Raw genomic sequence first — 72,089 nt, 5'->3', positions numbered from 1 at the left:
TGGTTCCTTGTTGTAAAGTGAGTGCCTTGAAGGTGGAAAAGTGCTATAGAAAAATGTGACCACTGTGTGCACGCAGATTTCCTCCAGAGAACCCAGGTCTAAATGCGAAATAAAAAGTGAAGTCGCGACGCCGCTTTTGCATCTTCTGTTCAGACCGTCATCATATAAACATAACCTTAGTCCTTGTTTAGTACAGGTCTGTCTAGTTCAGTCCTGGTTCAGTCATAGCACGAACCTGGTTTAGAATAAATGCATTTAAAGTCAGAGTGTAGTTCTAAGTATGTATAAAAACTATCTATAATTTTTTATGTGGAGGATTCAACTGCCAATTGTTTGTCTCCATGGAGATGTTCTTGCTTTAATTGGAATGTCCCACAATATGGTTTTTTGCTTCTCGCAGTGCCACGAAGCAAGTTATGTGCCAGATCTGTAGAGAGGCAACCCTGTTCACTTAAAAATGCACATTTGAAAGCAAGATGGATACATTTAATACTAAACTGTGGAACTTTCTAGGCAAAGAAATTAGCATCACCACAGTAACAAAAAATGGCTTAGTCCTGGTTTAGACCTCGTTTAGTCTAAAAGTTACGATTTAGACTAGCTTCTATGTGGTTTACAGCCTTGCCGAGTTTGTCACAATACACTATAGCTATTTAGTCCCGGTTTCTGTTTCTTTCACTGTAAACAAAAATACTTGTACGACCTTCAATCCTTCAGATGAATCCCAAACGCTACTTTCTTTTGAAACCGAGCCAAAAACGCAGAGTTTCAACACTTTCCAACCACACAGAGAAGGGAATCAATGAAGAACGCACTGGCTCACTGAGGAGATTGTAAGAGCGCGAGCATGGATGGATTAAGTCTCATAAAGGCCAAAGCAGAGAAGCACCACTTTAAAACTGCCGGGGTTTGGAGGTTAATTTTCCACAGAGAACACCCACGGTTTGAGTTTTAAATGGGGCTTTCAGAGATGTCTTTAGCAGTGCTGCTCTTACATGTGTGTTTTAAGTGGTTAGTTGTGGAGTGTCAGATATTACAGAGGCATGTGTTTTTGACAGGAAAGAGTAAATACTCTAAAATTTCACATCAAATCTGCAAATGGTTTAATATCAACAATTGTCTGCAATGAAACTAAGACTAATTTCAATTTGACTGTACAAGTCTGCACGATCTAACAATACTTTGGCATTAAATATCTGCCGATACACAATATCAACCGATACTACTGCAGAGACTTAGATTCATTTCCTTTAAAAAGGTTCCAAATTTGTTTTAGAATTGTTGATTATCATTTAAAGTAACTACAAAACAGCTCTGAAAAAATAAAACTTTGCTATTACAAGACATTTTAGGCTAGTAAATAGTCTTTTTTCACCAGTTTATAGACCAAAATGGGATATAGACTGAATCAATATCTTGGAACTCATATCTGATCTATGAAAATGTTCAATATCGGCATTGATATTCGATATTATTATCATATCAGTGCATCCATATGAACTAATATATAAACTAATTATGAGTAATATATTAATTTAAGCTACTTAAAATAAAAAATAACTTGGGAGTATTAACTGTGTAACATTTCTAATAAAGGGTACCGCACATACCGTTTCCATGTAGATGGATTCTAGCCTGCATTCCATAGCATGGCATTAAACGAATAGCTATTTTTTCAGTTTAGGTGTTTCATTTTTCAAAAAATACCATGAAACGCATACATACTTAAGCACACAAAGCAGGGTCCTGTGAAGATATATTTAATGCCATGACCTGAAAATTTCTAGGTAACACAATGGCATCTTCATGACACAAGCAAATAGCACTACTCAAAAGTTGCACTAAGCACCTTAAAAAGCTAAAATTTTCTTTAAAAATTACTGCTGTTGTAATTTTATGATGTATTGTTTAGGAACTGTTTAAAAAATTGGAACCGTAGCCAGTCCAATCTATTTCACCTTCTTCTTCAAGTCTGAATGGAATGCCATGATGGACAATCTGTTTATTAACAGTTTTTAGCATAAAAAATATCCTTGACTTAAATATTACTTTTAAATATCCAAACACACAACAATCAAATCAAAATATATTAGATCTTGTTCATATGTGGATTGGAGATGGGTTACTTAAAGACAAATCTGATTTTCAAACTTGAAAAATTGAACTAGCAAATTTTAAACAATCCAAAGTTATTCGTCACTAGCAGAGTAAAGCTAACCTAACCTAACCCAACTCATAACGCACAACAATGCTCACCTCCTGATTTCTAATTGGATTCAGACAGCACACAGGGGACACATTTTGACCTCAAGAGCTGCTTATACAATATGTGTACTGGGTCAAAGTGACTGCCTGTTGCTAAAGTTCCATTTCTCCTGAAGTGAGAATCCATACTCTCCGAGCATATGTTCACCTGCTGCATTATGGGACTGCCATGACAACAGTTGGCTAATTGGAACAGTGAATTTGCAGCTCACGGTTGAAATTGAATGCATGTAAAAATGTATGTGATCCTGTGAAGTTGTGAGGAAACTAACATTGCTAACATGAAGACAGCAGTAATGAGATCAGGAATAATGGTTAACTGCAACATCTGTACAAAATCCTTACTTAATCCCAATTACTTTGAGATGTTAAGGTTAGCAGAAAGGTTAATTAACACATTTCTAGCATACAAATGTTGAATTACAAATATTTTTTTCCCTAGTATTGAGTTTTCTGTGTAAAAACCTTTTTCTTGATAAATAAAATGATTTCTTTCTTCAATTTATTCCTTGGGCAAGAGCACATCATTATTTTCTCTTTTTAGATATATATGTTTTTTCAACCAAGTTATACTTTTGTCCCCTCATCAAATTCATACCTGGAATTGTATTTTACTTCTTTGAGACTAGTTTCATCTATCCATTAAGGTGTCTTTTCTGAGCACTCAAAAATGCTCCATTCACATTTTGCCAAGATTAGTGTAACCCAGGTAAGAATCTATACTTTCAGACTATCACCCATCACTGGACTTGTATTCATAACAAATGCATGGCTCTATTAAGACAGCATTAACCTGGCCATTTGTTAATTTTTCCATTGTTCATTCCTGTTGCTAACAATAGAGGAAGCTCCAATGCCTGAAGACCTCCATGGAAACCTGGATTCAGTTTTAAGTTAGAAAATGTGTAATATTTGTCCTATGCAAGGTGACCAAAAGCATGTTTATAAAGGAATTAAAGTCACAGAATGCATAAGACATGGCTTTTAAATACAACATTATTGATGTTTTCTAACAGGGATTTCTCAAAACATCCGTGGTTGGTGTAACCTCCAGCTAGGTGGCCAAAGATCTGGAGATATGTCCTCACACCGTGCACTGCAGACTAGAGATAGACGGGCCCGTTTTTGCACTTTTTAGTGCATCGATCTTAAATCTTCAGTGCAGACACAGATTGTCTTTTGCTCGACGTGCTGCCTAAAGAGTACACATAAGGCTTTATTTGCATACATTAGTGCAAAGAGACAACTGCATAAAACATCATTACACTGCTCTCTTAAAGGTCTGTGGTTAAAAAAAGAAAAAACACTGTGAGTGAGTTTGTAATAAATTTAAATTATAGAATCAAAATCTGTAATTTAAAAACAATCAAAATCACCTCCATATAATCGGCCCAAAAATATCTACACAGCTTATCGACCATCAGCTTCTCTACATTCTGAACAATCAGTATCGGCATCAACCATGAAAAAACCTATCCGTCGATCTCTACTGTAGACACACATTGCTATTAACAGGTTGCCCAGCGATTGTGAAAAATGGGTCAAATGCAGAGGACCAGCTAATCCCGGTCTATGGTTCATAGACTACTATAGCGTCTCCTCTGACCCTTCCTGCAGTGCCTGGACTTGTACATCTGATCAGGGAAGTCATCCTATTTATTTATTTATTTCACTTCTTTACAAAACTTTCTCCTCAACTTTAATATCTTACACTGCTGGGACACTCCAAGGCCCAGAGCTTTGATACATTTAAACGCCTACTTTTTTAAAGAGTAATATCTACAGCCACCTTGGGATCCCATACCCCGGGTCTTGCTCCATATCAGTGATTTCACATTTTTTTCCTAAATAGAAGGCAGAGGTTTGTGGAGCGAAGAGAATTTGCAGTTTTGTAATTAGTCGAACCGGAGTTTTATCAGTGCGATTTGCTACATAATGACACTGGGGACTAAACATCTGCAAGAAAAGAGATAAAAAGTTGTATTAGTGAACTTCAAAATAGCAAGGAAGTAGCCAACTGTGACAAAAACATTGGGTCTTGAATATGCTTATTAACTTTCAAATTATTTAAAAGGCACTGCACCTGATTTCTGATGGCTTAAAAAGTTGCAAAACAGTGCTAGCTCATTTTAAAAAGGGCCCATATTACATTATTTTCTGATCTGGGAATTGTGTTTTGTTTCATTCATACCATAGATTATATATTTAAATGGACATAGCTGGACATATTTGGAATGTGTTAGCCGCTGAGTTCCAAATAGGAAGTTTGCATGCTCCTACTGACCCTGGCTCCGAATGACTTACATTGGAATATTGCGGCCCCTGTCTCTGCAACTGCTGCTATAAGTCTCATTATTTTGGTCTTAAAATGGCAAGGAGAAAATTCAGTTTGTCAACTGGACAAAAGTTAGTTTGGTAGAAGACGTTTCGCAGCTCATCCAAGCTGTTTCTTCAGTTCTGATCTTAAAATGTTCGTATTAACCCGCTCTACATAATCTTGGTGGGGTGTTTTTTGCTGTTTTGTCCGTCAAAAAAATCCTATTCATAATATAGCAAAAGGTAAAAAGAAGCTGTTAACTTGAAGACTAGGGGTGTGACGATATCCAATACGATATTGTCACGGTATGAACTTCACGGTACGATATTTATTTTAGATTGTGGGACAGCTCACGGTATGGAGGGGAGGCTCACAATTGGGGATGTAACAAAATTAAAATCTCTCGGTACGATATTTTCATGATATACATTTCACAGTACCTATTGAAGACTATCTCTTCGTGACATCACAAGGTGGAACAGAGCATTTTGAGGTTTGGAGATGTAGAGAGACTAATAATAAAGGATAACTCAAACATGCTTGGGCATGTTTTTGATGAGATAACAACATTATTGTGAGCTTTAAGCCATGCTAGAATCATTTTTTGTGTAATAAAATATGGGGATTCAAAGTTATTTCTCAGAGCACCAGGAGTCACAGCAATCCTAACAACTAGCATGCTAACCTACAAGTGCTACATCCTGGTTTGTGGACGATAAAAACAAGGGATGCACCGATCCAGCTTTTCAGTTCTGATACAGATTTCGATACTGTGTCTTTAAGTATTTACCAGTACCTGATAGTTTTTCCAGTACAATAAACACAACCAAACTGAAAATACATGCTTTTATTGTAGTCTGCTTTTTGTGTGGTTTAAAGTTAAAACCACTGAGCAAAAGAAAAAAAATGAAATGTTTGACAGATTGCAAAACAATAAAAGCGAAAACCACATTTAATTAACCACCTTCACCCGTTTGCGGTTCTGACGTTCACATCAAGAACTTGGCCATGTTCTGAAGTGAGAGGAGGCAAGCGACCTTCTAACGGAAATCCTTTTTGGCACCCTGCATCTTTCTGCCCATTCCCTGGCGAGATTTGGCACCCGTGACTCGCAAATCTCATCGCCTCCGTTTGGCTAGCGCGACTTTATCCTCATCCATAGTGACAATCACTGACAGCATCACCACGAGAATCATCCCTCCTCTTCAACTTTGACCCCTCCCCCCGTCACCAAATGCGCCGTGCTAACCCCCGCGCCCGGCGGACCTTCAGCAAGCGCGGGGTCTGAGCAAGCAAAGCATTCGTCACCTCTCAAATTGTCAACGCCGCAGACAGAGCTAACCGCGGGTTCTCTAGGTCGGACAATTGGTTCCGCCGTGAAGTGTAAACAGGAGCTGCGGTGGAATATTCATGGAGATTATTCCCGGGTTGTGTCAGCAGGAGTGACAAATCTCAGAGGTAATGGTGGAGAGGTGGATTCACATATGCCAAGGATGGAGGGATAATGGACAAGAAGCCATTATAGAGGAGGAGATATGTTGTTGCATTTGGGGCTGTTCAATAAGGGGCACAGTGGAAGCCATAGCATCAATCATATAGCTGTCATTGGCTACACAGTGGGTCTGTCAGTTAGAAATGGTTACCAAGGCAAATGTGCACAGAAAGAAAGCTTCTATATTGTATAAATAAAGCCACCATATGTAACTTAAAAAAAAAAAAAAAAAGACTAAAATAGATTGGTTGTGGGGGTTTTTTGCACAGGAAAACATGTGCCATTACTGTGAGTGGGCTTGCCTCTCCACAAACCTGACTCTGATTTGGCCATATCCATGGATATGTTGTTCTTGTTGGATATTTTCTTCTAACCTGATTCTTCAGCTGGATTCACTTCGTGGAAACCGTCTGACCTCGTAGCATTAGGATTTGTTTGCTCGATGGTACTTTTTTAATTTAACCAATAGCTGCTATTTGGTCGTGACGTATGTAATGTGCCAAATCCCGTAGGCAGAAGGGCAATAACATCTTTTGCCTTGATAAAATTCACCAAACATTCTCTTTGTTCCAGCTTTAAATCCTCGATCTCGGGAATTGTTGCTAACACAGAATGTATGTCTTCGTCTACATCCATCTCGACCGCTTTGTTTACTGTTGTGCTGTACCATAAAAAGGGACCCAGAGGGGCTTTAGTCTGACGCCATGGCTTTACAGCTCTTTACTGATTGGCCGGTGCGCAGTCTACACCTTCTGGGGTTCTTGCAAGCAATTTCTAAGCAAGTGTATCCTGACCTAGTCGCTGGGGAGAAGTGAAATTGAGTGGAGGCACTAGGTGGTGCCAGCCTGGCTAATATTCTTCCACAGTATATCAAAAACTTGTCTGTCTGTGTGGAGAATATTCTAATAAAGGTTTTCACTCAATAAGATTATGCAGATGATGTGCCACTTTCAGAAAGTTGCATAATGACATGGTAAGAGGGAGGTCCACTATCAGCTTGTCTCCATGGAGATGTGTTATTGAATTGCCTGGAATTAGCATTAAAATTACTTAGGTCTATCAATTACAAGTACATTTATTTCATATATATTAGCTCACATAACATGCATTATTACTATGTGTGGGCTCGCCTCACCACAGATCTGGCTTCTACCCGTTTGTCTCCATGGAGATCCATAATTGTAATGCCATATTGTTGAGCATGACGAGATGGCTATATGAATAAAGTGCCCTCCTGCTAAAACACAACAACAGCACTTGGTTGAGGATTGAACTGGCTTGTGTTGGTGGGTGAATGTTTAACCTACTGTTTACTGTGACAAAACATTCACATCGTTCATAAAATTACATTGTGAGTCAAAACAGGCCAGGTCTTGCTTGCAGATTTTTTGCTCAGCTCCGGTGTCACCTAAAATATATAGATTTTTCACTAAACGTCATCTGGAAGAAAAAAAATACAAAAACTCCCACGCAAAATGTTTGGATTTTACAAAACCATCTGCCACTTCCCGCAACTGACTGGCTCTGAATTAAGGAGCAGACGACAATGAACACTCAAAATAGGAACACACTAAGGGAAATCAAATGTACTGCCAATGAGACAAAATCAGGGTTATAAAAACAGGACATATGATTATTCAGAAATTGAAATTAAAATATAACAGCACTGATACCAAACAGATCATAACAGTTGAATTGTTTACATGCATATGTTGAATCCAGAACTTTGGCTCAAACTAAATCTGCTTCATCCGGTGGTGTGGTTGTGTGAATGTAGTGTTTTCAAAATAAAATCATTGTGGTAGTTAGAGATCTGTTTCTTCATGTATATGGGCCTATTTGAGGCTCTGGTGAAGTGGTAAAGTACGCGTAAGAAACAAAACAATTCTGTCTTTATGAGCTAATACTATTAACATATAAAAAGCTCAAAGTGGGTATTGTAGTGCACCATAATACAAGATCGCAGCTTTTGGTATACTAGGCAATCTCCATAAAAAAATGTAGAAATGTGTCTTGGTGAAGAGTTGGTCCTTGGTCAAGTCCGATTTTTATTCCACGTTTACTGTGTGAACTGTCAGGGTAACTGCTATGACTGATCAATCATAAAACAATATACTGTATTTTGAGGCTCGGTATTTATTGTGTGAGTTTTTCTTTGAGCAGTGGAAGAAATTGTTATTTTTTTTTTTTTATAGTACCATAAGATATGAATTGTAGGACTTCTATGGCTGACTTAGTAGCAGCTTTTAGAAGGGGTTTATGGACATTACCCTCATCGCTTGTCATGATATCTGATGAAAAACACAGATCTTAAAATTGTGTAATCAAAATAAGACTTAATAGCAAGAAAAGAACATGCAAACTGCACAAAAGCTCTAGTGACTTCAAAATTGCGTGAACCAGAGGGGTAGCCAGTTTGATTTCCACCTATGCACATAGTCATTGAGTCTTTATGTAACACACTTGATACCCACATTGCTTTTTTGGGTTCTGGCTGGGCATCTGGAGCAAGAATCAAAAGATCTACAATTGTCCTCCATTAACAACAGATATTTGGGTAGATGGCTTAGTGCCAGCTTATCTGACAGCGTAAGTGTCCCCGTCTTGCTGATGATACATCCTGTCTACAAAATGGCGAGGGAATTAGGAGACACTTTGGGGCTATAAACGATGGTCAACATTTCAAAAACACATACTGCTGTCAGCACCATTACAGTGCAATCAGGTAATAGGGCCGAGTTGGGCTCCAGGATCAATAGCGCCACTCTCTCAGCACTGTGACAATTCAGCACAATCACTGGCACTTGGTAAGACGTTCTGGCATGGTGTCGTGACGCTTGTACCAAAAATAAAATCGAATCAGGAGTTGGAAGCTGAAATGCATTTAAGGGGTTTAAGCGTCATTGTTTTTGCTGTAACCATTCTTGCGTTTATCACTCAAATGACTTGTTAACGGCCCAATGTAATATAATGTACTTTGGCAGGCACGTGTTGTGCCTGTTACTCCTCTTCGAAATGTTGGGGTCATAAAATGGTAGAATTATGTCAATATTTTAGTTTATTTTGCGATGATTATAGTGATCCTTGAACATTTTTTCATTTCATTGTTTTTTTTTTTTAAATTTTGGTTATGTTTATTGCACTGAAAACCTCATTGTGAGCAGGCTTACATCTCCACAAACCTGCTTCTGATTTGGCCTGCTTGTTTCCAGGAAAATGTGGTTCCTCTGGTGATGTGACACCTCCAGAAAGTTTTCAATCATATAAAAAGTTGCTGTACACAATTTTGAACTATGAGCCGAAGAATAAGTTTTGGCTTGAATTGTTAGAGCCTTCTCTACTCTGATGTTGAACCATGACAGACAGTTTGGGATAGTCACACACAGCAGATTCCACATAGTTCTCATCCAGCTCACTTTTTCACACAAATGATGACAGATTGCTTGGACCATGACAGACAAACTTCTTGTTCCTACATGATCCTATTTTAGTGTGTAAATGGACAAACAAGTGTCTATGGCTCCCTCAAATGACTACTTTAAGATTACTCGGCCTGCAGGGTTCCCACTCTTTTTCACTGACAAAATTTCAGAACTTTTCCATGACTTTTTCATGACCTGAAATGAATTTTCCATGACTTTACTGCACCCTACATGTGTAGAATTAAGCATACTTTTAGAGCTAAATATGAAATGTTAACCCTTTCCACTCACCTTATGGTTTGGTATTATAGTTTTTTAACATTCAAAATACTGTCAGTGCATTTATTGTCATCTCTTTTAAACAAAAAGGTGCATATGTTCAGAAATAATCATAAAAGCCTAATGATATCTTAACAGAACGCTGTAGTTGCATGAAAGTCATACTAAAATTCCATGACTTTCCCAGGCCTGTAAAATGAAATTTTCAATTTCCATGACTTTTTCAGGATTTCCATGACTGTGGGAACCCTGTGTCTGGTATAAAGGAAATTTACCTGAACTGTAGGAAATAAAAGTTAGAGACAGGACCTTTAACAATACAATGGCTACAATAACCTCTATGTAAAAAAAGAATCTCCTTAGAAAATCATCTCTTTAGAATCAGTCGTAAAATGTGACATCCTTATCTAACTGGTTGACGCTGCCAGACAAGACAGGCATTCAATGAACTGCACCACCCATCCCTCGCATCCGGTAAAATGCCAAAAACCACTTCGCACCAGTAGCTATTCTGTGCTAAATGACACGCGCATGCTACGTTAGCCTACCCTCCCCAACAATCTGCCCAATTCCACCATGCGTTCCATCTAGCACATCATTAGAAAGCTTGTTGAAAATAAAACCCAGAAGAGCAACGCTACGCTTGTGTTAGCAATCAAATGAGTCACTATGGGAAGCAATCTCCAAATGCAGCAGCTTCTGGTTGAATTAAATACAGCCGTTCACCGACAATGTTAGCGGGATTTCGAGGTGGGCAAATTAACTTTATTGTCTGAACATGTTGAGGAAAGGACTTGACAGGCAGCGCTGCGTTCCACTGGCAAGGCTCCATCTGTGCCGTAATCATTTGTTGGTATTTAGGGAGAGGATAAACATGTCGGAAACACCTGGCGAGAGGCGGCAGGTGCCAGTTTTGAGGTGCCGAGGGGGCAGGAGAGGGGCAGGGGCTGGGGGTGTCTATCGCTGCCGTCAGTTCTCAAAGGAGGACAGTGTGTTGACAGGTAAGCACGGTGACGGTGATGAGGAGAAAGAAATTATTTAAGATGGTATGGGTAGTATGGGTAGAGAAAGTCGAAATGAGAATATTGATATATTGTAAAGAAAATATCATCGTTTAAGTCAAATTATCCATACACAGATAATAGGAGATAGCAAAACAAGAGTATATACAGAATAAACTATGATGTTAATTAATGGGTTTCGGTTTCCTACAAATGGAACCAATTTAAGGCTGTTTGACCACTTAAAAATGTTAATTGTCATGACAACAGACAATATGTACTGGTAAAAAAAAAATCATCTCCTGACTTCCACTTAAATATGATTGGTTTAATTCATCTGTCATTCATTCATAACAGAGATTGACCAATCGAATCGGAATGGGTGGGGTAAAGTTTTTAGTCTAGATTAAACTAAGCATTTTCAGACTGGCAGATTATGAAGCCATGACGTCAAACTCAATGGTACAACAGTAAACAAAACGGTCAAGATGGATGTAGATAAAGCCATACATTCTGTGTTGGCAACAATTCCCGACAGAGGATTTTTACTCTGCTTTGTTTGCTGTTGTGGTAGCAATTACTTGGACACCACTGAGCGTTCCGGCACATTACATACGTCACGACCAAAGATCAGCGATAGATGCATCACGAATTTCAGACTTCCAGTCATTGCACAATGCATACTGAGAAGGATTTTCCGAAAAAGTGAGCATCAAACCGCCATGTTTGTTTTCCCAGTGGATTGCGTCTATTCTATATTCGTCTTTTCTAGTCTTTTGAACCATATCGCTTTTGTTTCTGTTTCTGGTATCGTCATATTTTAGTTTTGGGATTCAGACATTGTAATTCTGTGGTTGTTGGATGTCCTAACAGCGGAGAACGGCTCGAGAAATTTGTTTGCGAACTCTATAACTGCAAAAGGGAATCAGATCTGTGTGACTGCAAACCTCCGTTCAAATGGTTTCCCTGCGTCTATTGGCTGGCTTTGTCAATAGACGCATCCCACTGGGAAAACAAACATGGCGGTTTGATGCTCACTTTTTCAGAAACTCCTTCCCAGTATGCACTGCGCAATGACCGGAAGTCTGAAATTCATGATGCATGTATAAGTATGAAAAAAGTACCCACCTACCGTCGAGCAAACGAATTCTAATGCTGCGAGGTCAGACTGATGAATCAGGCTAATAATTTGCAGCAGTTATTAAAAATTATATTAACATTAGAGTTCATAAAACACATTGCCGACATGCCCATTAGCCTATAGTCATATTTAAAAGTCTTACATTTCTCATTCTCAATTGACAACTACCTTAACTGTCATCTCCAATACCCTTAAACAGATTTATAGCACGACTGACGATCAATTCCTCCGAGTGAGGATGCAATTCATTTCACACATGTCATTTGTGATATAGATTAGAAACTCAATCCTTTCTCATATTTGAACATTGCCAAGTTTGAACAGTTTCCATGCTTGGGAACTTCCACTAGGTCCTGCTATGATTAATGGTGAAAGTAAAAACCCCATTCCGTCAGACACCTTAACAAGTTTGCTTTCGCCAGTAAAGCGTCCAGCGAAACGGCCGTCCAAGCAATTACGATTTTTCAAAAAGTCATCAAACTGTTGGAGTATGGAGAAGTAAAATGCCTTATTGAATCCAGCTCTCCCACCTCCCTTTTTCTATCCCTCTGCAGAGTATGCTCCTAGATTGACCCACCCACAAGCGCATGGTTAAAAAGATCTCTCAATGATTTCCGAATGCTTTCTCATTACTAACCGATCATTTTTATCTATTTTACACTTAATTACACCTACTTCTCTGATGCAAATTAGACATTAGCAGAAATTAATGAGAATAAACTCCTCCATCTAGGAATCTTGGAAGTTGTGTTACTTCTCCTACTATAAATTGCGTCCAACCGCTATTGTTGAGTTGAGTTCAATTATAACTAGATATGATAATTATAGATGGGTGGAATTCCTGGAAGAATGTAATGTAATTGCGTAACATGTCAGTGTTATATTAGGACATCTTATTGTTTGTACTGTATACATAACAACTGGAACAATGCCAACTGGAATCTGTATAACTGCAAATGATAACACTGGAATAAATTTGACCACAAAAAAGGAAATCTTGTTGTTTCAGACATAATGAGCATGTTTCGTTATAGGCAGCACCGTGAACAGATACAGTATCGTGAATATTAACATGTATTTACAAGTCGGTGGCTTAAAACAAAACACAAGCCGCCATCTTTTGTCACATACCCATTAAAATTCTAATAATAAGCTTGACTGACTTCCTGCTTTAAAAGTGTGCACTGTCTAACTTTTCCGGTGGGTGCTTTCTATGGTGTTATTGTTATTGCTTTGCCAGGAATATTCCACAGTATAGCATTAAAGTTTACTCTTCTCTCTATGTAAACAAGCAGGTTTTGACACTAGACTAAGTTACAGGTCTGATCTATGGAGAGGCGACCTTGCTCGCAGTAAAAATGCACTACTTTGGAGCAATGAAATCACCTGTAATTATTAGGGATGTAACAATATCCAAATCTCTCGGTACGATATTATCACGATATGCATCTCACGGTACGATATTTACTGCGATATTTTAAAGAGGCTGATATAATTGTAGATGGGATTATGACGGCAATAATACACAATAAAAATTTGTAAAGGTATTTTAAAAGCAAAATAGTGTCCCAATAATTCAAGTAAAAAACATATTTCTTCATGTTGTCTGCACTGAAATAAATCATGGGATATGTAGTTTCCTATGTTTATAAGCTGTTGCTACTATAAAACCATGCATTTAAGCATAGGAACTTGTGTTTTGATATATTGTGACAGTCCATGATATTATTGTGAGACTTTTGACAATACGATATCACGATATTTCAGTTATTGTTACATCCCTAGTAATTATTAAATTAAAAATAGGAGTTAAATGTCATAATGTGGAATACTGCAGGCAATGCATTTAAACTCTCATGGTAAAATTACATAGTATGTCTTTAATCAAGTTTTTGTGTATTTTTTGCCATAAAAATGTGTTCTGTTCATTACTCAAATTTCCGTCATGGTAAAGGAGGGTGATATAGTCTCTTGATAATATAATGTTTTATTTTTATTATGCTAAATTAAGATTTCAAGAGGAATACATAATGTATAATTAGAAAAATGTGAAAAAGCTGTATAAGATTTGATCACACTTAAACAAAAATGGGTACATAACATAATATTTCAGAATTTTGTGTACAATTTCCCACGCTTTACTTGTTTGCAAAAAACTGAATGCTTGTAATCCGCTAGCAGCTACTGTACAGAAAGAGAAAGGATTGTCTGGGAGGCCTAATGTCTTCATGGTTTGGGACAGCTATTGATTTCTTAAACTACTTTATGGGCAAAACGAGGGCAGACATTTATTATTTGCAAGCTTCTGCAGTTTCCGTAGGGCCATTTGTTTTAGGGCAACTGACTAAGGTGTTAGAAAAGTGCCTGCTGGCTCCTTTTTATCGTGTGACATCATGTTAAGTTCTTGTTTCATCAGATTATCATAAATTGTGTAACAAAAGGTTCTTGATGGGGCTTTCGCAAATGCAGGGATGAATGATGTAAGCGTAAAAGGTGCTGTACCTGATTTTTACTGTCTTAAAATTGTGAGAAACAGAACTAGTTCATTTTAAAACAATATGCAGTGGTTCAAAGTTATTCCTCACTTACCTTATACATTCTGAGCATCCTAATTATTCCCCTTAATGATCTTATGAGCATTTTTAACAACTTTCAGAGATGAGAGAGGAGCTTACCGTGATGTAAAGTGTGATTATCCTAATTATCTGACAATAAAATGCTTTATAATTAGATGCAGATCATATTTGCTAATGTCAACATCATTATTTAAAGGGTCCATTATACAGTATTTTCTGATCTATGTTATAATGTTGTTTCCTCATCAAAAACATACCTGGAGTTTTGTTTCATTCACACATTTAGCACATAAATCCTGCATATTTAGAATGAGTTTTTCTCTCAGACAGAAAACACTCCACCTTTTGATGTGATTTTTCAACACCATGCACCTTCGCTACGATCATTTGGAAGATTTCAGCCCTGGATTTGCCCATCTCTGCAGAATAAAAGGTAAAAGGAGCTGTTAACTTGAAAACAACCGCTTCATGACATCACAAGGTGGAACAGAGCATTATGGGCTTTGGAGATGTACAGACTAATAATAAAGATTTACTCAAACATGTGTGAATAAAACTAAACACATCTCCAGGTATGTAACATAATAACACACCTTAAAGTTCACAAGATAAATTTTGCATAATATAGGAACTTTAAAATATGTGTCAAGGGCCACAAAATTGTAAAGTTCACAAAACATCTCAAAAGTTTGAAAATTTGGAGAATGAGAAATGGATACAGCATGCATGTTTATTTTTGCTTAACAATGAATATCCACTGTGCTTACCTTTGTCAATATGCCCAACAAGACATAACACCAAAATATATTTTTCTGTGGAACCAAACCATAACCGGACAGAACCTGGCTGCAATTCAAGCTCTATCTATTGTGTTATCACATTACAAAATTAGGCTCCCAGGGCACAACCGGTGTGCGGGCTGTCTGTTGCGAAAACCACAAAGAACGCAATTTATCTCTCCATTTTCCATATCACGCTGTATCTAAATCTTCAAAACCGCCTAACTTGAAAACACGTTTGATGGTCACAGCAAAACATCGGTGGCAGTTTGTGTGAAAGCAATGATGTACCAGACACTGATGTAAAAGTCCCCCAAAAAATGAAGAAGGAAAAAAAAAGAGAAAAAGACACAAAGGGATGCTGTCAAAACGTCGGAAAAGCGTCTTACAGGATTACAGCGTCAACAATGGAAACGGCTGTCAACTGTGACCGCTTGGTGTCTGCCTACGATTTTTGCTTTTGACAATATCACTCATCTAAACAACACGCTGCTAATCGTGCTTTTCACTGCTCCCTCGCTTTTTGCCTCACAATATATGAACTTTGAATGTGAGAATCATTACTGCAAAGTGTTGGTGGAATTACTTGCTCACTAAGTAACACGGCGCATGGATAATTGCATTGTATCTCATAACAGCATAAAACGTTGTCACATTTATTCAAGGAAGTGTTAAGGGAAAGGATTTGAACCATCTGGTGGGTGACTGCTCCCTCTACCATCTGAGCCACTGTCGCCCCAGACAGAGATTGCAGCAAATTTATGTGCTGAGTTTTGTTTTGTTTAGTTTTTTTATGGGTATATTGAACTTCAAAAAGGTCCTAAATTAAACTAAATGGATTCTTGTGAGCTTTAAGCCTTCAAAACATACCCAGACTTGTGTTTTGTTTCATTCACAGATGTTTAAGTTAAGTTAAGATGTTTTTTTATAATTTGTCTGTCTACATCTCCAAAGCTCAAAATGCTCTGTGCCACCTTGTGATGTCATATAGTGGTAGTTTTTTAAGTTAACAGCAACATTTTACTTTTAGTTAGGCAGAGACGAGCAATTCCAAGGCTGAAATCATCCAAATGATTCTAGTGAAGGTGTATGGAGTTTAAAACCTCGGTGGAGCACTTCCTGTGTTACCACATGTTATCACAAGGTGGAGTTTTCAAGTTGAGAGAAGAACTCAGCCTAAATGTGCGTGATTTGTACATTTAGGCTGAGTTAAACATGTGTTAATGAAGCAAAACACAACTCAGGGTATGTTTTTGATGAGGAAACAACATTATAACACAGAATTTAAATAGCATAATATAGGCCAGACCTGAGCATTGTACAGCTCCTAGGCCACATATTGTCCTATAGTTGACTCTAACCGGCCTAAGCTCATTTGGAATTACAAAAAAAAAAACATATTTTATAATTTTACCTCATGCATGGACTAAAGCTCCATTGCTTTTATTTTAGAGATGTTTTTTAAATGACATTTAAAAGGTAACCTCACTTTTTCTTTGCTTAGTCATAACAAACTTTTACCAGTCTTACCAGCTCGTCAAAACAATGCTATTTACTGCTTTTTATAAAGAAATACAATTAATATTATGCAGAACTGAGTTTTGGCCAGGCCTCCACAATATTTTCTGTTTCTCATGTGGCACCCTAAAACAAATAATTGCCCACCCCTGATATAAGCCCTCGAAAATGTACAATTCCATTATCAAAGACAATTCCGCTATAGTTAAAAGTTAATGTTTCTTTATTTATCTGTGGCGCAGTCATAGCAAGATGGTTTCACGTTCAACACCCGGGCAGGTCTGGTAGAACTTGCATGTTTCTGGGTACTTCCGTTTTCCCCATCAACACAAAACATGCACCACAGGTAAAATTCTCCAGCTAAGACAGTCCTGACCAAACCTAACTCAAGATCTGGAGGTGGTTGTCACACATTATATAAGAGGAAGCGTCAAATGCTGAGGACAAATTTCCCTACAAGGACAATAAAGTGTATCTTAATCTACTCATTCAGAATTTGCCATTGAAGCATCTTTGGCCGAAGTGGGTTAAACATCTCATTTTACCCATGGGAACTGCTTTGCTTGCAGTATTATGGCATCACATAGTTAAATATAGAATGTCACAGTGCCAATGGCAAAATAACTGCACAACGGGATAGGAGCAACTGGTAATGATGAGTCTGTGTGGACTTATATACAGGAGGTGTTCTGGGAGAATGTGCGGGACCATCTCATGATAACATGAACATGGTGTTTACATATGTCGAAAAACTCCCTTGTGGATCAGTAAACTTCTAAGTCTGTCTAATTCTATAAAGAGATTAGAGATGCACAGATACCAATGGGGATATCAACTATTGGTGTTGATCCAGGAATAGATGCTGGATTGGTTCCATCATATCGGTTCAGCAGACCTTTAATTAGATGTAATAAGATCTCCTGGCAAATATTGGCCTAACGACGTTCCATAAGGTTTGAACTTTATTTATACAAAGCTGTTCAACAGTAACCTGATTCATCAGCCTGTTTCACTTCGTGGAAACAGTCTGACCTCGCAGCATTAGGATTCGTTCGCTCAACGGTAGGCGGGAACTTTTTTATTTAACTAATCGCTGATATTTGGTCGTGACGTATGTAATGCGCCAGAACGCTGAGTGGTGTCCAAATAATTGCCGGCACAAAAGCAAACAAAGCAGAAAGTGAACATGTCTGTCAACGGTCACTGTCGTTTCTGCGAGATGAACTTGCAATAAAAAATGCAAAGTTTGTATTTGACAAAGGAAGTCCAAAGGAGGATAGCGTTTGCAGTCTGCTGTTGCAACTCAGGTTGGTTTAGCTCTTCGTTGGTTGGCCGGTGCGCAGTCTACAACTTCCGAGGTTCTTACAAAGCGTCTAGTGTATTCCGATTCCTGACCTAGGTGCTAAAGTGAAATGAAATTGAGTGGAGGCACTAGGTGACACCAGCCTGGCCAGTTCAACAGTTACCCACTGGATAAAACACAACTGGATCAGTGAGTTAACTGTGATTTGATAAAAATGTATTTATTTATTTATTTGAGGCAGGGACAGCGCACAATTTTTACATTAACCTTAACAGGAGAGATGCATTGTACCAGGTTGTAGTGCCAGTGCTAATTTCCACCTGTCGTCCCTGGGCAGGTTCATTGATTGATTGTATTTAGCTGACCTTAGCTATCAACTGTTCTTCCTGCAGACCTATGTAGTATGTTTGTAAATAAAATGCCTTTTTCACTCCCTATGCTAGTATCACTCAATATCAGGAACATACCAAAAGCCAACGGGCCAAAGAATCGATATCGGAACTGAAAAAGCTGGATCAGTGCATCCCTAATAGATATGATTATGTGGGTATTGCCTCAAAAAGAAACATGGCAAGAAACACAACTCTAATCACAAGAAAAATTCTAATTTGATGTTTTTCTCTTTGTGCAATCCTAAACTCCAAATAATTTCCATGAAGACACCACATGTGGCCTCACAGATGTCTATTGCGTGTCTATCTGAAATTAAACGACTTATGTAATACCAAAATGCCTTCCCCCACACTCTCTCCAAAGCACGCTAACATTCAACGCCTCCATCTTTTATTTAGACTAATTAAGCCTCCAGGCCGGACCATTTAAATCTCTGTAAACCAAGAGGGTGGATCTTCACACCTGTCAATCACTCATTTTGGAAAATTCCTGCTGCCGTTATTTCCAAACTGAATTAAGACCAAAAAATCTCCCAAATTAAAAACATGAATTAGCAGCTTTTGCGCTTTATTTTGATGTAAAATATTGGAGAATATATTGAAAGGAAAGACCCTGAAATGTTGTAACAGCAAAAGGAACTACAAAGACCATGACCCTTTGCTCTGCTTCAATGCTGTCAACAGAAAAGAAATTCAACACATTCGTAGTTTGAATCTTTTGAAATCTAACAATTGCAAAAAAAGAAAAAAATACTCTGTTGTTTTTTTTTTATTATTATTATTTGCAAACTGAAACCACAGGATGCATCTACAATCAAAACATAAATTGCAAGAGAAGCGTTTTAAGTCCCCAGACTCATCTCGGTACAAGGACACTGGGATTCTGTCCTACTTTCTCTGGCTTCTAACAAATGCATGGGACAGTTGACACCAGCTGTTGAGGCGACCCAGAACTTTCTCTTCAACTCTGTTGATCCACTGACAGCCAATCCAAATCTATCCTTCTCCCTTCTCCTTCTCTCTCCCTTTCTCTCTCTTTATGTAAATAGCTCGAGGTGAGGATGGAATTCAGTGTAAATGTTTTTGACGGACACAATAAAGGTCTGTTAAAAAGCAAAATCTCTTTCTCTCTCCCTTTCTCACTCTCCTCTTTCTCTTTGTGTCATCCCTTCTTTCTTCTCTTCTCTCTCAATTAAAAATAATCTCATTCTAACCCCTCCTCTTTCTCTCTCTCTCTCTCATTCTTTCTCCCTCCCCAACACTCTCTCGCTTTCTCTCTCTTTCTCTGTCCCTTTCTTTTGGCTCTCTCTCTCTTTTGCTCTTTCTCACACTCCTTCTCTCTCTCTTTGTGTCAATCCTTCTTTCTTCTCATTCTCTCTCTTTGTGTCATTCCTTCTTTCTTCGCTTCTCTCTCAATTAAAAATAATCTCATTCTAACCCCTCCTCTCTCTCTCTCTCTCTCATTCTTTCTCCCTTTCTAACACTCTCTCTTGCTTTCTCCCTCTCTCCCTTTCTTTTGCTCTCTCTCTCTTTTGCTCTCTTTCTCGCATTCCTTCTCTTTCTCCCTCTCTCTCTGTGTCATTCCTTCTTTCTTCTCATTCTCTCTTTCTCTTTGTGTCATTCCTTCTTTCTTCTCTTCTCTCTCAATTAAAAATAATCTCATTCTAACCCCTCCTCTTTCTCTCTCTCTCTCATTCTTTCTCCCTTTCTAACACTCTCTCGCTTTCTCTCTCTCCCTTTCTTTTGCTCTCCCTCTCTATTTTGCTCTCTTTCTCGCACTCCTTCTCTCTCTCTCTGTCATTCCTTCTTTCTTCTCTTCTCTGTCAATTAAAAATAATCTCATTCTAATCCCTCCTCTCTCTCTCTCCCCTTCTCTCTCTTTTTCTCTCCCTTTCTCTCTCTCTCCCCTTCTCTCATTCCTTCTTTCTTCTCTTCTCTCTCAATTCAATCTCATTGTAACAATTTCTCTCTCCGTCTCATTCTTTCTCCTTCTCTATACATCTCTCTCAATTTCTCTCTCTCTTACTCTCTCTCCCACTTTCTTTCTCTCTCCTTTCTCTTTCTCTCTTCTCGCACTCCTTGTCTTTCTGTCTCTCTTTGTGTGTCATCCCTTCTTTCTTCTCTTCTCTCTCAATTAAAAATCTTATCTAACCACTCCTCTCTCTCTCTCTCTCTCTCTCTTTCTGTTTTTTCTTTCACTTTCTTTCTCTCTCTCTCTCTCTCTCTGTCATTCCACCTCTCTTCTCTTCTCTCCCAATTAAAAATACTCTCATTCTATCCTCTCCTCTCTCTTTCTCTCTCTTTTTCTGTCTTTCTTCCTTTCTCTCTCTTCTCTCTTATTAAAAATAATCTCATTCTAACCCCTGCACTCTTTCTCTCTCTCTCTTGCTCTCTCTCTGTGTGTCATTCCATCTCTCTTCTCTTCTCTCTCAATTAAAAATAATCCCATACTAACCCCTCCTCTTTTTTTCTTTTTTCTTTCTCTTTCTGTGTCATTCCATCTCTCTTCTTTTCTCTAAATTAAAAATGAATCTCATTGTCTCTCTCTCACACACATCTTTCTTGCCACTCTCCCACCGCTCTCTCTCTTTCACACCCTCTTTTCCCCCTCTCTATCTCTTTCCTCTCTCCCTCGCTCTTTCGCCCCCCTCTCTTCTTTCTGTGTCATTCCCTCTCTTCTTTCCTCTCTCAATTAAAAATCAGTCTCCATCCATCTCTCCCTCCCTCTCTTTCCTTTCCCTTTTCTTTCTCGCATTCCGTCTGAGTCTCTCTCTCTCATCTCTCCCTCTCTTTCATTCCGTGTAAATGTCTCATTCACACTCTCTCAAGCTCTATCAATCTTCCTTCTATCTCTATCTCATTTCTGCGTATTCATTTTCTCCCAATATCTCCTTTCTTTCTCTCTTATTACCTCTCTACTTTTCACTCAGATCCCCTCTCTCCTTCTCACACTCATTTCATCTCTCCGTCTCATTCTCTCTCTCGTTCTTCCTCCATTTTCAGTGTGCATGAACATCCAGGTCTATTTACACTTTACTAAACTATTTTTTGGTTTTGAGTAACACCTACAACAGTTTAGAATCAAAATATATGTATTTTAATTTGTATTCTCAGCTTTTCTCTCCTCCTGTTTTTTCCCTTTCTCTATTATCTCTTTTCCTAGCTCTCTCTTTTTCTCTCTGCTTCTTCCTTTCTGTCTCTCATTCTCTCTTCTTTATTTTCTCCTTTTCTCTTAGCTTTTCAGTCCACCTTTTCTCTCTCATTCTCTCTGATTTTCTCTCACTCTCACCCCCTTCTCCTTTTCTCTCTCCTTCCTTTCTATCTCTCATTCTCTCTCACTCTCTCTCTCCTTTTCTCTCTTTTATTCATTTTACTACCCCTCTCTCCCTTTATATCTTCTTCCCCTTTCTCTCATTCTCTCCTTTCGTCTCTCTCTACCACTACCCATCTCTTTCCTTTTCTCTCTTTCTCTTACCCCTCTCTCTATTTCTATCTTCTATCCCCTACTCTCTCTCTCTCACTCAACCCTTTCTCTCCATCTCGCTCTCACTCCTTCCTCTCTCTCAAACCTCTCTCTCTCTCTCACCCCTTTCTCTCTCTCTCTCTCTCAACCCTTCTCTCTCTCTCTCTCTCACTCAACCCTTTCTCTCTATCTCTCTCTCTCACTCAACTCCTCTTCTCTCTCTCTCTCTCTCTCACTCAACCCTTTCTCTCTCTCTCTCTCACTCAACCCTTTCTCTCTCTCTCTCTCACTCAACTCTTCTCTCTCTCTCTCTCTCTCACTCAACCCTTCTCTCTCTCTCTCTCACTCAACCTCTCTCTCTCTCTCTCTCTCTCACTCAACCCTCTTCTCTCTATCTCTCTCTCTCACTCAACCCTTTCTCTCTCTCTCTCTCACTCAACCCTTTCTCTCTCTCTCACTCAACCCTTCTCTCTCTCTCTCACTCAACCCTTCTCTATCTCTCTCACTCAACCCTTTCTCTCTCTCTCTCACTCAGCCTTTCTCTATCTCTTTCACTCAACCCTTTCTCTCTATCTCTCTCAACCCTTTCTCTCTCTCTCTCACTCAACCCTTTTCTCTATCTCTCTCACTCAACCCTTTCTCTCTATCTCTCTCTCACTCAACCCTTTCTCTCTCTCTCTCTCACTCAACCCTTTCTCTCTCTCTCTCTCTCAACCCTTTCTCTCTCTCTCTCTCTCTCTCAACCCTTTCTCTCTCTCTCTCTCACTCAACCCTTTCTCTCTATCTCCCTCACTCAACCCTTTCTCTCTCATCTCTCTCACTCAACCCTTTCTCTCTATCTCTCACTCAACCCTTTCTCTCTCTCTCTCTCACTCAACCCTTTCTCTCTCTCTCTCTCTCAACCCTTTCTCTCTCTCTCTCTCACTCAACCCTTTCTCTCTATCTCTCTCACTCAACCCTTTCTCTCTCTCTCTCAACTCTTTCTCTCTCTCAACTCTTTCTCTCTCTCTCTCTCTCTCTCTCAACCCTTTCTCTCTCTCTCTCTCTCTCTCACTCAACTCCTTTCTCTCTCTCTCTCACTCAATCTCTCTCTCTCTCTCTCTCTCTCTCACTCAACCCTTTCTCTCTCTCTCACTCAACCCTTTCTCTCTATCTCTCTCACTCAACCCTTCTCTCTCTCTCTCTCAATCTCTCTCTTCTCTCTCTCTCAACTCTCTCTCTCTCTCTCTCTCTCTCTCTCTCAACCCTTTCTCTCTCTCTCTCTCTCTCCTCACTCAACTCTCTCTCTCTCTCTCAACCTCTTCTTCTCTCTCTCTCTCTCTCACTCAACCCTTTCTCTCTCTCACTCAACCCTTTCTCTCTATCTCTTTCACTCAACCCTTTCTCTCTATCTCTCTATCTCTCTCACCCCTTTCTCTCTATCTCCCTCACTCAACCCTTTCTCTCTATCTCCCTCACTCAACCCTTTCTCTCTATCTCCCTCACTCAACCCTTTCTCTCTATCTCCCTCACTCAACCCTTTCTCTCCATCTCTCTCACCCCTTTCTCTCTCACACACCTTCCCCCTCTCACTCATCCCCCCACTCCCTCCTTTTCCTTCTTTTCCATTTCTCATTCTCTCTCCCCTTCTCTCTCTCTCTCACCCACCCTTTTCTCTCTCACACACACCTTCCCCCTCTCACTCCCCCACTTTCTTATTCTCTATGCCCTTTTCTTTTTCTCTCTCCCCCTCTCTCCCTCTCTCTTACACCGCCCTCTATCTCCACTTCTATCTCTCCCCCCTCCCCTCTTCATTCCCTTACACCATGTGTCAGTGTGGCTTCCCAAACAGTGCGTGGCTGTTGTCAGAGTTGTGTAGACACAGGAGTGCAGGGGTTAGCATGTGTGCGTCTGCTCACCAACTGCTGCAGCCCGCCGCCTGTGAAAGCGATATCCGCCTGGTATTTATATCACAACTCCGCCGTGGTATTTCTCACAAGTGACACTTTTACTCGGGAAAGGGCCGTGACAGCAGCGAGAGGTGGGGAGAGGAAAGCTCGACATTTTGGAAAAGTAAAGCAAAATAACTTTAAAATTCAGTTAAAAGAAATGACTGAAATATTGACCGCAAAATCTGTATTCAAGAACCATGTGGATTGTTTTTGGTGATGATGTCTGTAGTAGAGATATGGGTTTTTAGAATACAGAGTACGTAAACCAATGGCCTATAAGTTCTGCCGATATTTTTGGGCCGACGTGTTGGATTTTGATTATTTTCCGCAAATTACGTCGTTTAAATTTCCCTCCAAGCTCTTTTTTTTAAACCCCAAGCCTACAAGAGAGCTGTGTAGTCACGTTTTGTGCAGTTATCTCTACATGTTAAAGTGTTATTATAAAGCTTTTTGTGTATTTTTTTTGGCAACAGATCAACCAAAACAAAAATCGGTCTGTGCCGGAGATTTAAGTCCGATTGTCGATACGCTAAGTCTAAATATCAGCCTGATCTGTCGTCCAAATGATCTATCTGCTAACTTATATAATGGATTATTTCTAGTTTCAAGTCAAAACTATAGTAAAACTTGAAACTTTTTTTTCAAACAATTCCTCATATAAGTTTAGGAGTAGTTAGGGATGTAACACTAACTGAAATCTCGTGATATCGTATCATCAAGGTTCTCACAATAATATCGTGGGCCATCACATTAAATCGAATTACAAGTCTCTTCGCTTAAGTTAAGAGTTATGGTACAGCAATAGCTAAAAAAAGACAGAGGGATCTACATAGACCATGATCCTTTGCTCCATTTCAGTGCAGACTACAAGAAGAAATAACAGTTCTAAGCGCTTTTAAGTTCTTTGGATTAAGTCTTGTCAAGGCACATTAAGTAAAATTATGTATATTGTGAAAATATCATACCGAAAGATTTGGATATTGTTGCATCCCTAATCATGAGCCTCTCCACCATATCGTGATCTTTCCCACTATATATCGCAATAAATATCGTACGGTCAGGTTCATACTGTGACGATATCGTATCGTAAGACTTGGATATCGCTACACCCCTAGGAGTAGTAGTATAAGTAAGCGTCTAAATATCAGTTTTATCAGTCAAAGTCAAATATTTTTCCTTGTTTTGATCAATTACAATTTTCACTTTAATATTTTTTTCTGATTAGGAACAAACGGTAATGACTTTTAATAGTAATTTCACAATGACAAGATAACTTTTTGTGCCATTTAAAACAGAAACTCGTCCACCAATTTAGTCCTCAGAAAGTCAGAACTCTGCTCAGAACAACACGCTTTTACTGACATCTAAATCACAATCTGAACAGATGGAATGAGCAAATTGCCAAAGCTGCAGTTTTTAAAGTAGCCTACCATCATTTCCTCCGCAAACAACAAAATATTATTCTGGCTAAAAGCACGTAACCCTGTACTTTGGATTTGCACAAACATGTTCTGAGATGTGATTCTTGTGTTGGTTTGTCAGCTCAAATTTCAGTCTTTTGTCGATTCCTTTGGATGCGTTTAAAATGTGAACTTTGAACTTTGAACCCTATTAAATCATAAATCACGAATCTAAAAGCAGTCGCAGTGCTCTTCTAAAAATAATCGCAATTTGATATTTTCCTCAAATCACGCCACCCTAAGTACTGCAAGATCAATATTACTGCAAGAAAATAACGTACAATAAAACAAAACAGTACAGGCCTTAATTTAAAACTTAAAAACAACTAAATCAAGGCTATAGTTTTGGATTTAAAGTGCATTTTGTCACTTTTTTTTTCTATGGATATATCATAGCTCTGCCTGAAATGTTCCACAATATGACATTAAACAGATCTACCTTACATTTATTTAATTACAGGTGGTTTTATTGCTCAAAAACACCTAGAGAAACAGACATTCTGACTGTGAGCGGGGCTGCCTTTCCACAGATCTGACCCGTAACTTGGTTTGCTTTGGTCTCCATAGTGATAGAACAGTTTAATACCATACTGTGAAACTTGAATTTGATGTATCCTTCACCAGAAATGTTACACAATGCACCTTTAATAAGAAAAATGATGAATAAAAACTGTACAAGTAAAAATATGTCAGCTAGAAAAGCTCTGTGTTATTAAAAAATATTTACTTTGGTACAATATTGACAGCTGCGTTACCCATTAAGATCTAAACTTTTGCATTTTGAATTGCGATTTTTCTGACAAACATAAAAATTTTTGATTCGATAATTAAATTTGATGTAGGATTCTGTTCAAAGTTCACATTTAAACCAGAAGAATTGACAAGACGATAGAAATCTGAACTGACAAACTAATACAACAATCACATTTCAGAGCATGTTTGTACAGATCTAAACTACAAGATTTGCCGTTTTTATGCAGAATAACGCAGGATATGTTGTTGTTCGTGAAGGAAATGATGCCAACTATGCCCATTCAAATTGCGTTTCATCTCCTAGCCCACTATTACCTCACTCCTAATCTAAAAGTTCAACTCAAACTCAACTCTAAACATATGACTCTCTACTCCGCAGCTCTGATCCACTATTCCTAAAAAGACATGACAGCCAGCGAGCGCCTCCCCTTACAGTCAATGAAACGCCACAGGCAAAACTGAGAAGGTTGAAGATGTGTAGAATCCAGCGTGTCCCTTTTCACAGCGGTGGGAGCTCTTTCAAAGCCTGGGCCTGGTATTTAGCTCCACTGTCAGCGCTGTTCTATGGGCCGGAACATTGACGTGACTAAATCATCTGGAGTGCCCGAGAGTTGATTTATACCAGCTTCCAAAACAGAGCGTTGGAACAGCCAAAAGGTGCACTACAACATCAGCATAATGAATACGCAGTAAGTTGTTTGATCAATAGTCTGCACAGTTGTTTTTAAGCTCTTTTCTTAGCCGTTAAGAAGAACTATAGCTCGAATGAAAGAACGATAAAAAAGTTAGCAAGAGAACTTCAAAATCTGAGTTATTTCAAATCCGAGGGATGAAGTTTCTAGTCCATAAATTGCTGTTTCAGACAATCAAGCTGGTTCTAATCCAGTGGTGAAAGTACTCAATTGTGTTAAAGTAAAAGCACTTAAGAAAAAGTACAGATACCAGAGCAAAAATAAAAATTTGAGCTGAATTTCATTCAGTAGAAGCAATTGCCTTTTTAATTGTATATTTTAAGTTTGTTCAAACCAAATGAATGTGTTAAAAATACTCCTGCCAGCCTTTTCTGCAGGTTTTAAACAATAATAATAAATACTTTTACTTTTCAGCACTGTTCAAAAATGTAGTGGAGTAGAAAGTACAGATACTTGCTCTCAAATGTAGTGAAGTAAAAGTATCCACTTTAAAATGCAGTTAAGTAAAAAAAAAATTGTACTGCACTTTACTTATTTTACTTCATTCCACCACTGTTCTAATCAAATGAAGTAAGTTTATAGTACTTTCAAGTGCTAGCAGTACACGAAATTTAACAATATGTGCATGACAATGAGCATTTACGTGGCAAGTACCGTAAAAAATTTAAAAATTAAGCTCCAAAAAATAATTTCGTGTGGTGGTATGATTAGCATCGACTACGAAACAACAAAACAGCACGAATTAGTGCACAACTTAATTCAAAACCAAGAAAATCAGCTTTTACGCACACAGCCAAAGCAATATTGACATCTTCGAATTGCCCACTTAGCATTGCATGATCACAACTCGTGCTCAGGCTCAAAACTCGTGGTTAATTTCGTGTCTAAAAGAGAGGATCGAACGTGTAAATCGTCGCCATTAAAGGCTGCCAGCGAAACACAACTTTTTGCAATTAAAACACAACAACGAGTGACACAACAGCTTTGATTCCCGCGCGTACTCGTCTCGACACAACAACCGCAGCCGCGTAACTTTCCAACTTGGTATTAAAAACTCCACAGCACAGGTGCGTAAAACCACAAAAAAAAAAAAGCTCCGTGATAATTCTTTACCTGTTGGATTTTCCATACTGTCCGCGTAGATCTTGGCGGTCAGCATCAGCAGCAAGACGAGCGCGCGCATCTTGGAATCCGAAGTTAGTAAGTCCAGGAACGTTTAATAATTGTCACCAAAATCCGAGAGAGTGGGGGAAAGTCCGGTGAGACGTGGGTAAGTGTTTACACGGACAGCGACGAGAGAAGAGAGGAGAAGTGTGCTACGAAGTTGTGGTCGCACTTCTTCCATTGAGCGCGTAATCCCCCCAGCCACGAGCGCCGAGTCTCTCCGTGCTCCCCGCGATAGCCCGCACCGGGAGCATCTGATCAGCGGCGTTGGAAAAAGCGAGCCCCCCTCCTCTCGGTGTCCCTCCTCGCTCCTCTCATGCTACTTTTTTTGCACTGTCAAGCGAGCGAGAAGCCGGGGAATGCGGGACTGCGGCGCCCCCACGCGGAGAGAATGGGAAGGGGGAAGCAGAGCGCGTAATGTTGGACTTTTTTTTGATACCGATGCATGAAGGTAAGGTGGTCTAACAGCCAAACCACAAAATAGGAGATTCCAAATTTAGCTGCAGTTTACTTTAGCAGAAGTGCAGATTTAGATTTAATAAAGTAAAGAGTAAAAAAAATAAAAATAAATAAAAAGTAGAAATCAGTGTCTCATGTTTTAACTTCTGAATTTCTTTTTTTTTTTTTTTTTCTGGTAAATTGTAGTCTGTTTATTTGTTTCCTTATTATTATTATTATTTATTATTTATTTTATTTATTTTTTTTTACTGTTTTATTATTCGTGGAAATTAATAGCCCGTTTTTTCAGTGCAGTGAATGTGGAAAACCTGAGCCCATTTGGTGAAGGAGATGACAAGTGAAGTGAGTACTTGAAATTATAAACCTGACTTCAGATCTTCTAAAGCAGGTAATTTCTTTGACCATGGGTTTCGTGTTATGCGCTCTTCAGCTGTGAGGATTTCGTAAAAAGGGATGGACTATGATCAGTCTGAGGAAAGTTCTACAGGTGGAGAAACATCACGACTATGAGATGTGGGAGGGAGTCATCATATTTTAGTTTAACCTGCGTGGTATACTGTGTTTAGAAGTCAATATTTAAAGGTGCACTGTGTAATTTTTCTGTAGGGGTCCACCACCTGCTTGTCTCCATGGAGATGTTAATGTTTTCTTGGAATGTTCTACAGTAGAGTATAGTATTAAACATCTATATCTCTTATTTTGATAAATTACTGTTTTTTTGTTTGGTTGGTTTAGCTAAAAATACCTTAAACAACATGGATTTGTTTTGTAAGCTGGTTTGTCTCTCCACAGATCTGACCTGTAACTTGTTGTGGTGGCATACCCGCTTGTCACCATGGAGATAGACAAGATGTTTTTTTTGTTTTTGTAATGCAGTACAGTACCAGCGGATTTACCAAAAATGAAAAACAAAACATAAAAACACCAAAAAGCGATAAACAAGATTAATGCTCTACTGTGTAACATTTCTTGCAAAGTAATAACATCATGGAGACAAGCAAACCAAGCTTTTGTGACTGTCAGCAGGCCAGGAAAATACTGAAGAGTTCCACAAAACACAATGAATATTACTGATAATTTCTAATAACTGGCTTTCCTGATTTGAACACAATTGCACTGTGGTATTTGGCGTTCTCTAAACATCAGATTTAAATAGCTGTCAGTGGGAACAGTTTACACATTTGTTTCTCCTTTGGTGTTTTTTGTATTTAGAAATCGCATGTAGGCAACAAGGCAGCAGCAGAATCACTCATGTGACTAAGGATTCTCCAGTGATTAATGACTTCAAATGGAAATGTGTTGGTTTTAACACAACAGATAGTAAAAATGTCTTCCTTTCTTTTGGTTATGTATTTGTAAGAATTTGTTATTTTATATTTTTGGGAGTAAAGTAGTGTAGTGTGTAGTGTTCAGTTTGTGGTTTGTGGGTTCAATTCTGTTACTGACAGAGAGTTTAGGGAGTTTTAAATGGGGCTTGTTTGAGCTTTTCCACTCCGGAAAACACTATAGAGTCCCACTGGCAACAAAGACTTTTTAAAAAGTTTGTTCAACTACATCGGAAAAAAAAAATCTGGTACTGGCCCTTTAATAAATTAGTAACCTGATCAGTGTTTCATGTAATTTTAATTTACAAATCTGCATTGCCTTGAAGTAATGGGTGAACTGTGCTTGGATTTTTATGCGAGCCTCATTTGCCATAATTATTCAAGGTAATTTTTGAAATATATTGGTCATGGTGATTAAGTGCTTGCATGCGGCCTTCAGATTTAATAAGTTCGTATATGCTAAGAGCTTGCTTGTAAACTGCTTATACAGCATGTTATATAACCTGTTAATTTGGCCATATTCATTTGCCAGTATTTCTTGTCCTCGTAATGTAACTAGGAATTATGACGTGATCTGCAGCTTCTGGTCGTCACAGCTCAGTGGCAGAAGAGGTGGAATAAAGATGGATGAGATTTGTGTCGTTCATTAATACTTGTCACTTCTTCCCGACTCTTTCCGGAAAAAAAGAGGATACTGTCACTTTAAGAGCCTATTTCAACTGACTGACTGTCTGAAGGTGTATGGTGCAGAGTAGAGTGTTTCAACAGAGAGAATACAGGCTTCTTATTTCTCTCACATTTCCTGCGTCTGGGTTGACTGAGCTTCCTAGAAAAAAAAGACACAAGATAAAAAAAAGTTATTTTGAATTCATTAACCATTAATCACTGGATTTATATCTCACCTTTCAAGACACCTTAAGTACTTTACAGAGCATTATTCATTCACTCCACACTCACTGGTGGTAAGATACTATTGTGGCCACAGCTGCCCTGGGACAGACTGACAGAAGTGAGGTTGCCAATCTGCGCTATCTGCACCTCCAACTACCTCCAACACACACACACACACAGACTACTTTCATACTAGGCAATGTGGGTGAAGGGTCTTGCCTAAGGACACAACAACAACAACCACCAGGATTTGTAAAGCTAATATCGCCATGTGAGGTCAAAAGAGCGCACAGTCTCTTCACATCCAATATGGCTTTGTAGAAATGGATGTTGGGACTTCCGGTGAGCGCTGTAAGATGGCGGAGTAGCTTTTATGCCCCTCCTGACCAGAAGCTGAGAAAACTCCACGCAACTGGAGAAAACGGAGGTTATGATTATTAAAGTTACTTATGATGTGTGGAACAAGGTCTAAGGCTGCGTTCAGACTGCAGCCTGAAGTGACCCAAATCCGATTTTTTGGCTTTCATGTGACCTGTATCCGATCTTTTAATGACACAGATCCGATTTTTTCCAAATGCGACCCAGGCCACTTGGATATGTGGTCCTGAAACCGATACATATCCGATCTTTTGACATGCAACTTCAGTGTGAACGGCCAAAGCGCATTCATTGGACCTACACGTTATCAACAAGCCACAAACGTCACTATTCTGCGCTGAAGTAGGCGAAAATTGTTAATGAACTCCGTGTCACTGAAGCGAAGCACATCGCCACTCACCACTCTTGGCTACGTGTCCACATCCACACGTTGCTGCCACTGCCCCACAATACGCCACCTCCAAAAACCTCGTCCTTCTCCTTCTCAATCTCCTCCTTAAAACAAGTAACTTGTTCATGTTCTGGCTCCGGTACGAGAGGAACTTTAAAATCGCCAGGTGCTCAATGCTCGCCTCCATTTTTGGACAACTTCCGTAAACACAGAGCACGCTCGCTGCGGTTGACGTCGTCGTGTCTCCAGTGCACATGCGGGACACTTTCGGGCCGTTTACTGTTCACACTGGAGTCACATACAAGTCGCATTTAATTGGAAATGTGAAAGACCTCGCAAAAACATCAGATTTCACAAAAAAATCGGAATTGAGCGTTAAACCCTGCTGTCTGAACGTAGCCTAAGAGACAACCAGGACCTTCCAGAAGCGAAATTGGCACGACTGTAGACTCACCCGCGGACACGGAGGACAACAATACTAACATGCAAAAGGAACCTGAGCTAGCTTTAGCGGGTGATGAGCTAACCACGGCTAAAGCTATCCTATGTTTGACCAACAAAATCACAGAAATGAAGGACGAGCTGAAACAAGAGTTGACTAACTTCAGGACTGAGATTAATCTGAGGAAATTAATGTTAAATTAGTCTAAAAATAGAACAAAATAAAATAAATACACTTTCATGGAGATGTTATTGCTTTATCTGGAATGTTTCACAGTATGGCATTAAACCTTTTTATCACCATAGAGACTCCAGGTCAAATATGTGTCCTGCTCACAGTCTGAATGCCTGTTTTTCTTTGTATTTTTGAGCTATAAAACCACCTGAAAGTTAATACATGTAAGATGTGGCTGTTTAATGTCATACTGTGGAACATTCCAGGCAAAGCAATGACATTCAGTATCCATAGAAACAAGCAGGTGACAGACCCCCAACCAAAAAGCTACATAGTGCATCTTTAAGTACATTTTGAGCACATTTCATAAACATTAACATATTTAATATATTTCATTTACACATTTATTTTGATGTTATTTAAAAACATGCAGTAATACAACTCTCCATCTTTCGTCTATCAGAAGTGCGTTCCATGTTGTTGTTCTATCTTTTTCTTGTTGGCTGCTCATGGCCCTGCTCGTCCTGATACTAGCAGACTGCTGTGGAGGCTTTTGTTGGGTTCACATTGATTTAATTCGAGTGGAGAGGCAGATGAAGGCTGCAGACGAAGCTTTCCTCTGAATGCATGTCTCTCACGCTGTGCGCTGAGTTTAAGCGATCGCTGATTTAACGTTCGCTGTAGCACAGAGATGGACTTTGAGCTACATGCTTTTGGATGTTTTGGATACAGACGTGGGCTGAGCCAGGGATAAGCCTGTAGGAACAATGTTTGAACTTTTTTTAAGTTTTAAAGTTGCACTGTGTAACTTTTCTGGTTGAACGTTCCACAGTAGCCCTTCAACTTCTTACCTGTCCATAGATTTGACCTGTACTTTGGCCATCACCTGCTTAGATAAAAGTTTAATGTCAGGTTTTAAAGCAGGCATGTCCAAACTACGGCCCGTGGGCCAAATGCGGCCTTCAGACACATTTTTTTTGGCCGAGGCTTCCAGGTGAATTGGCCCATCAATTAAAAATTATTTTTTTACTTCAAGTTTTTTGGAAAATCTACTTTGGTAAAGCTCATATTTAACATTTAGTGTGTGATTTTAAGGATCTAAGCATGAATAAAGACTGATGGCTCATTCTAATGTGTTAAACCCGCACATATTTGAATTATTCACTCGAATGAGTATCAGTCTATGGCCCTCGATCAGCCCTCTCCTTCGTCTGTGTTTAGAGATGTGGCCCTTGATGAAAAAAGTTTGGACACCTCTGTTTTAAAGTCACAGTCTAAGAAAAACGATAGCAATAGCACAGTTCTTACACATAGAAATTCCAAGTGTTTTACAGGACAGGAGTGAAAAATGTGTATTATAAGTATTTATGTATTTTATTTAAAATGTTCTAATGCTGTTTTCTTGTTAAAACATATCTGGAGCTGTGGTTCTATAACATGGCAAGCTGACAAGAGTAAATTTTTTTGTAATATGGGACCTTTAAGTAACTTTTAATATTGTCATGTCAACTACCTCTTTGTTTCTATGGAGATGATAGACTATTGATTGGTCTGTTTTGTCTGAAATGTTCCTCAGTATGGCATTAAACTTAAAAAAACAAAAACAAAAAAAAAACCTAAACCTTGAACCTGGGATATACAGTCATGGATAAAATTGTTGGTACCCCTCTGGTAATGAAAGAAAAATCAAAAATTTTTCAGATTTTCATTGGTTATTTTTCAGGAAATTTTTATGTATTATTACTTTTCTTAGTTTCAAGTTATTTCAGTGATGATTGTTGATTTTTTTTTTTTTTTTTCATTGCCAGAGGGGTACCAACATTTTTATCCGCAACTGTAAATTTAATGCCATACTGTGGAATATTAGTAAGACAATACATACACAATTTGTAAAGTAAGAGCTTGTATTGTAAGTAAAAAGTATTCTTATCTGAACATTTCTTGTGTATATATTTTTTTAATTTCACATCTATTGCCGCTTGCTAACCACATGTCTGTTTATTTTGCCAACTAGCAGCACCTGTTTGGAGCGGACACGTGGAATAATGAGATTCCTACAGTGTGGTCAGCTCACTTAGACCTTTCTTTATACAGTGCTGTGCATAATTAGCTCCCAGGCCGCTCAGGCTGTCTCACACATTAAAACACTCAAATGAACAAGCCTGTAACCTGTAGCCACCTCCTGCTGCATCAACATGGCGCATTCACACATGGTACAATTGCTGTGGTAGTTGTTACAGCCTTGTTGGTGTGAAATGGCAGGTCTACTTTAAAATATTTGTTATTTCAAATATGCAGCTAGAACAGTGTTTTTAAAATTCTCCACATCCAATGCCACATTTATTTGACTTGCAAAAAATAAAGCTATATAGCTAGGGTGATCAAACGTCAGCTTTTCCCCGAACATGTCCGTTTTCCATGTTCTGTCCTGCCTGTCCATTTTTTGTTTTGTTTTGTTTAGTTTTTTTATGAAGTGACGCAAATGTCCGGGTTTTCATTACCTTTCATTGGGCCATTAAATTGAGTGGCTCTTGTAGCTCCCTGTGCACTCAGAAGAAGCAAGCAGACAAACAGTCGGTCAACCTGCAACTTATGTTATTAGGTTCTTTTTTCAGACATAGAGTTTTGTTTCATACCTGACAGTTTGGACTCTTCACTAGCGGTCTTCCTCAGAGTAGTCATGTGATGTTGCTGTGACGTGTCTGGACAGCTGATTTAAACAGGTCTTGGCATTGTCTTCCTACCGGTGGAGGCAGGATGACAGCGCCATCTGCAGTCCGACTTCCTCAGAACAGTATCCCAGGTGTGTGAGAGTAAAAAAGCCCCCTCGTCCCGGTTTATAATCCTGTAGGCACATTTCCGTATTTCGATTGCCTCTTTAATCCAGCGATGATGTTTTTTTCCTCTGTCCCAATGATTTTTGGAACATTTTTGCTCTCACACACCTGGGATACTGTCTTGAGGAAGGTGGACTGCAGATGGCGCTGTCATCCTGCCTCCACCGGTAGGAAGACATGCCAAAACCTGTTTAAATCAGCTGACCCAACACATCATAGCAACATCACGTGACCACTCTGAGGAAGACCACTAGTGAGCAGTCGAAACTGTCAGGTATGAAACAAAACTCTAGGTCTGAAAAAAGAACCTAATAACATAAAATATCGGAAGACCAAATGAATCTCATTGGACTAGCATGCAACTTGCCAAAACGCAAATGCGCATTTAAGGATGACTTGGACAAGAAATTCCCCACTTTCCGTCCCGGTCAGGACAAGTGTGAGGCCATGTGCATAGTGTACAAAGCAGGCACATATGTTTCGGTGTCCAGTGAGGGTGCCAGGGACCTCAAAGCTCACCAGGACACCGAAACACATTAAAAAGCTTTGCCAGGTAAGAGTAGCTCAATGTCGTTGATGAGGCCCCACCTCCCGTACGGTGTCCTGGTTTTAACAAATGGAAATATGGTCACCCTATATAGCTTTAGCTAAAATACCAATGCACAATTCTGAACTCTTGTTACATGCTAGTGTTGTTGTAAAAGTACAAATCACACTTCACAAATCACACAAATCACAAAACTTTATTATGTACCATTAGGCAGCAGATGTGAAAGCTGCCCTCTCCTCCTCTCACATGTCCTTTGTTGAGGCTCACCTGGGCTGCGTCTCATTTCTCTTTCCTCGTCTCCTCCTCCTTGATTCTGCAGGAAATGAGTGAGGAAGTCCTGACCACAGAGAAGACGACATACAGTGCAGAGAGGGGAGCAGAGGAGAGAGGAGGAGCAGAAGAGAGAGGAACAGAGGCGAGAGGATCAGAGAAGAGAAGATGGAGGAGCTGAGGTGATAGAAGCAGAGGAGAGGGGAGAGATGAGCAGAAAAGCAGAGGAGAGGAAAAGCAGAGGAGACAGGAGCAGAGGAGAGACAAGCAGAAAAGCAGAGGAGAGACGAGCAGAGGAGACAGGAGAAGAAGAGAGAAGCAAGAGGAGACATGAGCTGAGGGTCCAGACCAGACTTTCCTGGTTCTGACTGTGACCTTGTAGTGAGGACTATACTAAATATCATTTTATACTACTATTGTAGGATTTTTAAATCAAAGTCAGACCAACATCTCTGCTTTCAGACAGACATATTTTCATTAGTCTTAATGTCAAATTCAACATTATGTAACATGTCGAACACTCTTTGCTGCTGTTTCGGTACAAACTCCTCACTGTGAGACAAGACCGTTTTTCTTTTCTTCTTCAGAGTTTAATTGACTGAAATACTGCATATCTAAAATCACATATATTATGAAATGTATTTTTCATAATATCTGATATATTCCATAATTTTACAACTTTTCATATTCTTCTGTAGTGTCTTGCCTCAACATAAATATCCTCTGTCTAAACCAGAGTCGTGAACAGGCTTTGAAGTTAATTCTGCAAATATTACTAACCATTGCATAATTCTCCAACCACACATAAAAACACTGAAAGCACCAAATGAAAATACAATATCATTTCAAGTAGCCACAATCTCTGCTTTATTCTCATTTGCATGTCCCTGTCCAAAACTTGACCCCTCCCCCCTTTTTGCTATCATTCGTCCTCTAAAGTTCTCCTTTTCAAATTTGCTACCACGCTTCTCTAATACTGCATGTACTAACCCATGTACCTCCGGTGTACTTCATGACATCGCTTTCCGTGGGCGACCATTTTGTTTCAATGGGCCCTCCAAAGCCCTCATTGACGTCGCTCACTTCAATACAAAGCTTGTTTCTGAAATTGCGTTGCTTCAAGTGTTTTACTCATTTGTGTATTTATTTTCGACAATACCAAAAGCTGAATCGTGTATGCGAGGATTACACTGTGTTGTTTGCGAATTCCATTGTTTGTGGTTGTTGATACCGGAGGGCAGAGAACGCGAGAGAAAATTAGCGATGCTGTAAGTAAGGCTTGTGTTTTAATTGGAGAGTTCATTGGGACCCTTAATGAGTAGATTTTGTCATTAATGGTCTCAGCTATGCATGAGATTCTGCTAACAAGTCATGAAGGTGGTGAACAACTTCCACTGATGGATTTGTCAAGATCTATTGCGTCATTAGAAAAGTTTGGAGAAGCGTTGCCAACTTGTCTGTCAGTATGGTAAGTAGCAGAAGAAAATAAGGCAGTGATTGACCAGAACCCTGACAGAACTGAAGAAGCTGCTTAGATGAGTGGTGAAAAGTTGGCAGAATCCAATTTTCGTTTGTGATAAAACTTGCCTTGATGATTGACAGATTACACAGACAAGCACAGTTTAATTATCTACTGTTTCGTGACACAAGCAGATTCTGTAAATGCATGAGGTAACACAAGTGGGACCATAAAATTAAAACTGGACTTTAAAAAGGCATTTAATGGGAGAGTACGTAGCTTGTAGTCTGTTTCATCAGCTGGTTTCACTTCATGGAAACCGTCTGACCTCGCAGCATTAGAATTCGTTCACTTAATGGTAGGCGGGTACTTTTTTTATTTAACCAATCGCCACTATTTGTGATAAAATTCACCAAACATTCTCTTTGTTCCAGCTTTAAATCCTTGATCACGGGAATCGTTGCCAGCACAGATTGTATGACTTTGTCTACATCCATCTCGACCACTTTGTTTAGTGTGTACATGGCTGGTTCTTGTAAACTTTTTAGTGTATTCCGATTCCTGAACTAGTTGCTGGAGAGAAATGAAATTGAGCGGAGGCACTAGTAGGTGGTGGCGCTAGCCTGACTATGTAGCTTGCACTCTAAATTTTAAATCTTCATCTTCATTCAATCTACATCTGTGACATGTGACATGAAGCATCTCGCAAGTTGAGGAGCTCAGGGACTGGCCTCTTGCTGGTGCCCAGAGTCAGGACTAAACACGCGGAGTCAGTGTTTCAGATTCATGCAGCTAAAACCTGGAACAGTCTTCCTGAAGATGTAAGACGGGCCTCTACTTTGATGCTGTTTAAATCCAGACTCAAAACGGTTCTGATTAGCTGTGCATTTGACTGAAAGGTTTTCATTCTCCACTCTTCTCTCTCATTTAATGTCTCTCTCTTTTTGTAATTTTATGATGATTATTTATGTTTTGATTAGTTTTTATTGTGATTTTAATGTATTTGTTGAATTACTTTGTGTACAAATAGTGCTATACAAATAAAGAGTCTTGCCTGGCCTTACAAAAAAGGGAACTATAATCAAAACTGAACCTGGGTTGCCAGAGCCTTAACCTGCAGATTAGGGACACATATAAGTTTTTCTTATTCTCGGTACAGGAATAGGTCATGATGTGAATTCTCAGAACCTCCAGAATTCACTCAATGATTCATGACTGACTTCTGGTGCTGGGGTTCAGGTAATGACCATTCAAGTCAGAGAGTGATTTAAGGTCTAGACTGGACATCCGCAACTCGACAAATGAGAGGTTCATGTGAGGTTCATTCTGCTTTCTGATTAGATGTTTACATCGGATTTGAGAACACAGAGTCATGGAAGTTGAAATAAAAATTCTATCTTCCTATTAATGGTTATGAAAAATTAAGCATATTACATCTTTTTCTGATTTTTCGCTCCAGATGAAATATGTGTTTGAGCAATTTCATCAAACTAAGTAAAGCACTATATCAGACCTTTCAGATAGTCTGTTCTTTTGCTGCGTTTTCAAAAATCTTAATGTCAAGTATCTGAAATCGATAACTCTTCCTTCTGGAACAAATATAATTATAGCTAATGGGTATTGTTTAAACCTACAGTCAAAATCGTTCAGGACCACACGACCAGGTACTCAGTTTTGTGCTAGAAAACTTCGCAGAGAACAATTTCAGTGGCAAAAGAAGTACTTGATTTTGTTACTTAAGTAAAGGTACACAAGATAAAGTATCACATGAAAACATCTACTTAAGTAAAAGTATTAAAGTACCTGTTTGTATTTGTACTTAAAGAGTATTTTGCACAAGTTGAGATAAAGACTTCACATGTAGAGGTTTTGATACAGATTTGTGCTGAATTTTGTTCAACAGAAAAAAACTGAATAATTTTTTTTCCTAGCTGTTTTTATATGTAGCTTGTTGTTTGCTCAGATTATGAATGTGTTAAAAATAAACCCCTTTTCAGTCCTTTCAAACAATAATTAAAAAAAACTTACTTTTCAGTCCAGTTCAAAAATTTTGTGGAGTAGAAAGAAGTACAGATACATGCTCTCAAATCTAGTGAAGTAAAGGTAAAAATATCCTCTTTAAAATGTACTTAAGTAAAGTTTAGATACCTAAAAGTACAGTGCTTTTACTACTTTTACTTCTTCATCTTCCACCACTGAAAATAATACTAATTTTGAATGACATTGATGGCAAATAGTTTTTACATAACAGGTTAAAGGGTTAGTTCTGATTTCCCACGCAGTAAATTGTTGTAGCAAGCAAGGATAAGGTCACTCAGCGGGACTTAGGACATACAAGGCTTTTAACAGTAGCAGCAGTAGAGCGTGTACTTGATGCATTCTTAATAGTGTGGACTCCTTTGCTCCCGTGATACCTGCATGACCAGAAATGCGCTCCATATTTTACCAGGGTTCTCTTCTGTCGGCCAAAAAGCAGTCCCTTATTCACACGGCTGTCTGGTGCGGGGAATGGTCAAAAGGGCAGACTTCATTATAGAGATGGAAAATACTGGTTTGTTAAAAGTGAAGTCTAAGCACGGAGGTGTTTGTGTTTGCTGGAGAACGTGTTGTTATGATAAGATTTTCTCACAGTGGAGAATGAGAACTACAAAACCAGATATGAGCAGATATATAAGTCCATTTCGGCTACTGCATTTCAACTAAAAAGCCCTACAAGCCCTACAAGGTTGTGTAACTGCAGTGGATACCTCTGCCACCACTCCACAGTGTTAGTATTATTTCATTTCATTTACAGTAAGGTAATTACAGCACATAATTTAATTGCTCTAATTAGGCTGATATTCTAATTTGGGTGCACACATTTTAGTTAACATAAGTCTGAACTGTTTGTTCTTTTTTTTTGTTGTTTGAGTGGGCGAACAGAGGACCGTTGGCAGAAACCATCCAAGCTGAACAAAGGGGCAAGCACTATTAAATTTGTCTAGTTTGTTTAAAGTCACTTTATTATCACTTATTGTTTTATCTATTATTCTTATTTGCCTTCTCGTTACTTTGATTAAGTCAATAGTTTTAGTTACCGTATTTTTCAGATTATAAGTCACTCTGGAGTATAAGTCACACCAGTCAAAAGATGTGTAACGAAAAAGAAAAAAACATATATAAGTTATATATAAGTTGCACCGGACTATAAGTCGTGCTTTTTGAGGAAATTGTATTTTATAAAATCAGAGACCAGAAACCGACATTTCATCTTGAAAGGCAAGGTACAGTGATAACAATAGAACAGAGAACAACAGGCTGTTAATGTCACATATAAACAGTTTTTCAGATAACTATAGCATAAAAACAGAACAAGTTTACCAAATCTCCATCTCACTCCAGATCACTAAATCCATTGAATTCTTCATCCTCGGTGTCATTTCTGAACAACTCTGTGACCTCCAGAGGTAAATGGAGCGCCACTTCCTCTAGTTGTTGTTTGACTCGGCATCAATTCCAGTTAGAATTATTCCGGCCTTTCTAAATCCCGACAGGATGGTTTGAGTTGTCACTGAAGTCCAGGCTTTGTCGATCCATCCAGTGACTTCCAGGAAAGTTGCATGGAGCACCCTTCCAGTTGCTGTGAAGCTGTGTTTTCACCAGTCCCTCACAAATTTCTCGCTCACTCCAAACTTTCTTTCTGCTGCTCGTTTAGCATTTTCGGCTGAATATTTCACTACTTGCAGCAGGATAGCGGCTTTTTCTGCAGGCGACCTGTGCAGTAGGGTGAAGTCACAGAGGTACAGAAGTAACAGGAGTAACAGATTCTGACACACAAGGCTAGAGCGCCCTCTCGCGGTTGTCAGTTTGAAAATTTTAAGATATAAGTTGCACCGCTGTATAAGTCGCAGGACCACCCAAACCATGAAAAAAAGTGCAAATTATAGTCTGAAAAATAATGTAATTATTTAGTGTAATTCTCCCCTCTTGTGTTCAGTTTTAGTTGGCTCTCATGTATTTAAACACCTCTGTTCTTTGTCTGGTTGGGTTAGTTTTTTCAGTTTGGTTTAAGTTACCCCAGTTGGGCCCAACTTTTTGTTAATAAAGGAAAAAAAAAAAGTAATTAAACAAAAGCTCAAATTAGGTAAATCATTAAGTCAAAATTTATTTTTATACCTTGTCTTTGCCTTTCTGTTGGGTCCACTTCAGTAACCTAGCCTGATTCATCAGCCGGTTTCACTTCATAGAAACCGTCTGACCTCACAGTGTTAGAATTCATTCACTCATTCGTACTTTTTTTCATTTAACCAATCACTGCTATTTGGTCTTGACATATGTAATGTGCCGCTAATAGGGCGAACTGGTATATTAAGCTTTTCTCAAATCCTGGAGAAGGGCAATAACGTCTTGCACCCTTGATAAAATTCACCAAACATTCTCTTTATTTCAGCTTTAAGGCCTCGATCTCGGGAATCGTTGCCAACACAACTCGTTGCCCGAACTTGCACTTCCAGGGTTTTTGCGAACCATCTAGTGTATTTCAATTCCTGACCTAGTTGCTGGAGAGAAATGAAATTGAGTGGAGCAACAGTAACCTTGACTAAAACTTAAATGCATCTCAACATCTACATCATAGTTGGTAATGATGATAAACTGAAGCTGCTTGGTGCTGATAAAATATTTGTAAAATCAAGAGTCAGTCAAGATCATGTCTAAATCTATGCGACTATACTGCACACCTCTGTTATACCACTGTTGGTAAGAGGATGAACTCCCTCAAAGATTAGATTTCCACTCTGGCCAGTTCACATTGTGCCTTTGGGCAAGATTAAGGACCCTGTGTCTGACTTTTAGTTCTTTTAGGTCCTTTAAGTTCCTTTGCATCATGCAGTGTGTTGTAATATTCAAGTTAAATGTTGAAATGTATGAAATACCACTGGTATTAGCATCCATGGCATAACTATCCAACTGAGGTGGCTTGGAGCTATTCTGGATGCCTCGAGGAAGTCTGAGAACATGCTGGACATGTCTCTCGGCTGGTCTGGGAACAAACAGGTGAAGGAAGTCTGGGAGTTCTTGCTCAAACTGCTGCCCTCGCTACCTGGCCCCGGATAAGGAGAAGAAAATGGATGGGTTTGAGTTTGGATGATTTGAATGAATGTGAACAAATATTACATTCGTCCCTCATGGTTCAAATCTGTATTAATGATAAGTGCTTGTCTGGCATGTACTTCAGCACCAGTGGAGAGTGTGAATAATGGACCTGTGTAGAAATACGGGAGGATTTCATTCTCACAGGCTGATATTTTTAACATGGCACTATACCTACACAATAAGCAAGGCCGACTTTTCATGCATGCCACAGCAGACACTTCTCTGAACAGTTCTATGGTGGAAATAGTGCAGCCTCCTTTCACTCTCTGTACATTTAACAAACTTTTCAAAGTAAATGCACCGAGTTTGTTTGTGCAACCCGAGCCCACTCATTCGTCCACCCGCCGTATCGAACCGCAGCTGTAATTATGGAGCATTTTGTGGACAATGTTTTCATTCCCACACATCAATTTTCCAATAAACCTGAGTCGGGCTGCGGGGGAATTTAATCAGTGTCAAAAGAGAGAATAAAAAGTGCTTGTTTCAGGAAAGGAAAGGGTGGGCGGTGATCAAGAGGTAAAGACTGGGCCTGGACTAATGCTTATAGGCGCTGCAAATGCTGGTAATGGAACAAAAATGAGAGTGTGTTATTGGATTAGAAAAATGCAAAAGAGCCACGGAACAGAATCAATTTCCGTGAACGTTAACTTTTCGGGGAAATAGTTAAAAGCCCGCCCTGTAGCTGAAGTTTGTCTTGCTCTAGTATAGATATATTGCATAAGCAGCTCTTGAGGTCAAAATAAGTCTGCTGTGTACTGTCTGCATCTAATTATAAAACGTTTTGTTATCCGATCATCAGGAAATGTGTGGTTAGCATGCTAGTTGTTGTTAGTGATAATTTTCGGAAAGTAAACTTTTTGGGAAATACATAAAGACCCACCCTGTACCTGATTTTTTTGTACCTGAAGTTTTCTATAAGCAGGTCTTGAGGCCAAAACAAGTCTGCATCTGATAATAAAACGTTTTGTTTTAATCAGGAAATGTGTGGTTAGCATGCTAGTTGTTGTTCGCTTTACTGTGATAACGAAACGCTAAGGATGATAAGAATGTGAAAAAGGTATTGAGGATTAACTTTGGACAACTGCAAACTGTAGAACTACTTGTGTTTTTCAGATTTTTAAGACGTAACAAACTGGTACAGCTCCTTTAATTCTCCAACAGGTAAAAGTTCTTCCAGTGTGAGGTCTATCCTTGAGGTCTGCTATTGTTTCCTTAGAGTGTAACCTATGTCCAAAAGTTGCATGTTGTTCGGATGCTACATTTTCAAAGTGCATTGAAAACATCCATAGAATTTTCTCTCATGGAATCCCCAGAATATTTCATAAGTTGTGTTTGCAGCTAGCATTTTTATTTTAGTTCCCAGTGGATAACATATACTGCACTGGAAAAGTTGCAAGCAGGATTTTGTCAAAACATGAGTAAGCAAGTGAAAATCAAATTAGGAAATGGCTCAGATTTCACATTGGTTCTCTTTCAATTTAACTCATCTGCAATTCATAGAACCATAGTTACATTTGTGATAATTGACACTGAATTAAAATTTTGATTCAGATGTGTCAAAATATATATTCACAGACAGAATTTAAGTACACACCATTTTCTACAAACCATATTAACTTAATCTAATGATAATTATTTTGGAGAGCATTACCCTGGTTCAGATTAGATGAAAAAAGCACTGTACCTGATTTTTAGTCTTCAAACCATGAAAAACAGAAGTAGCTCATTTTAAAGTGTTAAAATTTTTTCCACATTTTTGTAACACATCTTAATTAGTCATTGCAAAGAGTTAATAAACACATTTCATGACTTTCAGAAGCCAGAGTAGAGTTTTGCCAATGTGATAACAACAACTAGCATGCCAACAGCGCACCGGCCTTACTTCCTGGTTTGCAGATGATAAAAATGCTTTTTAATTAGATGCAGATTGCAGTCATATTTTGACCTTATGAGCAGTTTTACAATATATCTGTACTTGGAGCTACAAGCAAACTACATTTGACTTAAATTTACATAATGACATAAAAATACAGGTACCTCCCCTTTAACAAACCATATAAATACAACTAATCTATATACCATTTGAAATATAATGTTCAGTAATAGTTTTTTGTTTAAACTTCTTAAGACTGCTCTGAAGTATGAATTGCAAAATGACCACTCAACTTGTTTTTTCTTAGTTTGTATTCCCCAACAAAAGTTCAAGGACTTTGAAAATTGAGTGTGCACATTTATTGACAGTGTTTTGTTGAAGGTAGCTCCACCTGTTCACCTGCTGCCTGTTTCCTCTGCATTCTCAAACCATGTGTCAGACTGCGTGTCCTTGACTGGTCCATTTTTTTTCTCTCTCTGCTGCACTTCAACAACGGGTGATGTATCCACTACTGTTATCGTGCGTTCCTGTCTTCTTATGTGAAGAATAGAATGCACACCAATGCAGAAGAAGAAGAAAGAAAAGAGGCTTAAAACTTGATGTTGCTACTAAACTGTATATATGGTGTTTTAATAGCATTATCTATTGCATATTACTATTCTAGACTATTTTAGTGTAAACTTATTTAAATTTGCAGCTTTAGGATTTAGGATGCGTCCAGGTGCTGCTGCAGTTTCAAGTAGTTGGTGACATTGTGCAGGACTGTCATGGTGCCAGGTGTTTCTGATCAAAACAGCTGAGTTTCAAATGCGAATATAGTCCAACAAATGATAACACTATAGAAATTCTGCTTGATTTAAATGCCAGTGTAAAAAAGGGGCATTTTCAACAGTTATTTAAAACTCTCCAGGGATAGAGCAGCTCTGATATATATGTTGCACAATTTAGGGCTCACAACAGCAAAAGTCCTGTCTCCTCTAGTTTTAAGTCTGGCCAGCTGGTTCGAGGTCCTGAGTGGTCTGTGCGGAGTTTGCAAAGCAAGCAATTCACATAAATAAGAAGGTGCCATTGGACAGAGGACAGCATTTCTGTGGGGATGCGTTCAGCCGCCTTTTGGACCAAGTGAGAGAAGCATTGGTCCAGTACAGTGAATTACATCATCCAGACATAATGTAGTGCATGGACTTTATCAGAATAAGAATAAGTTTTTTTGTCATTATCAGAGAACAAAATTCACAATGTAGGAACTTGCTTGGGCAAGTGCCTCTAGTTGATTCGGAGGCAAGTAGGGCTTGACATCCCCAAAAGGTCCAATAAATCATCATATTTTACAAACCTAACATTGTTTTACTAATGCTAATATTATTCTTGAATACAAGAAAGTCATTTGGTGTTTTGGTTCTGCAGCTCATTATCTAATCAGACACAGAATGGGCTCTTGACATTGGGTTGCCAGAGTCAGACATCTGTTCATCAGCTCTCTGATCGGAATACTCTCCACCCAAACCCCAGCACCTGTAATGCAACACTCAGTGAACTGTGAAGGAATTCTGGATCCTGGCTTTCAAATGAAATGAGACACTTGTATCCCCTGTAGGTTAAAACACTGGCAACCCAAGTAACTTTTTACAACCTGTAACAGGATAGCCCTTCAAAGTCACTCACTAAACTTGAGCTAAGATTTTGAGTACCTTGCTGGAGGGTCTACTGTGCATGTTTTGGGGTGATATGGGGTAACTGAAGAACCATCTTAGACTAAATGCCAATCACTTTCTAATATAATGAGAAATAGCAGCCGTCTAGGGGATCGTGATTGTGTCATTCAGAGTTCTTGTGAGGCTGACAAAGATGTTCAATTGGCCAAGACTAAAATCCACTGTCTCCCACAGTGTCTGACACAGCAGAGTGCATCAAACGGACCGACAACTGTGTAACTGTGACCAGAATAATCAGTGTGGCCAATGAAAAAGAAAGGAACAAAGTTGGAACATTGCAACGCCAATGTTGAAAACTGAGCATTGCATTCATCTTGCACAATTTATGGAGCTCATGTAAATGTTGATCAACTTCAAATTTCATCCTGAACAAACAAACAAGAAAGTATATTACAGTGCTTAAGGCTTGAAAAGTGATCGATTGAGATGGGCAGTAAATAGTAATAGTAAATAGGCTCTGTGCACAATGGCATTTGGCAAGTTCTGGTTAGTCAGAGGGTCGGCAAAACCATTTTCTTGTAATGTAATATCCATGAGTTTGTTTGTTTTTTAGAGTTCCACAAAAATCTATAAATCCTGGCAGATCAGGCAGTGGACAGTGGCTGCAGGTGGGTGTCACAGACAACACGCGTAATATTTTACAAATGGGAACATTTCTCTGGAGAACAATTGTGTGCTTACCAAAGTATGTCTTTGTATCTCAATGCTAATGCTACCTTTTATTAAAATCTAACATAACAACAACATTTAATTTGTAGTAAAGGCTACCCAGTTATTGGTAGTAATAATTTATTAGGCCCCAAAATTAGCATCAGCAGTAGCACTGACACTCAAAGATGTACAGAAATGTCCTCCAGTGAACTTGTAGCATGCTGTCATTGACATCCACCCACATCCACCCTGTCCACTGCCTGATCTGTCAGGATTTATTGATTTCAGCTTGACTCAGCAAAACCCTCATAGACATTACATAACAGCAAAAATTGCATCCTTCTGACTGGAACTAGCCGGATACTGCTGTGCACAGAGCCAACGGTACTCAAGTAAGAGTACTTTTACTTCCAAATTATTTTACTCACTTGCAAAAATAGTGGTCTAAGAAAATACTTCAGTCAGAATGAAATGATATTTGGGGAAACTGTTCTAGTAAGAGTAACTTTGGACATAACGTCTGATTTATAATTTGAAGAACCAAAAGTCAACCTCTTTCAAGTTATAAAATGAATCACAGTGGGAAGTATAACCAAAACGTTTACTCAAATAAAAAACAGACTATAACTTTCTGTTTGAATTTGACTTTTTTCAAACAACTCGTGCACTGTTAATGTGCTTGAAAGACTTGCCAACTTTACCAAAGGAAACGCTCCAAAAATCAACTGTAAAATCATCCCTTCCATGACCAGTCTTGCGTTGAAGACAGATTGCTGCGACACTTGAAGCGTGAAGCGTATTTTCTCAGCTACCATCTGTGCGGAGTCCGTGTGTCAGATCCATCGCGGTGCACTTTAAACCAACTGGTGTTTGGGTCCTCCACCGGCTCGAGTATGAGCCAGCCCCGGTGATGAATGTCCGCGCAAAATAGGCTCAAGGGCTCTCCACTCAACAGCACTGGACACAACGAGGGCCATCTCTGTGAAAGTGATAGCAGGACCATATCGTCACTGCTAAATATAGACAACAGAGCAAAGTTTAAGAGTAGAAAGGGTGATGTAACTTTTAGTTCGTGAGCTATTCTCTAATGTGGAGAAAAATGTTATCAGTGGGTTTCATACATGATTTTTTTTTTTTTTTAGTAAAGTTTATCCATGACACACTGTTGGGCGTGTAGTATAGTAGGTGAAATCAAAGTATCAACCTAAAACGTGAGTATACAGTAGTTTGGCCTAGGGCAGTATACAGTGTAATTGTATAGAAACCATTGTTTCTACAGCACTATGTTCTTAAATTTGTAGGGTCCTAGGGCAGTTGATAAGTTTATGGCCTAGTGATTCGAAGAGGTAAGTTTCACGTTTGAAGAGGTAGGTTTCACGTTTGAAGAGGTAAGTTTCATGTTTGAGGAGGTAAGTTTCACATTTGAAGAGGTAAGTCTCACGTTTTAAGAGGTAAGTTTCATGTTTGAGGAGGTAAGTTTCACATTTGAAGAGGTAAGTCTCACATTTGAAGAGGTAAGTTTCACATTTGAAGAGGTAGGTTTCACATTTGAAGAGGTAAGTCTCACGTTTGAAGAGGTAAGTTTCACATTTGAAGAGGTAAGTTTCACGTTTGAAGAGGTAGGTTTCACATTTGAAGAGGTAAGTTTCACGTTTGAAGAGGTAGGTTTCACATTTGAAGAGGTAAATCTCCATTTAACCCATCCTCATGCCACTGGATCAAACAGTCAGGATCAGCAGTGGCACCTCTGGACAACTGCAGTGTATCTCCACATCTTTTTCTATGCTTGGACTTGGATCTTCTACTGATGGGGTAATCAGAGTGCCATAGTTGTAATGCACTTTACATTCATCATAATTATTTATTCACACCATACTCATCCCATATCTTACCATGTGGTGGTAAGCTACTACTACTATACTAAAATGACATTCGTACTACGCAATGTCTTGCCTAAGAACACAGTGACAGAACTTGGCTGGTGCAAGTCACTGAATCCCCTAGCCCAGGACCTTCTTACTGTGAAGTGAGAAAGATTTGAGATTTTTTCTTTCTGTGTGGTGTTTTGCTTTTTTTCTTTTGACCATTTTAACTTTTGGTACTTTATCTCAGCCAAGAAGTCAAGTAAACAAGTTGACAGCAATGGAATGTTTTTGGATTCAGCACTCTTGAGTAAACTTTTTCTTTCAAACATTCAAAAACATCTTAGTTGCTAACAAGAAAATACAATTTATAATACTGCAAATTGGTGGGCTCATTTTCATAGTCATCTAATCTCTTCTTATCAGCTGTGGTGACAGTGAGTTAGTGGTATAGAAAGGCCATATAGAACATATACACATTCTTCTATCTTGTAATGTTTTTCTTTTCAAAATAATTTCGAGCCACAGAGGGAAGTTGGCCGGTCTGAGTCAGCCAGGGCCACCTGCACTGCACTGACCTTAGCTTACCTTCAAACAGGAAAAGCAATATTTGAGTTTTAACTTTGAAAGACTGCCACAAAGTGATCTCAACCTCTACTCTTGATATCATTATCTAAAATGGCGGAAATGTATTTAATGGCCTAAAGACCTTGTACCCTTGATTTTTCTCATGTATTTGAGCTAAATATGTCTTGCCCAAGTACAGATGAGATCACAACATTCCTCTGGACAATTAAGATGTACCACTTATATGTTCAACTTTTGCAATTAAACTTTTCAAGCCTCCTCTTAAGTTCCAGATGGCTACAGGCGCTTGGGTGTATGTTGGCCCATTCTTGATGCAAACAGATGTCAAGGATGCGTCTGGAGGGTGTGGAATCTCGATACCTCCACTTGTGCTGATGGAGCACTCTATTTCAACAACTTGGTATTCTCCCACTGTCTGCATGCCACCACTTTGCAGTTTGTTTTGGATAGTTGCTCTGCCCATTACTCTGATCATCTTTGCCTTATTCATATGCAGTGTGTTATACCAACATAAACACAAAGGAAAATGCTATAGCAAGTCTTTGCTAAAGTTGCTATGGTTTTGATGTAGGGTTGAGCTGAGGTAGATGTCTGTGATTAGTTGATTATAGTAACATATTTGGCATAAAAATGAACAAATAGATTAAAAAGAAACATGAACCCTCTTGAAATTACATTAACATTTGGAGAAACATTTTTTGAAAAGCATATTTTTACAATTTCATATGTTAGTTGTATGATATTTTATTTCATCAGTATATTAGGGTAATACATTTAAGTTAATTTAATTTAAAGCAACACTAACTTTCTGGAGGTGGCATGATTCCTTGGAAATACAAAGTTAAAACCATATTTCAGAACATTTTTCATGGACATAGATAACTTTTATATTCTTATATCATACTGCAGAAGATTATAGTCAAAGGGACATAATTTCCATGGCAACAAGAAGGAGGGGTTCATCTCCAGGCCAGTTTGGAGAGTCCAGTTTATGGAGATGAAAAACTACTTTTCCACATTTTCAGTGCAATAAAAATAAGCTAAAACAGCTATTCTTTGATGAAAAGTTATCTACTGGGGCTTCAATTAAAATGAAATTAAAATCAAGAGAAAAGGTATTAACTCAGACATAGGAACTAGACACACGAGTCGTTCACTAATGTAACTGATAATTGGCTCACTATAATCAGATCACAAATCAGAATCAGAAGTGCATTTATTGTTTTTCTTTTTATTTTGAACTTTACCTTTTTAAAATTCTGCTAAAACTTGGTAACCACTTTTATACAAAACATATACCTGTTCAACATTCAGAGGTGACAATGACAGTCCCTCCTGTCTGACATATAGACACAGCAGTCACCATTGCTCTACATGGGCGTCATTCGGGGGCTATGGGTGATCGTGGGTGTCATAAATCTCCATGCAAATCAGGCCTGGGGTGCTCAAGTCGGCACCCCCAGCTGGCCCTCCTCATGGGTGACACCACGCCACAGGCTCCAGACAGTTCAACACTCGTCAGCATTTATTTTCATAAGCATTGGGAGCACAGAGCTGTCACTGTCTGCACCCTACCAGAAGAGTTGTCTTTTTATAGCGCTCATATTCTCTAGATAGTTACAATGATACATCAGACATATAATTATTGAGTGTATTGATCTTTTCTGGAAGTTGTCGGAAAGTGTCACCATTATAAGTTGTATGAGAAAGCTGTTTCAAACTGTCCTATAGAAAAGGGATGTCATACTGGAGAAATATTTACAAATACAAAGTTGCATAAAAATAATGGCTATGCAGAGATTACTTTGCGAATTCAGCAAAAATACAGCTCCAGATTATGTTTTAAGTCATCATGGTTAAAAAAGGACCATAAATTCCAAACTATAAGCTGCTACTTTTTTCTCACACTGCAGCTAATAAAAACGATGCGGCTAATATATGGATGGATTCATTGTTTGGCACATTGTCCATTCATATATACGCTCTATGGTTTGGCAACACTGCGGATACACGCAGACTGAGTGCAGAAGATGGCGCTGTCTGTGTGGTTAATAATGATGGTGAATTTCGGGTTAACATGAAGTTGCTACACTAGCTAGCGACATTGTGAGCCCACTCAAAACGTTCATCGCGGTGTGATAAAATAAGTTATGATGCTAAATTAACATTAGTGAGGGGGATACGTCTTACCTGTATGAGTAAATGATGAGATAAAGATCTCAAAGTTCAGTAGCCGCACATCCACTCATAGTTGAATGATAGAACTAGCCTCTAGCCCCCGGGAGAGCCTGAAATCTGCTGAAATCCTACAAGACACTGACATGATACAGACAGGACAGAGACTCTTTCTGCAGGAGACATGTGCAGTAGAGCGCGGGGAGAGACGGGGGTGATGCGCCGAGGAAGATAGTAGTTTGATTGTGTTTTGAACAGTTATTTTGCGCTTCATACACACACCCTCCTCATGGAAAACACACGAAGAAATGCAGATGATTCAGCTTTTAAGTTAACGGCAACTGATGTGGCTGTGGAAGAAGGAAACAGAGCTGCTGCACGTGAGCTCGACATCAATGAGTCGATGGTGAGATTTTGGCGACATCAGCGTGACGAACTGACTCAATGCAAAAAGACGACAAAAGCTTTCAGAGGCGATAAAAGCAGATGGCTCTTGAAAACATTCTTGAAGACGTGGACACCTGCGGCTTATATTCAAGTACGGCCTATATATGTACAATTTTAAAATTTAGTTAAAATTTAGTTGATGCATCTTATATTCAGCAGTTTTGGTTTACTGAACCCTTTACAATCCCAATAGCAACATTTTATTACTCTCAAAGCAACATATCCCATCATAGCTAGTTGCCCACTATGGAAAGCATAAAGGGACATAAAGGCATACTGACAATACAACAAACTCCACATAGAAGAGGGGCTATTTTATTTCTATAAGATATTACCTGCTAACACATAACATATTTAGATCACCATGTTATCTTTATTGTTTTGCAAGTGCTATACTTGCCAAAAACAACATATCCACTTTTGTTTCTGAGAGCTCTGAGCTGCGTGCATTCTGCTATTGAAACTACTGCACTTTGTAAGATGCTTTTGTATGTTTATGGAGAATTGTCGTGTGGGAGCATGGATGACGCAAACTTGTGGGCTGAGCACCACGGATAGAATCTTACAGCCAACCGTAACATGCCTGGATGACATATAAAACCTCTTCAGGCGTGTTTTTGACGAGGGACCATTATGACACGAGAGAACGCTCACAAACAACCACCTCTTTAAAGTTCAGGACAGAGAAACGAAGTGAAAGCTAAGAAGAGGGGGACAATCCAGAAGTACATGCTACCCTTATCCAATTACCTAAACAAACGATGTATGTGCAGTTTTATTTATTTAATTTCAGTAAGCTTATTCTGCCCATTGTCAAGTCTAAATCCATCTAAACCCCACTGGCTATGGAAGTCATATTCATACTGATTCTCTCCACTCAGTTGGACATAAAAGATTTCAAATGTCAGAGCTCAGTCACGCACAGACCTGGGATTAGCTTCTTAACACCTCTTTATCCCGAAGGAGATGGCTGACTTTTGGTTCTCAGACCGTCTCGGCCGAGTTCATACCTTCACCTAGTCCACATTAGCCCTGCTTTAATCTGTATGTAGTATTTTCTTACAGCCACAGGTATAGTCATTGCAGCGTGAGGTGGTAGTCTGAGCTTGTTGCATTCTCAGTGGCATTTACTTGAGCTGGTACCCTCGATGGGACCCTCTCACATTTTTCCAAAACAAGAGTCCATACTTCTGAAAAACTGGTTGAAGTACTTCTGTCAACATCATCATTTTCTTTTAGCTTCCACACATATCAGAATGCTGCTCTCTGATTGGTCCAATACCTGGCCACTAGAGGCACAACAGTGGGAGCCTGCCAAGAATTCTCATGAGTTTGTGAAATAACCAGTATCTCAAAAATGTATATTGCAGTGCAAGGAGCACAAGGTTATTTGAATTGAATCCTGTCCCTTTGTCATTGTTTTTCTATGATGATATAGAAGCTTGATAAACTATCAAGGAATAAAAACAGGCAGCTGTTTCCATATTATCCTCCAAAAATGACCTAAATAAAAAGCTAAGATCATTGTCCGGACAGTTACTTCCATGTAGTTCTTAGCCTGTAAATTGCATTTTACCAGTAGAAGCAAAAAAGAAGTATTACACATAATATTACACATCTTTGTTAGTTTTTTTCCCCCATTTTCCTGTAAAACACCATGTTTGTTTTGACAAAAAAACGGTCCATGTGTTTCTCTTGGTTAATGTACCTGTCAATCACGGCCCTCGAAAATGGCGGAGACAGGATATGGTCCCAAACCCAAATGCCTTTGTAAAGTACAGTAAAAGCATGTGGTTTTGGCTGGCCAGGCAAGAATGCTTCTGCAAATTGAAGTTGAATAAGAGGACATTACTGTATTGTCTTGGCTCAGTGCAGATCTCGGCACCATTGTCCTTGTTGTGCTCTGTACCATTTCTGAATAACATTTAGGTTTATTGGTATGCTGCCTAACCTTGAACGAGTTTACAAACATAAGCAAATGCATTCTAAAAGGCCCTATGAATACAAATTGAGTATTAAAATGTATCTTTGTCCTCATAACATTTCCCACATAATAGCTCCCTTATGCACTTCGGAAATGCTTCAAGTCTTGTGGCTATTTCCATGTTAAAATGTTAAAAGAGTCTGGTCGATTTTTGTCAATGGAGTAATTTGTTCTCAAACTTTCCCTATTCAACTGGAACTTCCCATGCAGTGCGGTTTGTGATGCAGCCGCCACAGTGCACGTTCCCACCCATTGCTTTCCCACTGCTTGTCCTGTCATAGCAGCAGGTTGTAAATCAAATGGTTTCCACTTCAAACAGCACATCATTTCACAGCGCGCGCCCCTGTCAAACGGCTGAAGGCTGGTAGTTGCCGCGATGAGCGCTGGATGGATGCTCCTGTCCTCATTCTGATGTGACAGGCCTCAGTCTACGACGTGGGACTCAATGAACACAGTAGTGAGTGGGAATTCTTGACTTGTTGAAACAATTTTTTTGTGCGTTTTCAGATTTTTTAAAAGTGCTGTTAAAGTTCAAATAGTCCTGTGTAAAAGACCTGTAATTTCTAAAGATTAAGTCTTTCATAGTTAAAGTTAAGTTAAAAAAAGTGTTTTATTATTATTTTTTAATATAATTTTTTATATATTAAAAATGCAACAAGATGTCACATCACATACACTTTTTTTAATAGATTATTAAATAATTAATATATTATTAAATACATTTTGTTGTTGTTGTTTTTATTCTCCTCATAAGTCTAGAAAAACATGAGACCTTCCTCTAAGTGGACTTGCATCTCTTAAACCCTGACTTTTATTTGGACTGGAGGAGGGCCTCCTCCTGCTGGTTTCCATGGAAATGCTGTTCCTTTGGTTATAATATTCCTCCATATGGCATAAAACGTACCTATTTCTGGAATCATGTAGGCGACATTCCACCTCCAGAAAGTTACATACTGTACCTTTAAAGCTTGTCTCAGTCATGTATTTTTGTATTTGACATAGTTAGACTAAACAGAGTCTTCAAGGTGTGATGAAAAAAGGGTCTTTAAAGATTTAAAAAGAATTGTCACAAAAGGTAATTTAACCTTTAAAGACTGTTTTTGTAAGTTTGAAGTCCTTGGTTCAAAAGTGTCCTGTTGTGATAGTCCTTTGTGGCAAAAAGAAGACTGAAGTGAAGTTTAATGCCAGATAGTTTGATGTAAACCAGAAACGTAAGATAAAAAAGTTGACCTAGTTGTAAAAACATACATTTATTAAACAACATCAAGTACTGTTGCTTTAAAAACAAGACACAGTTGTATGTCATTGGACAAAAGGTAACCAAAAACTCTTTGATAAGAACTCCTGTGTGATTGTACTGGTCCTAATTGCACCATGGTCTTTTCTTTTTTTTTTTTTTTTTTTTTTTTTTTTTAAATTCTAAGCGAGTTTTGATTCAGACTCCCAACACACATTTTAATTACTTGTTGTTAGTACCTGCAAAAAATGATATTCATCCTTAAACGTTCAACCTCAGCAAGTGTCTGAGTTTTTTGAGAATTTGGGAATGATTTGCCAAAAAACAGCCAGTGCCAAAATATACATTTTAGATGCATTTGAATATAATACTAATTGTGTAAGGGTAATAAGAGCTGTGTATGTCATAGGTTTATCATGCTAACTTCACTCGTCATAGTCGTGTAGGCCTATTTACACCAGTTTAAAGTTTGAGTTATTACACTTCTGTGGGGTATTAATTGCTAACAAACTGCATATTTAAATCTCCATGTTACCTTTTATTCTTTTGATATGGGCCTATTTGATTTATATTAATGAAAACAACATATTACTATTAAAATGCATTTTCTATTTCACTTTTGACTCTCTGAATCCTTCCACTGTTAAGTCACTCCCTTTTCAGACTGCCATCACAATACACCCAGTGTACATTCCACTAATGAAACTGCACATCATACCAAGTTTGTGAAGTTGTAGTGTATTGTTTTGTATCATGCTTTTTTATATTTATGGAAAGCTGTCATTTGGGAGAGATGGCTAACTACTCAAACATGCATGGATGACATATAAAACAACTTCAGGCTGCTGTTTAGCTGTGTTTCATTCATTCAGACATGTTTAATACACAAACCCTGTTCCACTTTGTGATGTCATGTGGTAATACAGGAAGTGCTTCACTCTGTTTTCAAACTCCATAAACCTTCACTAGAATTTGAAAAATTTTACCCATGGTATTGCCTACTGAAATGCCTAATTGTGTACTGAATAAAAGGCAAAACTACCACTATGACATCACAAGGTCGAACAGAGCATTTTGAGACAGACTATTAAAGCAGGATTACTCAAGTGTGAATTAAACAAAACACAACTTCTGCCATGTTTTTGAGGAGGTAACAACATTATAACACAACTTAAAGCTCACAAGAGTCCATTTTGTGTCATATATGACCTTAAAATAACAACCAAAAGCATCAGACCAGAGAGCATCAAATGCAGCAAAAGCAACAATAATTACAAATCAAATCTATAAATTATGACATTCTTGGACAAAAACACACTCATTTTGCACATCGTCTTTCTGCGTGCTACTTTCTCTCAGCTTCTCTGCGTTGTTCCTCAGAATCAATACATTTTCACTTCATGTTTTGGCAAAGTAAATCTCCCGGATCGATGAACGTGTGAGGGCCTGGCTTTGTTCCTACCATGCTTTGTTTTTCTGGGACGCCAAACATAGTTCCCCCCACTGTACGCTGCTTGCTAGTAATTTGGCTAGCAGCGGTGTGCTTTTACAGTCGGTGTGTGACTAAGCAGGCATATGAAGAACCGTGAACAAGAACAAAACACATGCGGATAGTGCGCAGGTGGGTCCATGCTCACACGATTCAAACAGCTCACAGAAAATGCTGGATGACTACTACAAATCCTCCTGTCATCGCCTCCAACTGTGCTGAAATACAATACTAAAATGTCAGATTCGTGTCACTACTAAGAGACATGCTTGATACTCACAGTTGATGTTGATACAGTGATAATTAAAGATGCTATACCTGGTTTGTACCGTCTTAAGGGTGTGGAAAATTGCTAGTTCATTTTTAAAGGTTGGCAGTGGTCCTTTCCATCTTAATTATTTACCTTGATGAGTTTATAAGTGCTTTGTTCAACTTTCAGAGACCAAAGCGGAGTTTTGCCATAACAGTATAGTGAATAACAACTAGCATGCGAACGCGCCCTTCCAGATTATCAGGCATTAAAATACTCTTAGTTGCAGAGATCACAGTGCCTACTTATTTTTGAGCTCAAGAATATGTATGTGCTCGGGCAAGACAACTTTTGCTCTAACTTATGGGATTTTATTATATTAATTTTAATTACCATATTTTCTGGACTATAAGTCACTCCGAAGTATATTTTTGTAAATGTATTTTATTAAATCAGAGACCAGGAACCGACATTTCATCTTGAAAGGCAAGTATAGTAAAAAACAACAGAATAGAGAACAATAGGCTGAATAGGTGTTAATATGTTAACATAACATATTAACAGTTATTCAGATAATTATAGCATAAACAACAGAACATAAGTTTACCAAAATCACGATCTCACTCCAAATCACTAAATCCACTGAATTCTTCTTCACGGTGTCACATATGAGCAACCTCCGGAGATAAACCATATCCAGATGGAGCGCCATTTCCTCTTCTGTGTAGCTGTCGTCAGACTCAGCTCAGTTCCACTTAGAATTATTCCGGCCTTTCTGAATCCTGACAGGATGGTTTCGGTTGTGACTGAAGTCCTGGCTTTGTCGATTCGTCCAGTGACTTCCAGAAAAGTTCCATGGCGCACCCGCCTGGTTACAGTGAAGCTGTGTTCTCTCCATCCCCGCTTTCCGCCAGTCCCTCACAAGTTCCTTTCTGCTGCTTGATTACCATTTTCGGCTGCATATTTCACTATTTGCAGAAGAACAACGGCTTTTTCTACAGGAGGCATGTGCAGTAGAATGCGAAGTAACAGTGGTACAGGAGTAATAGATACTGGCACACAAGCGTAAAGCACCCTCTTGCGGCTGTCAGTCTGAAGATTTTAATATATAAGATGCACCAGAGTATAAGTCGCAGGAGCACCCAAACTATGAAAAAAGCGCGACTGATAGTCTGAAAAATGCGGTAAGCGAATTTTTCCAAATTGAATAATATGGTCTTCAGACTTTTAATGACACGTAGCCCTGCCTCAACACACTTAAAGTAAAATATCAGTGGACTCCCTCTGCACACATGATAAAAGATTGAATCAGTATAACATTTTGTATCATGTAATAGCATGTACATCGCATTTAAAACTTAGGGAGGCTTGGGAGGGTTACATTAGAAATGAATAAATACCATGCAGCCATTGTCCATTGAAAATCTCTCAGAGTACAAACTATAGTACAGGTACCCCTTGGGTTAGCTGTACCGGTTTGGGAACCACTGGCCTACACAAGACCATTTTAAAGTAAGCAAGAAAGGCCTTGGTACTACTTTTACTATTGACCTGAACACCATACAACCATCAGCAGTCATACTAATACTGTTTACAAGGACTACACTAACTCTAGATGCTACTAATATGTGTGTAACTTGAAATATTCTGGCCTTGTCAACCATACGTTTGATGGTTTGCTGCCTCTTCTGCTCTGAGATGTTCTGTCGTATTGGGAAAACACACTGTACCAAATTTTGGACTCCAGTTCCCCGCCAGTCTCCCTGCTCTTGTCAGGGAGCCTGGAGGGGAATCTCACTGCTCTTGTCAGGGAGACTATGAGTTATTCTCCATAGTGATCTGAATATGTGAGTGAGAGTCAAAGTTGCCTCCTCTGGGCTGAAGAGACGGAGCAGAGATGCGAAGGTCATGCCCTTCTGTTTTGGTGCAGCTGTCATGGATATTCTGGTCCTGGAGGCTCCATAGGGGGTTCAGATTAGAACTGGAGTTTTTCACATAAACTGTAGAACATTTATTATGTTGTTATTTATTATCTATATTGTACAAAGTTCCACTAGAACTAGAATTTGATGGACAGGACTAAAATTATGTTTCATATTTAATGAGAAGTACAAAGATAATTTATGATCATGTCCACGCTACACCTCTTTGAGTACTTACTGAAAATTGTATTTTCTACTGATTTCTACTACATCAACTGGACAAACAGACGGTAAGTGACCTATAATGTGTTTTTTTTTTTTCCCCAAACATGGGAGAGGACCAAAAGACAGAAAAGACTGTTACATAAACAGACATTAGGTTAAAAAGGAAACAAAAAAATAACTAAATATAGATTTTAATTATTAAAAGTTAATTAGATAATGCACTAGATTTAGATGCACATGAAAACAAATATGTCAAGATTTTTGTAATGTTTTTTGGCAAATGGTTCCTTAGAGTGAACCGTTCTTCTCAAGAAGAGTAAATGAAGTGAGAAATTTGTGCACAAAAAAAAAAAAAAAATCAGCATCAAAATATGTTTTTAAATGATTAAGTTTTATTTAAATTCTGCTTCATTTCAAGAAGTAAATGCATTTTGACTCACTGTTTGACCCATTTTAAACAAATCTGAGGCTTGGTCATTTCTCTCTCTGATTAGTTTGTTGTTAAAATGACTTCTCACATATATATTATTATATACATATATATTTCTGTATATAAATATCATGAATAATATAAAAGCTGGTGTACATAAGTATCTAATGGACACCAGCTTTTATTTGTTCTCCTGTCATTCCAAACTCGAACTAGTACTATAACTGCCAGGAGCTACCCCAAACTTTCCAGTGTGTATCATCATTTCGATCTGTGGGTATAGGAGCCAGCAGTGGTCAGCTCCAACTGCCTTCCTCCACTCTTATCAAAACACATGTTCAGCCAGCTGCTCCGCCAATATGAACCACCTCTCTGGGCTACATTCACAGCCCGCTCAGCCTTGTAATAGCGTTTTCCCATCACCGATCATCATCACTCCCCTTCCTCCCCATCACACCTCTGTCGCTGTTTACCTCATCATCGGTGGTTATGTGTGTTTTTACAGGCCCATAATGTCTAACACAGAGCCTCGCCTGACCTCATCTGTGCTCCAGTCTGCCCGGACCGTATCTCCAGCGGGTCCCTTCACACCAAGACCAGGACCCTCGCGGCCATTTGTTGTCGCCTTTTGGACGTTTTCATTAAGATGATGTCAGGATAGTCTCAGTTGTTCTGCATTATGTTTACTCAAGGGTATATAAAGACAATATCATGCTCGACTCAAATGTGTGCGCTCGGAATTTAAGAATTTGAAACTTGTAGATATAGTCCTTCAGCTAATGGAAAGATAAGGCGAGGAAATTATAATGTTTAAGTGCTTGTCTCCATGGAGATGTTATTGCTTCGACTGGGCTATTCCACAGTATGGCTTTAAACCAGATTTGTTAAACAAAATTGACTTTTCAAAGCTTTAAACATGTTATACTTGTTTCCTCTTCTCATTTACCCTCTGGAAGTTGTATTTGAAGTGATTTGTGCATGTGTGAGCAGTCTTTAATCACTGCCGGTATACGTCCACTGCTTACTAATTACTTTTTTTCAGTTTTATATTCTTAATTGGTGGCACATGTAGGATTTCAACAGTGTCATATAGTCGTTTTTCTATAAATGAAACAAAAAGCTACCTTCTAGTTGGTTAATATTGCAATTTGAAATGTGCAGATTATAACAATGATTCACATGTATATAACCATATAGCAGGCTCAAGCATAATATATCTTCTTTAAACTGAATCTGCGTTTATGCATTTTATTGTTTTAGTTGTTTTAACAAATGTGTCATATTTAATAGTGTACAGATTAGCAGCTGATTGTGAATATGAAGATAGGCTATAGCAAACTTTAAAAGCTTCATAATGAGTCTGGATTGTTGCATTACAAGCTGTCATGTCATTGGTCAGGGTTGCATAATATAATAACAGTAACAAAATTTTAATAGCATAATCATTATTTAGCCTAAACATATGCTAATTGATTATCATGCAGATCTTGCAAATATGTGTTGTAGTAAGACATCTCATTTTTCAACACTATGTCAACAGAATGGCCTTAAATGTGTGTCTTTCACTGATGGTTAAAGTAATGTCTCGAGGTGAACCAGTGAACCTGTTAGATACTCAGGTGTAGAAGCATGTGTCTGCTGCTAACGCTCTGCTAACAGCGCTAATGAGATGTAACTGAGGCCACTCAAGGTTCTGCATGGTTCAGCACAACAGCTTCTCTGAGCAGAGATTCACTTCTGTTTCAGAACAGAGATGTCACTGACAACGGTTACTAGAAGTTAAAAAAAAAAAAAAAAAAAAAAAAAAAAAAAAAAAAGCCTATTACTAAAGTAGCTGTATTTGCAATTAAATAATGGGCTGAAAGGACTTAAAAAAAAATAAAATAAAAAAAAAGTTTTCAGATTTTATCATGGTTAAATGCTGAAGGAACTGCTGTTTGTTTATATGGAGATGTTAATCCTTTGCTAAATATACAGTCCCTTGAAAAACAGGCATTCTGAGCAAACTCGCCTCTCCCCAGATCTAACATGTAACTTGGCCTGATGACGTCACCTGCTTGTCTCCATGGTGATAAATGCAATTAAATTCTCCAAGAAAAAAAAAGATGGTGATGGACCCTACACCAGAAGTGTGAGATAGTATGTAGGCACTTAAATTAGTTTCTTTTTAGCACTGCTTGCAAATATAATGCATGTTTGAGATTTAATTATTTTAACTTATAGATGTTGTAATATAAAACAAATTGATTTACTGAGGTATAAATAATGTAATGTCTTTTAGTGCACTTGGATAAACTAAAAAAACTTTTCCTTTGCGTCCAGGCTTTGGGGCTGCTCATGTGAGGTAATATATTGACAAATCTACAGTCACTTACTCATAGAGTCCTAAATGATGCAACTAAGTGCCAGAGCCAACGCGTCAGTGAGCAGGGAGCAGGCTGCACTTTTAAGCTTTTGGACATGATCCAGGAATTAATAAGAGTTGGTATCATTTTAACTTTCTAACTGCACAGTGGTTATTTGCAGAGCAACATTGCCCTCTAGTGGCTGGATGTGTGTAAGGCATTGTTTCTAAAGATGTAGGCCTATAACTTATTAGCGTCACTTTGAACAGCTTTAAGGCAATAAAAGCACATTCTTGCAATTTGATAAAATGTGTAATAAACATAGTTGTATTATCATTAGGCTGAATATTCTGCAATGCAATAATCACATTGAGGAAATGTGACAAATGACAATCAATAAATTGCTGTTAAGCCATAACAGTTAAGCAGTATTTCCAAAACTATTGTCTTTTTCAATTACAAAAAAATAAGTCTAGATAGCTCTACTTAAAATATTGATGCAACAGTATATCGTGATGGACTTCTTGACAATATGTGCATCAATACAAGATATAATATATAAATCCATTATTGCAGAGTTATAAACCAAACTACCTGCTCAATAGTGCATTAAATCTGAATCTGTTAAACTGAAAAGAGTGTTATTCATAAAATTGTTGTGTTGTGCATCGTGAATATAAAATTCCAGTGCATTTTATTATTGAACATAAGAGTTTACTAAATTGATTGTCTGGGATCCCGAATACACCAATAGGCAAACCAGGAAGACGTTTGGAAAGATGCAATTACAACTTCTGGTGGGCTCTGTTCTAGGAAAAATGAGAAAATTACTCAGTTTTCTTCATTGTAGTCATTGTAGCATTCCATTATGTTCAGCTAATCAGCAATTACAACCATACCTTAGTTTTCATTATTTCCCCACTGACACACAACTCTGAGCACACTGGGTACATGCGATTAGAAGAGATGAGGGCGACAAATTCAAGATGATTCCAAACAGCATGTGTGTATAGTCTTCATTTTACCACTGATAATATTTACTTCAGTGAGTTTTATCAGTCCGTCAGGGAGCCCAGTGTCAGGAACTATACCGGAAGTTGTAATTGCATCTTTCCAAACATCTTCCTGGTTTGTGCCGTAAGCGTGAATGGAGCCTATACTTTACAAAGAGGAGAGTCTGGTCACTGGTGGTCATGTATTCAAATGGGCGGTAGACAAATGGACAGGTAGATTAGCCAATCAGGGACACGCATGGTCTGCCATATCAGAAAAAAATAATGGAAAAAATAGGGGTACTGAAAACATCACGGATTTCTGCTAAATCAATGAGCGAAGCACTAAACTGAGGTGAGATAGATTAAATTTATTAGTAAATGATAGGTGACCAACAAGCTTCTTTGCTTCACATGCATCACTGAAAAAAAACAAAAACAAATCTGACTGCACGATCTTGTATGACCAGGTTTAAAATTCGGCGGATGGAGTGGGGGCCAGACTGATATTGAACTGTAGGGTTAGGCAACTAAAACAATGATTTTAACTAAGATTTTTTTCATTCATGAATCGGGACACATGGATATCTATAGTTTGCCGCTTGTAGAAACCTATTTCCCATGCCTTTTTTAACCATTCATAAAAGATTCTATATTTCAAAGACAAAGTTCACTGATAAAAAAGGAAACCACCACTAGATGGAGGCAGAGACTGTAGCCTGTCCTTCAGATAAAACTGGATGAATGGAGTCAGATTTCAAACAATTCAAACACTGGAAGAGCATTTTTCTTTTGAATGGAGGGATAAGACTTAAAGACCACATTTTGGAGTTTAAAATGCACTGTCCAGTAAATATGCGATGCTTAGTCACGTGGTTAGGAGAGTGTAAATGGCTAAATAGTTTAGTCACATTACTACTAGAAAATGTAGTCCCCAAATTAAAAGTTTTAGTCCTAATGATAGAAATTTAAAAACAAATATGTCCAAAACTAAAACCAAATGTTGAATATTTTTTGCATTCACATCCAAATCTGTTTGAAGATTTAAGTGCCATGCAAACCTCAAAACCTGATGTAGTCAGAGGGACCATGAACATTATTCTGAAGCTGTACAGTGACGTCACATCAACATGTCAGTAAGAAAATGAGGCAGTTATGAGTTTACATATTTTTTTTATTATTTTAGTTCAACAGTTCAAGTCAACTAGCCACTGTATACAAGATGCCAAAGTGTATTGCTCTTTCGCATTCCAAGTGTAGAGCCCAGTTTAGTCTTTTCCAGTTGGCATCCACATAAGTTTGTTCACAGTTATACAGCGCGAGCCGTGTGCTTTGAAGAGAACCCCATATTTTTACAAAAGCCAAAGAGTCAGCAGTGGCACAAATGATTGGAGGAGAGACAAGCAGAGGGTGGGAGCAAAGCCGCACTGACACCTGCATGTAGATAACAGCCGATGCCTCAAATGTTGTGCTACTCTTCATATACAGTTTAAGTGCCAAATGTGTGGCTCACTGGACACTTTGAGAACACACTATGAAATATGCCAGGATAAAAACCTATGCATAGAAACATGCTTCCTCAAAAAGGATAAGTGTACACTGCTAATCTTCAGAAAGGGCAGAAGCGGCACAAGCTACATATGAAATTCATTAGACTGACGAGGGAGGGGGCGAGTCACAAGTAAAACCAGCGAGAACACTTAGAGCAGGGGAGTTGAAAAATTCACAAAGTGGAACTGGGTTTTCTTATTTCAAAAAGGTGGGTAGTAGTGAACAACAAAAATACTGGCCAAACAAAAAATAAATCAATCTTTGGATACGTAAAAAACCCTATACAATCCCCAGTTGGTACGGTTCAGTCTTCCGAAGCGCCTTCTTCAGTGCCGTCTTTGGTTTCCTTGTTCTTACGCACTTCTTCCAACTTCTTGTCCTGGTGAAAAAAAATTTTTAAATATGATCAAAAGCCCATCAACAGAAACACTTTTCAGAGCTGTCAGAGGCATACCTTCTCCTTGAATTTCTCATTCATGGCTGCCATTAGGGCTGTGCGGTTCTCCTTGTTGGCCTCCATCTTCTGGTTGAGCTTCTCCTCGGCCATCTTACTGAAGTTGTTGTTCTCCTCCTGTGCCTTCTGTTGCACTTCTTTTATATGCTCCCGCTTCTCCGCCACGTGCTTCTGAAACTCTGCTTTCTGAGTCTGAAACAATTTTAAAATAAGTTTACAGATCATTTCTAACATAATTTATATACACACTATACTGAACAGCAGAGATTTGTAAAGTTGAGAGCCAACAAATGTGGTATATAGGATCTGCCAAAAAATAAAGTCCCTATTCCACATGGCAATTACTAAATATGAAAATTAAATGGGGATGTTCACAAATAGTGTGCATTTCAGTACATGTGGTTGCTCTTCCAAACTCTAAAGCAAGGTATTCATTTCATTTTTGTAAAGTTTGTACAATTTTAGCTAAAGTTCTGCAAACTAAGACAGCTTTGTAGATATGATTGAAAAATAAATTGGACTTAATTTTTACCGTCTGGTGCAGGACTGCATCTGTCCTCAAGGCACCTGTGCATGTGACAAGTTGTACAAGTACACTTGATGTTTCTCATTGGACAAGTCCTAGGAGAGTAAAACGAGGGAGAAAATTGTGCCAACCTTGCGCCTCTCCTCGGCTGCATCCAGTTTCTTCTGGATCTCCTCCAGTGACACATCCTTCTTTTTGGGGGGAGACAGGGGAAACTCTCCCTTTGAGTCTGGCTCCCCAAGAATTACCTCAAAGGCCTGGCCAGAGGCACGCTTGTCCAGCTCTTTGACCTGGATTTCTGAAGAGACAGGAAACCCCTCCATTAATACTCCATGACTACTGAGTGCATTAAATATTAAAAGCAAGTTAGTGTAAAGCATAAAGAGATTACCTTGGGCCATGGTGACGAGTGCTGCAGGTAACTGTACCTAAAAGAAAAATATATACACATTTTTAAAATGCTGTAAATATTGTACAGGGAAAATTGAGACTTGCAGGTTTAAAATACAGGAATAGTAAATGGTATACATTTGCTCCGTCTAGTGGCGACTTTGGGTACTACATCTAACCACCGCCCATCAATTCAAACAAAACGACGCTGGCATTCATTGAGCTGCTGGACAAGCACACATTGTTTATCTCAGAACGTGTGACAGCAGTGACATTCGGACCAATGCACCAAAACACTCAACGTTTCATCTAAAACCAACTACAGAAAAGGAGGGTGTTTTTCTTGACAGTATCTCCCGTTAATTGTTATTGAAGGACGCATTTAGTGGAGACAAAGGCCGTTTTGGGTGGGTACCGTGGGCAGACAGGGAGGCACTGCCAGGTGCTTCAATGTACTGGCTTACAATCAGGCCCAGCAGTCACAGAGCACCCATTTTAAATGAACAGATTATGAAGCATCGTGCATATTTGTGAGGGGAAATCATCAGGGAGCACCTGTTCCTAGCACCATGTGTTCCAGCCACAGGGGAGGAGATGCACAAGTGAATGCACACAGCCGATGTGGCGAGCACGGTTCAATGCTGCTGGTACTATGATGTAATAGAAAAAAGGCCGATGCATGGACATTTTTGAAAAAACTTAATATTTTTTTGAGAAATGTTAGTCAAGTCCTTAATTTTTCCCATTTTTCAAAAGGGGAAAAAATGATCAGGCTTTAAAATATTACAATTGGCGATTTTTGGTGAACCATTTGATCAACTATTCAAGAATGTTGGAAATGGCAACAAACTAATTAAGCATAAGCAAAAACACACCTTTTGTTGAATGCACATTTCACACCCTTGCAAAGTACTGCGATTCTGAACATTTATTCCATTGCCTATCTTGACAATAGTGACAATGCCTTATTCACGTTACCGCCAAACAGATTTCCTTTGCTGTCATCTCAACAACAAGCAGCATTCAACAAAGACGCTTTTGACATCAACATGACGACCAGCTGCAAACAATAGACGCTGGCAGGTGATTTTCCCTCAGTCAAAAGCATCGAATAACTGCTTGTTTTGACGCCTCTGAAGACAAAAAAAAAATGGGCAAAACCGTCTACCCACTGCCCAGCGCCATCAAAGCACTGCCCCAACGGCTCGCCTGCCTATGTCTGCCGCCCTGTCTGTCGGTGCCAACTGTGCCAGCCAGCAAAACAATGGGCAAACAATACACCCAACCGCCAAACCAAATTCAAACGACGATTGAAGTTTTAAAGTGAAAAAAAAATTACCAAAAATCTCCAAAATGGGCGCGAGTTTGGATTATGACTCCGCGTGAACAGGTGCGACCGCGGGCACATCAAAGAGGAAAACAAAAGACGCCCAAAATACGAGACTTCACCAAATTTACGCGCTATATTCGAAATAACAAGCGTGGCACTGCCATCATTAGTGAAAGTAGCAAAGAAATACGCTTCGTAGATGGCTAAAAGAGGACAAAACAATGGCTGTGAGTTGTAGGAGTAGTAAAGATGCAGCCGTCACACCCACCTTCCACGCGCTGCTGAAGCTGCTGCTGCTGCTGCTGCTGTGCTCGTGCTCTCGGTGGTTTGCCCGCGAGTGCTCCGTCTGTCTGCGCGAGCGTGACACGAGCGCGCTCACATAAATGGACCAAAAGCAGTGCCGTCATGTCTTATTCCGTCCCTGATTGGTTATCCGTGCCTTTTCTATGGAATTATGGGAAGTGTAGTTACATGGATGTTCAATTAAATGTAGCCTAGTTAACGCGTTAAAGCAAATGTATGAAAGATTTTCATTAAATAAAAACTTGAACTTTAACAGCCACATCAAATCAATAACATCTGCAGTCTTTTATCATCCAAAAAATTAAAGGTATACTGTCTAAAGCAGACTTGGAGAGATTTATTCATATATTGTCTCTAGTAGGTTAGACTACTGTAATGGTCTGCTCACTTGGCCGAGCACCAAGGTACATCTCTGACATGTTAGTGCCATATGAGCCATCTCGCACTCTAAAGAGCTCAGGGAGCCAGCCTCCTTCTGGGGCCCAGGGTCAGGACTAAACATGGGGAGTCAGCTTTTCAGATTCATGCAAAACCTAAAACCTGGAACAGTCTTCGTGAACATGTGAGACAGGCCTCTACTTAGATGTTGTTTAAATCCAGGATTAAAACAGTTCTGTTTAGCTGTGCGTATGACTGAAAGGTTTTCATTCTGTACTCTCCTCTCTCATTGAATGTCTCTCTCTCTCTTTTTAATTTTATGATGATTATTAATGTTTTGATTTGTTTGTATTGTGTTTTTAATGTATGTCTTATTCTGTAAAGCTCTACAAATTGTGCTATACAAATAAACTTGCCTTGCCTTGCCTAAATGTCATAAACATATCCCCAGATGCTAGATGGTCAAATCAAATGTAGCATTTACTACTAACAATTCTAAGGCTCATTTATTCTTAATTACCAAAACATGATGCCAAATTGTTTGTTATAATTTGGTGTAGTCCACAGTGGCTGGAGCTGGACTCTCTTCCAATGCTGACATCCAGTTAGTTAAAATCTAAAATTTCTCACTCTGATCTGAATGATCACTACCTAAACCCCAGCACCTACAGGCAATCATGAATGGCCGTTCATATTAACTACTGAGAATGAGAAAAAAATGTATTTGTTCTCACGCAAGTTAAAACACCAATTGCTAACTGTAAAGAATAGGCTACTCATGCACTGACCTTTAGGCGTACAGGAATATCAATAAAACTAAGAAAGAATACCATGGACATATTGATTTAAGTTGACACATTAAAAAGCCAATGTTTTTGATAACTTATTGTAGTGTTAGGTAGAGCCAGTAATACAGGAGCCATATGATTTTTGGAATGATAGTTATATTTTAATACACTATTTTGTCAATAAGGTTAGGGGTTTTGAAAATATAAAAGTAAATTTAAAAAAGTAGCAGTAGTAGTAGTAGTAAAGAAAGTAAAAAAAAAAGAGATTCATTCAACCTTAGCATTTTCACTCAATTGTACAATACATTCAATCCAACATCGTCATTTTCTATACACCCAAAGCAAACAGCACTTTTAGGCCACTGTGTCAGGAGCATATGTGTTATATGGAGAGAAATTGCTATCCAAAGCTGTAATGGAGGTAGTGAGCCAAAGCAGCTGTTGTGCTGAGACATGCTAGTGGAATTAGCACGTGCACTGCAGTCCTGACTGTGGAAGCTCGCCAGCTGAAAGAGCAGGATCAATTCGCACACGATTAAGACAATGCTCCTGCTTTTGGAATTGGAATAATATATAACATTCCAAATATATGTCTTTCTTTAAATGCATCATTTATGAAAGCTAAGCACCAAGTAACCACTGCTTGGTTGTTAAAATTAAATCTGTTAAAACATGGTAATAATTCTCAGTATAAATATAGGCTAAACATAAAACAAATAAGTACTGTAAAAAATATATATAGCGGTGCACTGTGTATTGTATCTATGACAACCCAAATCAATACTTTCTTGATTATGACAAATAGCCAAGTAGCTGCAAAGAAATTAAGCTGATTATTTGGTATCGCTGTACGCAGTGGGATGAACGTTGTTATATCAGATTACTCCAATAATGCAATTTTTCAGATCAAATTGTAATTCAGTTTTTATTATATTGTTATATCAAAAACCAAATGTATCATTTAGCTGTAGTTTTATCATTCTTAAGTATAGAAAGGTCAATAATATCAAACTCAACAAAGATAAACTAAAAGATGACATTAAAGGAACAATCCGGAATTTTGGACATAGGTCCTCATTTCCTAGTGAGCCAGAGTGTTGGAGACGTGTGGAGACACTTTTTAAAATATTCCATCCAGTCCTTGTGTTTGCAGAGGTCACTGGTGCTAGGCTAGTGCATATCAATAGCCATAGTTAGCCTGCCACTAAAAAGAGTCTTACCCACTCCACAAAACACCCAAAGCAAATCTATCATTACATCAGACTGTCGATGTAAATGTCTGTGTCGATAGAATAATTTTAGAAGTAAAACCAACCTTGCATTTGAAGGATTTATGTCTGAGCAGCAGCAGTGAGTTGTACTTCCTAATAGAAAGCTCAGCAGCGGTGGACTGATATATGAGAGAATAGTCCCTCAACATGTGACAATTCAGGCGAGGCAAGGTTAGATTTATTTTAAATATTATTCTCTCAACAGAGACATTTACATCAATAGTCTGGTGTAATAATACATTTGCTTCAGGTGTTTTGTGGAGTGGGTAAGACTGTTTTTAGTGGCAGGCTAACTATGGCCACTGACACGCACTAGCCTAGCACCAGCGACCTCTCCAAATGCAAGGACTGGATGGTATATTTTCAAAAGTGTCTCCACACGTCTCCAACACTCTGACAATGAGGTCCTATCTTCGAACTGTCCCTTTAAATAGGCCACATGTAGCTTTAAGGTAGTAGCTTATACAGTATAGAGGACATCACCCCAGGAAGACATTCTAAAGTACCACTGTTATGTAATCACATTTCTAACTGCACAGACAATAGATTTTTTTTTTTCCTGACAGATGAAAAAATTGGTAGTCGGAAAAAAAGCTTTGTAGTGTCTGGCAAAATAACACACAACAGCATGTACAGAAGAGACTAAACCCTCAAGCTTTCTGTTATAGAACAATGTAATGGTAAGGATACAATGTACAAAATGTCAGCATGTTTTAATTTTTGTGCAAATTCTTACGCATATTCTTGGCTTGACGTACAGTGAAAGGAATGCATCTAATGAGCCCAGTAATGTAGACATGCTAACCGATCAAGCATGCTAGGCTGATATTAGCATGGACTGCGTTTGTGCTAATGGATAAGGCGTTTACATAAGTACGCAATAATGATGCATGAAATTATAGCTTTACTTAATATTGCTGATGTTGTGCTATTATTAAGTATATTTACATTACTGACTGCAAAACTGACAAATAACACAAGTTGAGATATAATAAGGAAAAAAATATATAAATATGGTGTGTTGTTCTTCAAGGTTGACTGAAGAGGAGGCGATGGAAAGGCTGAGGAGGCTGATGGTTCTGCTGCTATGCTAAGAAAAACAAAGTGGAGCTGAAATTGTTGGTATGATATGAAAGCAAGAGTGTATTTGTTTTGAAAATGTGTACATCTTTTATTTGTTTAAGCGTTATTTTACCACGCAAAACATTACAAACAAATGCTCATTCACAATACAAAAGTAAAACAGTTTTCTTTTTTTTAAATGGTACAGTAAGATCAGTTAATCTTCTACTAATACATATTTTTCTTGATAAAAATCCACTCAATTCTAGCTTGGCTGATATAACCTGCAGGATGTATGAAAATAAATTGCTTTCTCAGTTTTGCAGTTAGATAGAAAATGCAGTCTTCCTGGTTTCATTTTAGGCTAGGCTTTAGTTGGTTGCCATGGATATCAGCTTTTCTCCAGAACTCCGTGTACCATACATGCTAATCTGAATCTTTCAACTGCCCTCATCTTACCCATAAAGCTATCTACCAATATTTATCTACCTTGATTTGAACACACCACTATAAAAGTCAATACACAAATGCCAGCAGCTGGACGCTATTCATTTCCAATCGACACCACGCAGACTATTTGACTATTTTTAGCCTGGTGGCACATCAGGAGCTGTTCAGTCAAAGTGGTGCTGAAAATATAGAAGCACAAGAACAAACAGATGCGGAGCTAAGATCTATTTTTGCCGTTGCCATGTGGATGTCACCTCTCGTTGGGATATAGGCCGCTGTTGTTGGAAGGTGTTGATGTTTCACAATGATGGTAGCTGGAAGGTTGTTGAAAAAAAATAAAAATCTCCAGGGAAAATATAATGTATTTCAAACATGGTTCATTCCAAACAAGGTACAGTTGTTCAAATTGTAGAGATCACATTTCTGACATTGTCTGTAAAATTTAGGGATGCACTGATACAGATGATGTAATGGCTCTGGTCCAGAAACATGGTGCGCTAGACTGGCCGCACTAGAACTGAAATGGAAAAAAAAGTTTTGTATATTTGCTTCCCACAAATGGAATACATTTCAAGGACATGCTAAACTGGATATATTGGTGCCACTACTGCATTTGCTGATAGACATCTCACATCTGCACCTATTTTTAGTATTTTACACAAACCTATGCAGTTTCAATTATTGTTTTGTGCAGGCTTTGTCTCATTCCACATGTTCACTGTAGTAGCCAGCACCAGTGACGTGAGTGTACCTGCACTTCTTATGATTTACAGATGTTTTTGGGCATAAAAATAGGTCCAGAACTTCTCATAATGAACTGTTATTTCTTCAAAGCTGCTCATTTTATTTGAAGGATAAATACTACTTCAGACTAATGGAAGTGGGACTATGAATCCACCTAACATCTCAAAGGCAAGATGGATACAAGGACACAAATACAGGGTCTGGTAACTGGAATAGGGTGACCAGACTTCCCTGTTTACCCGGGACAGTCCCAGTTTTGAGCCCTGTGTCCCCTGTCCCAGCAGATTTATACAAAACTAGTGATTTGTCCCAGTTTTATACAAGAAATGTCCCTGGTTTCCCTATTTTTAACCAATCTGATGTGTGCCAACAGTAAGGACAGGCAGAAATTGACATCTGT

At 38.7% G+C, this 72,089-nt stretch overlaps 2 protein-coding genes across 5 annotated transcripts in view; both read right to left on the bottom strand.

The window, feature by feature from the left end:
• The window catches only part of ptprua (protein tyrosine phosphatase receptor type Ua), a 456,280-nt gene extending 428,036 nt beyond the window's left edge, over positions 1–28,244 (bottom strand). For all 4 annotated transcript variants that reach the window (XM_055157468.1, XM_055157470.1, XM_055157469.1 and 1 more), the window contains exon 1: positions 27,898–28,244. In XM_055157468.1, coding sequence (XP_055013443.1) covers positions 27,898–27,967 — 70 coding nt within the window. In that variant the 5' untranslated portion in view covers positions 27,968–28,244. The remainder of the gene's footprint in view (positions 1–27,897) is intronic.
• A 35,351-nt stretch (positions 28,245–63,595) lies between these two features.
• LOC110167296 (stathmin-like) lies at positions 63,596–67,058 on the bottom strand. Its single transcript, XM_055157345.1, has 5 exons — positions 66,962–67,058; positions 65,365–65,401; positions 65,105–65,271; positions 64,448–64,639; positions 63,596–64,372 (listed from the first exon to the last, which is right to left on the bottom strand). The coding sequence occupies exons 2-5, from the start codon at positions 65,372–65,374 to the stop codon at positions 64,298–64,300; spliced, it is 444 nt and encodes a 147-aa protein (XP_055013320.1). The 5' UTR covers positions 65,375–65,401; positions 66,962–67,058; the 3' UTR covers positions 63,596–64,297.
• Positions 67,059–72,089: the final 5,031 nt, after the last annotated feature.

Source organism: Boleophthalmus pectinirostris, unplaced genomic scaffold (genome assembly GCF_026225935.1).
Source record: "Boleophthalmus pectinirostris isolate CB_2022bp ecotype Guang Dong unplaced genomic scaffold, ASM2622593v1 HiC_scaffold_21, whole genome shotgun sequence".
Classification (NCBI taxonomy): domain Eukaryota; kingdom Metazoa; phylum Chordata; class Actinopteri; order Gobiiformes; family Gobiidae; genus Boleophthalmus; species Boleophthalmus pectinirostris.
This window is presented reverse-complemented; position numbering and strand designations above follow the sequence as displayed.

Bases quoted from the DNA above. Each gene is read 5' to 3' on its own strand.
- LOC110167296 (XM_055157345.1), bottom strand. The intron at 64,640-65,104 runs GTTGGCACAATT...AAATTGTTTCAG, and splicing joins CAGCCGAGGAGAGGCGCAAG to ACTCAGAAAGCAGAGTTTCA. The intron at 64,373-64,447 runs GTATGCCTCTGA...TTTTTTCACCAG, and splicing joins ATGAGAAATTCAAGGAGAAG to GACAAGAAGTTGGAAGAAGT.